The sequence below is a fragment of the Homarus americanus genome, unplaced genomic scaffold (genome assembly GCF_018991925.1).
Source record: "Homarus americanus isolate GMGI-L3 unplaced genomic scaffold, GMGI_Hamer_2.0 scaffold50924, whole genome shotgun sequence".
In the NCBI taxonomy this organism is placed as follows: Eukaryota; Metazoa; Arthropoda; class Malacostraca; order Decapoda; family Nephropidae; genus Homarus; species Homarus americanus.
This window is the reverse complement of record NW_024718094.1, coordinates 4,750,652-4,822,740: the sequence shown is the minus strand read 5'-3', so window position 1 is coordinate 4,822,740 and position 72,089 is coordinate 4,750,652. Positions and strand designations below refer to the sequence as shown.

The 72,089-nt window shown below is 43.9% G+C and overlaps 2 protein-coding genes and 3 non-coding genes across 5 annotated transcripts; 1 reads left to right on the top strand and 4 right to left on the bottom strand.

Annotated features, from left to right (window-relative positions):
* Nucleotides 1–16,619: 16,619 nt before the first annotated feature.
* On the top strand, nucleotides 16,620–21,297 carry LOC121859188 (histidine-rich glycoprotein-like). Its single transcript, XM_042355936.1, has 4 exons — nucleotides 16,620–16,660; nucleotides 20,565–20,595; nucleotides 20,822–21,055; nucleotides 21,112–21,297. Exons 1-4 carry the CDS (start codon nucleotides 16,620–16,622, stop codon nucleotides 21,295–21,297), a joined length of 492 nt encoding a protein of 163 aa, XP_042211870.1.
* Nucleotides 21,298–27,824: 6,527 nt separating this feature from the next.
* Nucleotides 27,825–27,896, bottom strand: Trnad-guc. The gene has a single exon. It is a non-coding gene; the product is annotated as a tRNA-Asp (tRNA).
* Nucleotides 27,897–28,310: 414 nt separating this feature from the next.
* On the bottom strand, nucleotides 28,311–28,382 carry Trnad-guc. Its single transcript has one exon. It is a non-coding gene; the product is annotated as a tRNA-Asp (tRNA).
* Nucleotides 28,383–30,371: 1,989 nt separating this feature from the next.
* Nucleotides 30,372–30,443, bottom strand: Trnad-guc. The gene has a single exon. It is a non-coding gene; the product is annotated as a tRNA-Asp (tRNA).
* Nucleotides 30,444–61,147: 30,704 nt separating this feature from the next.
* Nucleotides 61,148–63,447, bottom strand: LOC121859187 (myosin light chain kinase, smooth muscle-like). The gene is made up of 2 exons (XM_042355935.1): nucleotides 63,388–63,447; nucleotides 61,148–61,525 (listed from the first exon to the last, which is right to left on the bottom strand). The coding sequence occupies exons 1-2, from the start codon at nucleotides 63,445–63,447 to the stop codon at nucleotides 61,148–61,150; spliced, it is 438 nt and encodes a 145-aa protein (XP_042211869.1).
* Nucleotides 63,448–72,089: the final 8,642 nt, after the last annotated feature.

Below are 72,089 nucleotides of genomic sequence, written 5' to 3'. Positions count from 1 at the left end.
CCAACGGAGGGAGCGGAAGGAGGGGTTGTAGTGGTAACATTGGTGGCAGGGGTGAGGTCTTCATAACCAAACTGACGCTATAGTGACAACATTGGTGACAGAGGTGAGGTCTTCATAACCAAACTGACGCTATAGTGACAACATTGGTGACAGAGGTGAGGTCTTCATAACAAACCGACGCTATAGTGACAACATTGGTGGCAGAGGTGAGGTCTTCATAACCAAACCGACGCTATAGTGACAACATTGGTGGCAGGGGTGAGGTCTTCATAACCAACCCGAAGCTGTAGTGACAACATTGGTGACAGAGGTGAGGTCTTCATAACCAAACCGACGCTATAGTGACAACATTGGCAGAGGTGGTCTTCATAACCAACCCGACGCTATAGTGACAACATTGGTGACAGAGGTGAGGTCTTCATAAACAAACCGACGCTATAGTGACAACATTGGTGGCAGGGGTGAGGTCTTCATAACCAACCCGACGCTGTAGTGACAACATTGGTGGCAGGGGTGAGGTCTTCATAACCAACCCGACGCTATAGTGACAACATTGGTGGCAGCAGTGAGGTCTTCATAACCAAACCGAAGCTGTAGTGACAACATTGGTGACAGCAATATATGACCACATTACACCACCTGGCTAGGGATGGCACTACAGTTAAATAAATGCCAATAATTAACTTATCTATCTACTCCTGCTATATATAAATCTTAAGACAACAAAGATCCAAATCTTCAGTAACCTAACATGACCTAACATGACCTAACCTAACCTAACATGACCTACAGTATACTAATCTAACCTCGCCTAACCTAATCTAACTGAATTATGCCGTTGCCACCACCACCACTACCACCACCACTACCATCACCACCACCACTACCACCACCACCACTACCACCACACACCACCACCACCACACCACCACCACCTACCCACCACCACTACCACCACCACTACCATCACCACCACCACTACCACCACCACCACTACCACTACCACCACCACCACCACACCACCACCACCACTATAGATACACTCCACACATCACACACTATATAACTAACTACCACAAACACCCTATAGTTACCACTGAAACCACTACCACAACCACCCACAACAACCATCCTCGCCAAACCACAATTACCACCCAACCGACCAATTAGAGACGGTATGGAATGTTCCCTAATTACAGGTCATATTCTGGTCAACAATTGGGTTCATGTCCAATCACCAAACGATCATGATTACTTGCAGCTCCTAATTACCCAGTCTTGTTGCTATTACCTGAGATTACCTGTGTGGCCAATACCAACAACTAACCCCTTAATACCCCAATTACTATGAGCAATACAAACAATAACAATCCAACAACCACAATCAATTCCAAATACAAATAACAATAAGAAACGCCATAATTTTGCAACAACCACAATTCAAGCTGCTACCACAATCTACATCGCACAACCACAATCATTATCCAGTCAATATAATGTACACCAACTCAACCGATCTATATAATATATAATAAAAACCAATATTATTTATAACAACCACAATTCAGTCAACTCAAACTACACCATCAACCACAATCTAACAATAAACTCGGTCCATTCATCACTATCTACATCATCTTCAACCCAGTCACCACTATTACCAACCAAAGTACAGTCACCACAATCTCCACCAACCAACAATAACCACACCGACAATCACCACTATTTAAATCATCCACAATCTACAACCAAAGTTCACCGACTTAATTTACAATAACAAAAAATATCTGGCAACCACCACAATCTACACCAACCACCACAATCTACAACAACCTACCACACAACCACTATCCAACAAATCCACACACAATAAACTACCACTATTTAACCTACCACACAACCATACACACAACCACTATCCAACAAACCACAAACTACCACTATCATACCTACCACTGAGTTAAACTACCACCAACTACCACTGGATCAAACCAATCAGACACCTGGTGGATGGCGTCGACTTAGCGAGTTATAAGTTACCTGGATAAGGAACCAATTAGTATGCGTGTCAGGTACTGGTAGTGGTAAGGTCGGCGTGCACTGAAGAGCCGCTTGGTAGTAGTAGTAGTAGTAGTAGTAGTAGTAGTAGTAGTAGTAGTAGTAGTAGTAGTAGTAGTAGTAGTAGTAGTAGTAGTAGTAGTAGTTGCTGTTGTTGTTGTTGTTGTGATGGTGGTTGTGGTAGTGGTGGTGTGGAGTAATAGTAACAAAATGGCGGGGAATGTGTGGTTATTGGGGGTTGCTGGAGGCCACGTAAGAAAGAAAAGTAGTAGTAGTAATAGTAGTAGTAGTAGTAGTAATAGTAATCATTGTCGTAACTATGGTGATAAGTTTGAAGTAAAGTTGTGAGACATGAAGTAACACATAAGAGTGACACATGCTAAGAGTGTAATCATAAAGTCATCTATATTAACTATGGTAGGTGGTGGTTCACTGTCAAATGTAATAACTCTTAACTCTTTGTCAACATTACGTACACAACCACAGCTCACATTCGTCACTTTGATAAATGGTTAAATATACAGTAGTTATAATATATAGCCCCATAGTGTGAAAAATAGTCCCCTTAATGTATTAGAAAAAGTCCCATAATCCCATCCTTCAGCCATCGTCCGTCCGTGTGCGTGATGGGTCAACACTAACTCCCCCTCGTCCGTGATGATTCGTTCTAATGGCGATATTTATCTGTAAATTCCAACATTAAAACCTCGAGCGACTTATCTGGGATTGTACACGACTTATAACCCACGGTGGAGAGATGAGCCTTGGCGGTGGGTCTCTTTCTCTCTCTCTCCTTACCTCACACTCTTCTCACATTCTCCCTCCCTTCCACACATCCTTCCTACCTACCTCCTTCCTTTACACCATCCCTACCCCCTTCTCCAACACCCTTCCTACCTCCTTCCACCACACCTCTCCTCCCTCCCTCCCCCATACCCCTTTCATATCTACGTCAGGTGATATCTCCGCCGGTCATCTAATTAACATGAGTCTTCATTTAATAACCCGGAGAGCGAGTATTTGTCTACCACTCATCCCTTCTCTCCCTCCCTCACACCCAGCACTGTCGTAGTGGTGTGGCTGTACAGCTACTGTTACTAATACAGCTGCTGCTAAGTTGCCAGGTCTAGCCACAGTGTCTACAAGGTGGTGGTGACAGAATATTGTTACTACATTAAAGAACCTGACATATGACTCCGTGCCACACCATAATGTGTCACATCATAACAATGTGTCACGCAGCACATCTCTCACAAGTCGTTTAAAACTTAGGGAAACAAAACCAACCAACAGCAGTGTAGCACCCAGGGGCGGCCAACACCTGGTCATCACCTATGTTAATGTAGAGTTCGTGACGTGCCGGGGGTGCATTATGAAGCCCGTGACGTGGGAGGTAAAAAAATCCCTCTGTGGATCAGCCAGCGAGTCCGGAAAGACGACCATAGAGCTGACTAACGCGGCTATTAACAAAACACAGGTAGTACGCAATGTTTACAGGAATAAAGTACGAATATATATAATCAATACAGGTAGATAATGAAGCACCTTACCTGAAAACACGAATATTACAGCGACCAAGACATCAATAATTAAATGGACAAACAAAAGAACATCGAGTACTCACACACACACTGAAGGAGCGACCATCTCACCGGGACACCTGGAGGAGAACCTTACCTGAAAAACACAAACACAGGAGGAGTCAGGTGAAGGTAGAGGTGAGTGATGTTTGAGAAAGCTAAGTCAAGTGTTCACCCAAAACAACTTGAGGATGTAGTACAGTGTGTCGTGGTGGACGGCCAGTACCTGTGGGGCCTACAGGGGCTCACATGATGCTTACACCTGGTAATATATAATCACTATCGCACTTACGTAAATACATGAAATACTCCCGTCCCTTGGAGAGAGAGAGAGAGAGAGAGAGAGAGAGAGTTGAAATCTCTCTCTCTCTCTCTCTCTCACAGACACAGGGGCAGGCTGGCCAACACAAACAGCCTAGGGGCGGCGCTGACCTCACTGTTAACACTACTACCACTCTTGTTTACTCAGGGGAATTCGTGTGATAAAATAACGCCATTCTATCCGGTTTGGGAGGCTAAATCTTCCAAATTTCCCAGATCTGAAAAAATTAGAACATTACCTATTTCTTTTAACATTTTTCTCAATGTTTTTTCAGTCACGTATTGTATTGTTCAGTATTTTTCTTGATACTCCTTTGTATGACCCAGTTTTTAAGTTAGTTTTTCTCAGTTTCATTTGGTTCATTATTTTATTTTATCGTTCATCTACACAGGTAAACAAATCAGGTAAATATCCATAGTACGTTACTTAACTATATAATCAATATCAACAGTATCTTTCATAATTAGTAATATTTGTCATTTATGTAGAATTTATCTCAGTGAAACACCGTCCGAAACTTTTTAAATATTTTCAAGGTGTGTAGAATTTTGATGCATAAACGCACTGCTGTCTAGGTTTTATTTCCCATCTCACAAATACCCGTAAATATTTCTCACAATCGGGTGTCAATATAACTAAATTATTCAGCTGACTTGGTTCCCCTTTTCCAGATCCTAGCCTTTGAAGTATAAATTTTTCCCACATTAAGTTCCATCTGATCTGTTTTAGTCGTTGCTAAGAGTTTGTTTATGACTTCTTATACTTTATATGAGTCTTTGTCCAATATACGTCTTATGTTTATGTAGTCATCAAATTTACTTACATTGTTGTTTATGTCTTTTATGTACAATTTGATGACTCCTTGGATATTGTTATTGGTATTATTGTACACAGTTATGGGCGCTCGGACGTGGAGGTGGCGCTGCGGGGGACCTGACCAACTTCAATGGCAATCTCGTTTATGTTAACGGTAACGAGAGATGCTACACCGCTACTGATGTCAGAGAGAGAGAGAGAGCCAAGCTAACTAACCAACACAGAACACACATGACCTCATTAATTAAGCCACCAGCAGGTACAGTAGTGACGAGGGTCGTAGTAACTGCACAGACCACAACACAACACACTGAACACCCTCCCAGCGAGCCACCTGATATAACACCTGTGACAACAAGGTAATGGAACACCAACATGATGAGAACACCTGTTAACATGAGGTAAGAGGAAGATAACATAGTGAGTTGAGGTTATAGTCATTTATTGATTCATTATATATTTAGTGGTGAAGTAAATCAAATGAAAGTCAACCCACACTCGGATAAAGTATTACACGGAATATATTAATGACTACATGTTAATTCAGCAGGTAAATAAACTACACGTGGTGGTGGAGGGTGACACAGCAACAGCAGCCAGAGAGGGAGGAGGAGGAGGCAGTATAAGTGCAAGAAGGAGGAGATAATGAACGTAACAACAGTGCAGTCTGACACATCGCCACTGGTCGTATAAGGTAGACCTCGAACACGTCAACCTCCACCTCCAACACCGCAAAAAAAAAATAAAATAATAATAATAATAATAATAATAGTATAATAAATGCTTCTGACAACACTGCGTTAGAAGAGTATCAACGCACCGATCCATACACTCCTGCATGAATATATCTTATCTAGTTATGATAAGAGTCGAGATGCAAATATGACGCCATTTTATCAGTGGTTTCTCACATCTTGTTACGAGAAAAAATACAATAAAAATCAATTATGAATCTTACAGAACACATGGCGAGGATCATACACGGTAGAGGTTCGTAGATCAAATTCTCATTATCTTGCTTGTTGAGAAAAAATATCTTACGTATAAATTTTTCAGAATACAAGGTCAGGATTAACGACCGTAAGAGCTAACCATATCAATCCTCATATCCTATCGTTTACGTGAAAAAAAAATCTTACGTTCGAATCTCAGAACATCTAAGATTTACGAGACTAAGAACAGGAAGGTGTAATCACGTCAAGAGGTAATAGGAGAGTCAACACATAGCTCTTATCAGTTCCCATCCTCTCAACTCCCGGCACGTAATATAATCTGATACAGAGCACCTACCATCTCCCCCCCCACCATCCAATCACACCTGTGCAATTCTACCTGCCGACGACTACAATCACGACCAGGTTACTATAATTTCTAGCTGGGTGTTCTTGTAGGGTTTTTTTTTACCTCCACCTGTGATGTAGTGTTAGCTCCGGCAGTGTTAAATTACTCCCTCTTGCGGATGATGTAAGTGTTTCTATGGTTTGCCAACTCCTCCGTCAGGTATATAAGGTAATGATGATGATGATGATGATGATGATGATGATGATGATGATGTGAGCCTCTGATAACCTTCTCGGGCACTCGTGTATGCAAAGATCCTGTCACTGCCTTAATAGGAGGTTTCCTACGCCTGTCCTCCCAGAGTGGGGAGGTAGAGGGGGGATCCTACGCCTGTCATGCTAGAGTGGGGAGGTGGAGAGCAAGAACAACCTCCCAGGCGAGGAAAATCCCACCACATAACCTTTAGTAATAAAGATTTGATTTTTTTTATCTACATTAAAAGTTGGAGTCAAGTTATTGTACTAATAATAGGGAAAATAAATTATATAGCATCATCTCTGCTGGTCCTTAGAATAATATAACAACCATTTGACTGATAAGAGTACACGATAATGAAACACTAGGCAGTCAATATGACTCTAACCTAATCTAACCTAGCCAATATTGCACGGTTAGAGCTATATCCAGAACACAGCTATTTGTAAATGACTCTCAAAGGTTATATAATATTGTAAATAAATACTTGTGTCCGACTTGTCAGCTCATACCGCCCAGGGTGGTGGTGAGTCGACGTGTTGCTGTCCTGTCCTGATAGAACATTTAGTTATTATACAGTTTCCTTGGGTCACTAAACAAACAGTTATGGAGATTTTATTCATGAAACAGTTAATACTCTGATGTACTTTTTGTTTACGAACACGGTGTTGAAATTACGAAGTGACGATATTCATTTTTTTAAGTCGTGAAGATCTTTTAAAATATTCAAAACGAACTAACCTAACCTAACCATCTTAAAGTATTTCTTACTCCACTGGAACTCTTAACAGGATAACAGATTAGAAAATATAAAAAATTCTCAACCATTGTATATATTTTCCGCGCTTAAAAGCTAACGCAGAGTTGACGTCCACCATTATAAGATGACTACGATAATAAGCGACCCACTCACTATGACGCATGCGCACTGGCCTGTTAACCTCAACGCTAACAAAAAATTAATGGCTGATACACAGTCAAATTATACAGATAAAATACGATGAAGCAGATTGTATAATACGTAAATTGTATAGATTAAAATAGTACTGATACATACAGGTATACATACACATACTTAAAAGATATAATCAAAATGAATTACGAATAAAAACGTTCTCTAGAATACACATTGACAGCAAGAAAGACCGCCAGTGCAGGCAAGAAGACAGGCGAACATTCGTCTGGCTTAACTTCCTTAACAGAATCACTGCAAAAGGGTACGTCAGGCGATGATGATTGCCTATGATGGCGCTGTGTTTACTTTACGTGACTCGTCTGGCCGGGCACCACAACCGCGACACACACACACACACATACACACAGGCGCCAACACGACCCTCTGATGTGATTACACTGTTCCGCTACATTGATCCTTGGGGGTGAGATCCTGATGTCCGATTTTATAGTCAACGGAGCCATAGCACCAACACACACATACCATACACCAACTACCACACCCACTACCATACACCTGCCACACTACCAAACACCCTACCACACCCACTACCATACACCTGCCACACTACCATACACCATAACAATATTTAACAGGTAAGTGGTAGCATTTAGTAAGAGAAGAATAACGTGTGTTGCTGCATTCTGATTGGCTATTCATATCCGGAAAAAATCAATTCACTGACCAATCACATGAGCGAGAGTTTGGTGCTGTACCGTGATTGATTTAGACATATTGAGAGACAAAACAACACGTCAACCAATCAGAGGACAGTTTGTTTCCTCTGAGCAAATATATAGATTACAGACGAACAAAAATACTGAAATGTAAAGGATATATGAACAATGACGATGAACAAAGAACAAGAATAAACAAGAACTGGTTACTGACACGTGAAAAAAACAGACATCATGCGCGAAAAACATCACCAGTTAAGTCGGGAAGGAAGGAATTTGGCGAACGAAATATATATCACTAACTAAATATACAATAAAATAAGTGAATATTAGAATAAATATCACCAGAAGAAATTCACGATTTTACACGAAACAAAGTCACAAATAACAAGGAAAAACGTAATTAAAAGTTATACCCGCAAATTCAATAATCCACTAAAACCGACCAACACAAACAGGCGTGTTATAATTATATGTCATGGATAAAAAAAAATAAAACAACCTGACTTGAACAGGTGTAAGGGAGGTGTACCTGGATCCAACCAACTCTTAATTAACCTTTCTACTGACCTGTTAAAATCTCCACTATTCTCCCTCGTGCTGGTGGCAGGTGCACTACCTAACCTAACCCTCTCAACTAGCCTTTAAAACCGTGTCCAATAATTCACGTGTTTTAGAGAACTTGGGGAGATCTGACCACCCGCCCCACCGATGATCACAGTGCACCCAGTAGGAGAGGAGGTGAGGGGAGGGTGAACGATATATATATATACCTGTATTTTTCCTAAAGTTGTTCCTGAATCAATCAATCAATAGTTAGGGAGACTCAGTGGCTGGTATTGTAGTAGTGTTGGTAGGGGGTTAAGTGGGGGGTTGGTAGGGGTTAAAGTGGGGTTGGTAGGGGGTTAAGGGGGTTGTAGGGGGTTAAGTGGGGTTGGTAGGGGTTGGGGGTTGGTAGGGGTTAAGTGGGTTGGTAGGAAGGCAAGATGTTGGTGGGGGGTGGGTGGCGTAAGTGGGGTTGGTAGGGGTTAAGTGGGGTTGGTAGGAAGGCCGGATGTTGGTAAAGTGGCGTAAGTGGGGCTGGGGTTAAGTGGGGGTTGGTAGGGGTTAAGTGGGCTGGTAGGGGTTAAGGGACAGGGGTTGGTGGAGGTGGTAAGAAGTGGCTAGAAGTTAAGTGGAGTTGTAGGGGTTATGGGGTTGGTAGGGGTTAAGGGGTTGTAGGGTTAAGGGGTTGAGGCTAAGGGGGTTGGGAGGGGTTATGGGGTTGGGAGGGGTTAAGTGGGGTTGGTAGGGGGTTAAGTGGAGTTGGTAGGGGGTTATAGAGGGCTAAGTGGCGTTGGGAGGTTATGGCGTTGGTAGGGTTATGGCGTTAGTAGTGGCGTTGGTAGGGGGTTAAGTGGCGTTGGTAGGAAGGCAAGTGATGTTGGTGGGGGGTAAGTGGCGTAAGTGGGGTTGGTAGGGGTTAAGTGGGCTTTGTCCTTCATCAAGAGGTACTGTACATCATTGTGGTGGGAACAATACCTGCATTGTTCCCTCTTTTCGACATGGTGTGGGGAGAGTGAGGGAGAAGGAGGAGAGGACAATGGATCTGGGAAGGAGAGGTCAATGGGTCAGGGGAGAAGAGGGCAAAGGGTCAGGGAAGAAGAGGGCAAAGGATCTGGGAAGAAGAGGGCAAAGGATCTGGGGAGAAGAGGGCAAAGGATCTGGGGAGAAGAGGGCAAAGGATCTGGGGAGGAGAGGGCAAAGGATCTGGGGAGGAGAGGGCAAAGGATCTGGGGAGGAGAGGACAATATATAAGCTGAAGGTAAAAAAAAAACTGCTCAAAACACCAAATCATCACAATATAGACAAGATCACCAATGGCTCAAGATCACCTGAGTGAGCTCGTCATAATCAACACCTGGGACAACACCTGTGATGACGATGATATTACTTCAACCACAGGTAAGGAGACAAGTGTTTATTAGCTCCCTTACACTCTGGAAAATTTAGAGAAGCCATAATGACAGACCGTGTGAGGGAACCGTATACGTGTGTTGAGGCTCTCAGTGAGGATGTAAACACAGGTACACTATCAGCTGGGCGGTGTTTAGGTCTCGTCAGCTGATCGCGTGACTGGCGGACGTGTGGGAGATTACAAGTCCGAGACGCAATGGACTGTAACCACAATCCAAGTCATGTGGCTCCGTTTTTTATTTATATTATTGGTGTATTTACTTGTGTTTGTGAGTAGTACATGGCGTGTGGGTGCTGGCAGTGTTTGTAGAGCCGAAGTTCGGTCATGACTAATAATCGCTACAGCATTTGTCTGTCTTTAGTGTGATATATTTAAGGAAGTATACGTGAGAATGTGAGCTAATGTGACCTGTACTTAAAGTAAGATTATCTAGCACACCAGGAAGTATTTTATGAGCCAACCCAGGGCATAACATAACAAAGCCAAACAGTATTTTCCCACCCGCCTTACTGCCCGCCCTCTAAGTCTTCCCCTTAAGCTGAGAGCACAGGCGTGTATCTCTGTCTGCGTCAAGTGATCGTCTGCACGTCCACAGCCCCGGGTGATCCTTCACTAGAATCATCATCACCACGCACCAACACCACTCTTCTGGTATGGAAGGTCAGCCACGTCACACCTCCAAAAGTCAAAGAGTCCACAGACTTAATAATGATCGAGTTATTACTCCAGTCTTCACACAGGTGGTGGAAGTGTTTGTTGACGTCACCAAGGACCCCAATAGCCAGGTAATATAATAATGTACCTCTGTCTCACACTACCTCCTGGGTCACCTGCACTCACTATAACAAAACCAAGTCAGTCGCTGTAGTCATTATCCCTGATTTCTCCAAGGCTGCTGGCACTGTTGACACACAGCTGCAGTACGACATCTCCTGGGCTCCTGCAGGGGCTGAGTGGTGTCCTGAGTCAACATCAACAGATGGTCCGCCGCCTGGGCGTGAAATTTGTCACACAAGTTATCACCTGCGGTGTACCGCAAGGAACTAACGTGGGACCCATTATATTAACAAATCACACTGACTGTTGTGTGTGTCGGTAATCATACCATTTTAAGTTTGTAAATGATATTGAAGTAATAACCAGCTCTTCCTCCTTCAGACATCTTACAGCCCAGAAAAACCTGATTCATGATGATAAATTTAGATAAAGCAAAGTTAATTACAATCAATCTACCTGTAATACTCTGTTTATCCCTGAGTTACGACTCACGGTGTACCACAACCACATGCTGAGTGGCAGGCAGATGCCAGTCTTCACTCGAGCGAGTTGCAACAACATTAATTTTATCTTCTTCGCCACTGATCGGCTCGTTAGCCCCTTGGGCGGTCGGTCACGTCTCTGTTACCCACTGTCGGCAAGTACTGGGCATGTACTGGCTCCAGTATGTATCTGCATCTGCGCTAGTGCTGATCAAGTTTGGTAGATCGGGTAGTCTTTTTCTTCAGACACCACCTTGACCTTTGACCTTCTGATTGACTCCTGAAAAGTAAAACACAGCGGCTCTAGCGGGTTGTTGTGGTAAGTATGTACAGCACAGAGCGTCAAGTATGGACAAGGTAGCTCTTTCCATCCTGCAGTTAGTATGCGGCCGACAGACGTACTCAAGGGGTTAATTCACCGTACCCCAGGTGTTAAGTCGTCGTACTCAAGGGGTTGTCATTGTACTCCAGAGGTCAAATAATCGCACTCTTTGGGTGGTAAAGTCATTGTAGTCAAGGGATTAAGTCATCGTATTCAATGTCAGGTCATCGCACAGTATCCAAAGGGTTAATATCACTACCGCATTTTTAACAAATTTCGTTTTGCTTTCAAATGACTAATTACATTTACGAAAATTACAATCACGTACATAAGATCAGCGTTGTCAATCACATACATAAAATCAGCGTTGTCAATCACGTACATAAGATCAGAGTTGTCAATTACGTACATAATATCAGCGTTGTCAATCACGTACACAATATCAGTGTTGTCAATCACGTACACATTATCAGCGCTGTCAATCACGAACATAAGATCAGCGTTGTCAATCACGTACATAAAATCCGCGTTGTCAATCACGTACATAAGATTAGCGTTGTCAATCACGTACATAAAATCCGTGTTGTCAATCACGTACATAAGATCAGCGTTGTCAATCACGTACATAAGATCAGCGTTGCCAATCACGTACATAACACCAGCGTTGTCAATCACGTATACAATCAGTGTTGCCAATCCTCACTGCAGAGTATCCCCAATATTTAATCTCACAATATCATTAAATTTATGTCTGATTGTTGCCTGAAGGAAGAGCCATGCCTGAGCCAGTCACACGGTCCAGGTGACACTCAGGAGAGCCAGGTGGGTCAGGTGGGTCAGGTATGTCAACTGAGCCAGATAGACAAGTTAGGTATGTTAATTGAACCAGGTAGGAGAGTTAGGTAGCCAGATGAGGTGAAGTGGAGCATTCAGGTAGAGAGGTGAGGTGAAGTGGGGGAGTCAGGTAGAGAGGTGAGGTGAAGTAGGGGAGTCAGGTAGCCCAGGTGAGGTGAAGTGGGGGAGTTAGGTAGCCCAGGTGAGGTGAAGTGGGGGAGTTAGGTAGCCCAGGTGAGGTGAAGTGGGGAGGGTAGCCCAGGTGAGGTAGTTAGGTGCCCAGGAGGTGGGAGGTAGGGAGAGGCAGTGTGGAGAGGTAGAGGTGAAGGTGGAGGAGGAGGGTGAAGGTGGAGGAGGGCAAGGCTGGAGGAGGGGGGGGTACAGGCAGAAGAGACTGTTACTCCGGCATCATACAACCACTGCCCCGGGTCCTCCTCCTCCTGCTGGTGTGGGGACTCGCTTTTACATGGTCTGGGTCTCTGTCGACTGGAGGGATGGGAGGGAGGGAAGAAGGGAGGGGGGAGGGAGGCAGGGAAGGAAGAAGGGTAGTAAAGATGGGAAGGAGGGGGAGAAGAAGGGTGACAAGATGGGAACAGAGGTGAGGAAGGGAATATAGAAGGGTTAAAAAATGAGGGAGAGAGAAAAGAGGGAAGGATGAGGAGAGAGAGACTAAGAAAGAAGGGAGAAAGGAGGAGATTACACAATAGGGGACGGTAGATATTTTATAAGACATTAGTACTGTAAAACAAACAAACAAACACACACACACACACACACACACACACACACACACATGTACGTATACCTACCACAACACCAAACCTAACCCCATAATATAAACAAAAACCTAACGAGACACAAGCTAGTTAACATTCATCCAGTCTCTTGTTATAAATCACAGTAAATTAACACCTGGGAAACGATAATAACCACCAACTGTTTATTAATAGATCAATAAAAGTATTCCCACCTGTCTTTAACAACATAAGGTTATTATATTTTACAACTGTTGGTAATGTGATAGATTTGTTTGTGTGTTTGTTTGATTGTTTGTTTAGGTGTTTGTTTGTTTGTCTGTTTGTTTGCTTGTTTGTTCTTTGTTTGTTGCTTGTTTGTTTGGGTGTTAGGTAGCTATGATGGTTGGTGGGTGTGTTTCTATGGTGTTCAGTAAACTTCTGGTGCAGGAAACAGTTACTGATAGGACACAGTTACTGATAGGACACAGTTACTGACAGGACACAGTTACTGACAGGACACAGTTACTGACAAGACACAGTTACTGACAGTCTGTGCATCAGGTGGCCAAAGTGATAAGTGCCAAGTGTGTATTATTCCTAAGGCCAACCTGCTAACTTATCCAAACCTAATCTAACTTAACCTAACCTGACCTAACAACCTAACCTAACCTGACAGGACGTGACCTAACCTTTTCCCCTCCCTCACTTACTACCTACTCCTCCTTCCCCATCCCCTTCTACCCAGGCACCCCCTCCCTCTCCCACTGCCTCTTCCCTCCCTCACTAACTCTTCCCTCCCCTACTGCCTCTTCCCTCCCTCACTAACTCTTCCCTCCCCCACTGCCTCTTCCCTCCCTCACTAACTCTTCCCTCCCCTACTGCCTCTTCCCTCCCTCACTAACTCTTCTCTCCCCTACTACCTCTTCCCTCCCCCCCCACTGCTAACTCTTCCCCTCCCTCACTAACTCTTCCCCTCCTCACTGCCTCTTCCTCCCTCACTATCCCTCCCCTACTGCCTCTTCCCTCCCTCACTAACTCTTCTCTCCCCTACTACCTCTTCCCTCCCCCACTACTCCCCCTCCCAAACCAACACTTTCGTCCCCCACCAACAACCTCCTCCCCACTACTACCCCGTCCCCCCTCCACCCCAGCTGGTAGTGTCCCGGGGCTCTGGTAGTCTCTATAAACAAACCCACAAGGCAGGTCCGCCAGCTGCTGCGTCTTCCTTTTAAGGAGGAAGAGGAGGAGTCTTTTGGGGAACAGAAGGAGGAGAAGGAAGAGTCTCTAGGTGGAGGAGGAGAAGGAAGAGTCTCTAAGTGGAGGAGGAGGAGGAGTCTCTTTGTGGAGGAAGGAGGAGGATATGGAGTTTCTAGGTGGAAGAGGAGAAGGAAACGACAAAGAAAAAGGAGAAGACAACTAGAAAGTCTCCTCAGAGCCTTACCAACAAAGGTGACATCCTTAATAACTCATATCATTGTATCATAATTGGATAGTAGTGTGTGTGTGTGTGTGTGTGTGTGTGTGTGTGTGGGGACGTTTCTACATGTTTTTGTTTCGTCTTGTCACTTTCTACATTTTCTTATACCATTTCCTCCTCTTCTTCTTCATCGGGTTTCTGTTAACCTACATTCACCTAACGCAAGAAATGGAAGCGCTGGAAATATAAGACAGGCAGAAAAACATATATACAGACAAAGACAGACATCCAAAGACAGACAGACAGACAGAATGACAGATATATAGTTAAATGCATCAGTAAAATGCGTCTATATACTTTCATTTAAGAGATTATTAATCTTTTATGTCGTAAGTCAGATACATAACTTAAGTGAAGTCAGGTTGATTCGTTCTTCTATCACTATTTAAGGGAAAAATTGAACGTACGGGTAATTAGAAAATCTCTTCTTGTGTTGTAGCTTAAGTGAACCAGCTAAGACACGTTCTTATGTCTCTAGCTAAGTGGAAGGAACGTACGAGAGTCTAAGGTTCAGTAACAAGGAACGTACGAGTCTCTAAGGTTCAGTAACAAGGAACGTACGAGTCTCTAAGGTTCAGTAACAAGGAACGTACGAGTCTCTAAGGTTCAGTAACAAGGAACGTACGAGTCTCTAAGGTTCAGTAACAAGGAACGTACGAGTCTCTAAGGTTCCGTAACAAGGAACGTACGAGTCTCTAAGGTTCAGTAACAAGGAACGTCGAGTAGGGCGAGGAACGTACGAGTCTCTAAGGATCCGTAACGAGGAACGTACGAGTCTCTAAGGATCCGTAACGAGGAACGTACGACTGTGAATATCCACCATAAGGAACATTAAGGTCGGAACACCAGGGAAACAATGGCCGGGTCTTGTACTGCTTCCTGGAGGTCCAACTTCCTCCTCGGCCTTCTCCTTCAGCGCCTCCTCCACCTACGTCGTCATCATACTCTTTGTGTTTCGTCTTTTTCAGGGTGAAGAAAAGAAATCCTGATAAAGTGAGAGAGAGAGAGAGAGAGAGAGGAGAGAGAGAGAGAGAGAGAGAGAGAGTCAACAGTAGTCTGTGTGCATGTGCAGTAGCCCCACCCCCCCTTCCAGCCCTCACCTGCCCCACATATATGGGTGCAGAGGGAGGGAAGGACACACACACACACACACACACACACACACACACACACACACACACACACACACACACACACACACACACACACACCAGGGAACACAAAAGACCTGCACGCTGTGTGTTTATAGTAACTACTTAAACCAATAGACGGGGGCCATGCCAGTCACCATCCCGCACCCCATCACAGAAAACGGGGTATGGGTCCGTGTTAAAATATAGATAGATAGAGCCACACCTGAGATAAAACATACCTCATGCACGAGAAACATCCATCAGTGAAGTCAGTAAGGCTGGATATAAGGGTGACTATACGCAGACAACATGATGATGATGATGAGGAGGAGGAGGAGGAGGAGGAGGAGGAGGAGGGAAGGGAGTCTCGTATTGTAAAGAAATTGTGTAGAGAAAAGAATTAAGATTAAAAATATTCAGTTTTCTTCCTCTTTCATCCTTGAAGATCTTTAACAGCTGTCAACCAGGGTACGTTCTCTCTCTCTGTTCTTTTTTTCCCTTTTTCTCCATTCTCTCTTTACTCTCAATCTCTTTTATACTCTTTTTTATCTTCATTTTTCTTTTTCCTTTCTCTTTCTTCACTCTCTCTCTCTCTGTTACTATTTTATCTTGGTTCTTCCCTTTTTATTATCTCTCTCTCTCATGCCTCATTTATATTTTCCTTCATTCTCGTTTCTTTGTTATCGCTCCTTCCTCTTATGCCCTTCTTTTCTAACTCTATTTTTCTCTCTTCTTATCAATAATTTCTCTTACTTTTCTCTTTTGTTGTTAATTTCTTCTCTCTTTCTCACTCTGTTTCCTTCATCATCACACATAGTAAAATCGTCAACCTCCGTCACCAAACAAGGAAACATGAGATTTTTTCCTTTAGTTTCCCCGACGTCATGCAATTCGTTTTCTTTTCGTGGGAGGACCAACAAAAAACGGGAGCTGTGTTGTTGACTCACGGAACTAACATGGCGAAGACGGAGTTTACCAAAAAGGTGGAAAAAGGGATGTTGGTATTGGTGGAAGGGAAGGGGGGATTGAGGGGGAAAGGGGGGTAGATGGGGAAGGTGGGTTAGAGGGGGAAAGAGGGTAGGAAGTGGAGGGGAAGGGGATTGGGGTGAGGGAGGAAAGGGGTAGAGGAGGAAAGGTAGAGATGGAAAAGGTGTAGGAAGGGGAATGGATAGTTTGGAAGTAAGGGAAGTAGGAGAGGAAAGAGTAGGTGAGGAAGGGAAAGAAGATAGAGGAAGGTGTAAGGGAGAGAGATGAAAGGGAATGGTAAGTGGTGGTGATAGGTAGGGGTGGTGGTGATGGTAATGGTGATATCAGAGGTGAAAGGGATGGAAGTGATGGAGGGGGAAGGAAGGAAGGAAGGAGGGGGGAGGTGGATGGTGGACAAAAATTTATATCCTTCACGCCTTTGGGTGCCGCAGGAGGAGGGGGAAGAGAGGAGAGAGGAGAAATTGGAGGAAAAGGATGGGAGGAGGTGATGGAGGGAGGGATGGAAGAGGGAAAATCTACAGTATATCTCGCAGGCCTTCGGGTATACTTTAAGAGGTATACTCATAGAAGATATAATATACCTGAAGAAAAAATAAGGTATACAGGAAGAAAGATAAGGTTTACCTGAAGAAGTCTGACTAAAACCTGTAGAAAGATGAGAATACCTGTAGAGAGATAATTAACTGAAGATAGGTGAGTCATAAGAAGCTCAGGTGTAAAGGAGGATATTTATGCATATACCTGAAGGAGATTTGGTATATTTGAGGGTAAATGAAATATATGGGAAGTTGGTATATACATGGCAGAAAGTTGAGGTATAACTATATATATTTAAGGTTATACTCGTCGTAGGCTTGGGTATACCTCCAGGAGTAGTTGAGGTACAGGTGAAGGAGGAGAAGAGAGGTGTAAGATGGCCGGCAGCTGTCCACCTAAGACCACAGTCACACACATGAATAATGCAACTTTACTGACAATGGCTTCGACCACGCTACTGTGTGTGTGTGTGTGTGGTCCATCTTTCCCTACAACCAGACATCGTGTGTACGTACTATGGTGGACAAAAGTTCCTTCCCTCAGCTAGCCACAATGTGACTAAATCACCTGAGGTTCGAATAACGAAGCAACTGAGGGAAGTGCTGTAATCGTCCAACAGATGGCGCACTGTGTAGTGAATACGACGGGGAATGGGGGCCAAAAGGGGATGGGGGCCAAAGAAGGAAAGAGAGGTAGGGCTGTGGGAAGGGACTTTTATCCACCATAGTACATCTAACAACATGTGAACAACTTAATGACATGTTCACCTTTTATGACGTGTACACAGATCATGTCGTGTACACGTGTATTACCGTGTAGACAACTAATGACCTGCCATATGTGTTTCCCTGATGATGGAAGGTGTGGTGTAGGCGCCTCCCCCACGCCCTCACCTCCACCTGCCCATATTCGTCACTAATTAGTCTCGTCATTACCTGAGCCTCACCTGTCGACACCTCACGCACACGCTAAGAGTGACTGAGTAGCTGAGAGAGGTGGTAAGGTGATCTCATGTCAGTGATCCTTGACCTGTCACGGCCTTACGACACATGACATGACATTTAATTTCCCTCACATGTCAGGTTCCCCAGGGACGTGTATGTCAGTCTTTACCGCTGCATGCCAAGACCACGTACTGTACAACTCATTCTCTATATGACATGATAAGACCCTGCCCATATCACCCTCCACCACCACATGACAAGGCCCTGCATATATCACCCTCCACCACCACATGACAAGGCCCTGCATATATCACCCTCCACCACCACATGACAAGGCCCTACACATATCACCCTCCACCACCACATGACAAGGCCCTGCCCATATCACCCTCCACCACCACATGACAAACCCCTACATCACCCTCCACCACCCATGACAAGGCCCTACACATATCACCCTCCACCACCACATAGCCAAGGCCCTGCCCATATCACCCCTCCCACCACCACACACACAACCAAAGGCCCTGCATATCTCCCCACCCCTCCATCACACCACATGACAAGACCCTGCCCATATCACCCTCCCATCACCACATGACAAGGCCTACCTCCCCTCCCACCACCCACACTTGACAAAGGCCCTGCCCATATCATCCCTCCACCACCACATGACAAGGCCCTGCCCATATCACCCCTCCATCACCACATGACAAAGACCTGCCCTATCACCTCCATCACCACATGACAAGGCCCTACACATATCACCCTCCACCACCACAAAGCCCCACCTCCACCCCTCCACACACCACATGACAAGGCCCTGCATGTCACCCTCCACCACCACATGACAAGACCCTGCCCATATCACCCTCCACCACCACATGACAAGGCCCTGCCCATATCACCCTCCACCACCACATGACAGGAGCCACACCTGCTCACTACCCACCACATGACAAGACCCTGCCCATATCACCCTCCACCACCACATGACAAGGCCCTGCCCATATCACCCTCCACCACCACATGACAAGGCCCTACACATATCACCCTCCACCACCACATGACAAGACCCTGCCCATATCACCCTCCACCACCACACGTCAGACTCCCAGACATTACCAAGAATTTTACAAACTGACGATCAAGAATGTCAGATTGATATATTTCGGTTAATGTCATAAATTATTCATAATATTACTCATGAAATTGTAAATTATTATTATTAATCAATAACTTATACATTATCCGTAATATTATTCTCGATCTTGTACATCATTCATATTACTCATAATCGTAAATTATTCGTGGATATTATTCACCATACGATGAATATATCTGGACCAATACAGAATATCTATTGTCTTTTTCACAAAAGTTCTCCAGGAGAGAAAGAGAGAGAGAAAGAGAGAGAGAGAGAGAGAGTCGTGAGGTGGTGGAGGCTGGGGTCGAGGGTCGCCCAAACACACAATACTACCCTGTTGACAAGTTACCTGCGTTCTCACTACACGTGTGGACATATGGCCCACTGACTGAGCGTATTTACTGCAACCTTTAAACTCCTCTGCTTCTAAAAACTATAAAGGCATTTTCATTCACTATTTATTAAAGGAAAGTAAGCACTTTAAACAGAGGTTAGACTGTTGCAAGTTGAATTTGTGTGTTTTGTTTGAGAGTGATGGAGCGTTGTGTTATCCCTGGTGAGTGGCCCACACAACACCACCCTTGACCCTCCACACACCTCTTCAGACGAGTGTTTGCGAACCTAAGTGCTAGCGCGAGGAACTTACCTGGTGAGCACCTCGCGGGGTGAAGGGGAACCATCCTCCCTTAACACACAGTCCACGATAGCTAACATTCTCCCGAGATTACCCACCTTACTGCCTCCTGCCTGTGTCTCTGTCAACACCCAGCTGCATTATTATTCGGTGTTGGTCCTCGTTAGAATTTGAAGCCTTCCTCTTATCAAGTTCCCTCTTGAGAGAGTTGTTTCTCCAGACTGTGTTATTTCACCTGAGGCGCGGCTGAAATGCTTGAGGGAACACTTTACTGGTCGACCACCACCACCAAAATGAACAACAATTTTCGCGTTGATGATGTGTGCGTGGCGTTAGTTACGGTAGTGTGAGTGAGGGTGATGACGCTTGTTTTTGTTCATCACCTGTTGAAGGTTGCCATTTCACCCCTCCCCCCCCCCCCTTTTTTTCAGGAAAGGCCAGGCGGTATAGGAAACTACTTCTCCACTCAATCACTGGAGCCTAAAATATTCAAGAGTCAATCCAAGGCGTTAACCATATGGGCCTGGCGTCACTTATCACACAAGTTGATATATGTCACCTAACCTTTTTTCTTCTAGTCAGTATTAATAATTCTCGTAAACGTAACCACAAATCATAAACCAGAATAAGATATTTCATCTCCTAATTACAGGTACAAGTATGGACTCAGGTACACAATACAGGTAACTACAATAATTACCATGTATAATAGTGACAACAAAAGAGAGTTAGTGTCTTAATCTAGATATAAACAAACAAATGTAAACAAAGGCAACAGAGAATAAATTGATCATTGGGTAATTCGCGTCTGAAGATATATTCCTCACGCACGAAAACCATATATCAGTCAAGTCAGTAACATGAACCCAGCTACGTACTGTACATGAACAAGACTACAACTACGTCCAGGAACACGACCACAACTACGACCAGGAACATGACCACAACTACGACCAGGAACACGACCACAACTACGACCAGGAACACGACCACAACTACGTCCAGGAACACGACCACAACTACGTCCAGGAACACGACCACAACTACGTCCAGGAACACGACCACAACTACGTCCAGGAACATGACCACAACTACGTCCAGGAACACGACCACAACTACGTCCAGGAACACGACCACAACTACGTCAGGAACATGACCACAACTACGTCCAGGAACACGACCACAACAACTACGTCCAGGAACACGACCACAACTTCGTCCAGGAACATGACCACAACTTCGTCAGGAACATGACCACAACTACGACCGAGGAACACGACCACAACTACGACCAGGAACATGACCACAACTACGTCCAGGAACACGACCACAACTTCGTCCAGAAACACGACCACAACTACGTCCAGGAACACGACCACAACTAGGTCCAGGAACACGACCACAACTGCGTACAGAACTAATATTACAAGAACATAGTACACAGCAATATACCACACACGCACTACACCATTGTCTTGAAGGTCATACTGAGAGAGAGTTATTTAGCCGAAGATGTAAGCCGAGAAAGTGAAGAAAAGGGAAGGAAGAGAAGGAGAGGAGGATGGAAGGAAATAGGGAGAGAAGGAAAGGAGAGAAGGATGGAAGGAAATAAGGAGAAAGAAAAGGAAAGCAGAGATAGAAGGATGGAAGGAAACAGGGAGAAAATGAAAGGAGAAAGATAAAGGCGGGAGTGAAGGGAGACACAGAAACTTAAAAGAAAAAGTCTTTAAGCGCCATCTTGACCAACCATTCACTTTAACTTAAAAAAAAAAGTTTATGACAAGACGGCCATTTCCCCTTCTGCCTCTATCCCTGTATCCCTTGTCCCTAACCCTGTATCCTTAGGGCCACTAGGGTACACCACAGACAGGCGTAAGGGTTGTCAGGGGTTTATCTGCAAGTCTCTTGAGGGCATTTCCTGCGGCAAGTGTCACAGTAAGAGGGCCGTGGGAAACACCTCAGTCTACCCTACACTCGCGGTCATTTTCTCTGAGCATGAAATTTTGAGTTATAGAAAATTGGCTTTTGAGGTTTTTCTTGACCACTGTGTTTTGATTTTTATTACACACACACATTCTACACGGAATTATCATACTAAATTCAGCTCATATAACACCTTGTTGACGATGATTAACAAATAGAACGATCCAATTACTGTATGCAAATGAATTAGTAAAAATATATATATAGAATTTTAGTGTACTTCTCCACGTATCTAACCTGTAGCCCAATAAAAGAAGCTCCACTTGAACAGTTAATTTTGTCAAGGAAGTGAATATACTTTCCATATCAGTGACCCGTAACATCAACCGCAGTCATCCTCTCTCTTCTCAGATTTCAAACTTATGAGTCAGTCTCCGGTACAGTTCAGGTTTGGATCTCTCTCTCTCTCTCTCTCTCTCTCTCTCTCTCTCTCCTTTCTGTGTCTGTCTGTCTGTCTGTCTAGCTACACTGTCTTCCAAAAGAGCAATTCATATCAAAAACTATAAATCGTAGAGTAAAATCAGAACACATTAAGTCTGAAAGCAACTGAAGGTATAGAGGAGATGGAGACTTTATTTCCTGATAATGAAAAAAACGTAACCAAAAAAAAATCGCGTTTTCTGGCGAATTATAAATCAACGGGGGAAGAGGGGGAGAGAGGGTATGGTAGACAGAGGGAGTGACAGGGAGAACAGTGAGAATGTGACAGGGAGGATAGTGGGGGTGTGACAGGGAGGATAGTGGGGGTGTGACAGGGAGGACAGTGAGAATGTGACAGGGAGGATGGTGGGGGTGTGACGGGAGATCGTAGGGGTGTGGCAGGGAAGACAGTGGGGGTGTGATTAGGGAGAAAAGATGTGAGGTGGAGGGTAGAAGGACGGGGAGTAGGAGGAGGGTAGAAGAGTGGGTACGAGGAGGAGGAGGAGGGGGTAGATGGTGTGACAGCTCTCAACCCCCCGTAATTGTTCTCAGCAGGGGTCGTCAGGACCTAATTTACTGGAAGTCAAGAAATTTCTCTCTTAGAGTACTTCATCCTCACTACATCGCTCATCTCAACAAAGCCCCAGGAGTCGTGTGCCCCATTCCCCGCCGTCCACACACACTCACACTCTCTCTCTCTCTCTCTCTCTCTCTCTCTCTCTCGTTTCCTCCTCTTTTCTAAAAATTTTCAAGGCTTCGGAATTAAAAACAAACGATACACGATTTTTTATTCTTAATTTACGATTTTAAAACATTTGTATGTGGCTTAGAATTAGAACACACGAGTGGTTTATAAACTCAAGTGGATTAGAATATTCAAGTGGATTAGAAAACTCAAGTGGATTAGAACACTCAAGTGGTTTAGAACACTCACGTGGATTAGAAAACTCAAGTGGATTAGAACACTCAAGTGGTTTAGAACACTCAAGTGGTTTAGAACACTCAAGTGGTTTAGAAAACTCAAGTGGATTAGAAAACTCAAGTGGATTAGAAAACTCAAGTGGATTAGAACAAGAACACTTAAGGGGTTCATATATAATACATCTTAAAATATATCTCGACTATCGCATTTCTCTTTGTACCTGAACTTTCCCTGACAGTGTACAGGTGAGGTGAGCCAAGGGTTATCAGGGCGGCCAGGTAAGGTCGGTCAACCCCTTGTCCTGTATCACACAAAGGAACACACACACACACACACAAACACACACTTATGTAGGTCATTGGTTGGTGTGTGCGAGAGAGAGAGAGAGAGAGAGTGTGTGTGTGTGTGTGTGTGTGTGTGTGTGTGTGTGTGTGTGTGTAAACAAGCCTCCGGTACTGAGAGATGTAGAGTACAGAAATTACGACAACACATCACGAACCAAAACAAACTTAACTTTACTAAAGCCAAACCTAACCTAACCTAACCCAAAACAAAGCCAAGCTCGTTAATAAAGTTCATAAGCTACGTGACAAGTCCTCAGATGTCACGGTATATGAGACAAAAATCCGCGTCTTGACAGCAGTTGAGAGACGATAACACACCGCGTTCACCTGTGTTGTAAGAGCGTTTTACTGAATGAGGAGATCAAGGCTGACTTTCCCAACCTGAAGTGCTGTGAGCTACTGTGAGGTGCTGTGAAGTGCTGTGAGGTAGTGTGAAGTGCTGTGAGATGCTGTGAGATGTTATTAGGTCCTGTGAGGTACTGAGTGGTGCTATGAGGTGCTGTGAGGTACTGTGAGGTAGTGTGAAGTGCTATGAGGTGCTGTGAGGTACTGTGAGGTAGTGTGAGGTGCTGTGAAGTGCTGTGAAGTAGTGTGAAGTGCTGTGAGTTCTGTGAGATGTTATTAGGTCCTGTGAGGTACTGAGTGGTGCTATGAGGTGCTGTGAGGTACTGTGAGGTAGTGTGAGGTGCTGTGAGGTCTTGGGGATCTTTACTTATAAAATATTGAGTGATTTTCTCAGGCTTCTCACACAATGACAAAATAAAACTTTCAAATCTTGCGAACCATTCTGATGAGAGAAACGCCCTCTCAAAGACCTACCTTACCTATTTACTCTCCTTCCCCACCTTACCCCTCCTTATCCCTCCTTCTCCCCACCTTACCCCCTCCCTACACCCCACCTTACCCCTCCTTCTCCCACCTTACCCCTCCTTCTCCCCACCTTACCCCTCCCCTACCCCTACCTTACCCCTACTTCCCCCCACCTTACCCCTCCTTCCCCCCACCTTACCCCTCCTTCCCCCCACCTTATCCCCTCCCTACCCCCACTCTCACCAGCTACTTATCCCTAACCTTCTGATACTCTAAAAAAAAATAGAACTTCTTCAATATCTCATCAAATAATCAATAAATTCAAGCAAACTGTATAAATTAAAACAAGTATTCACGATATACTGTTGTAATACCTTATTATAACTACATACAATATCTTCAAATAATTGTCTTTGTTTGTTAAAGGAAAACTAAATTATTTCCATCATATTCAGTAGAAGTTTCAACAGGTTTATATTTCCGGAGAGAGATTCTGACCACGTTATGAGTTCACCCAAGGAACCTAAAACAGATCCCGGAGTCAAGCAGAGAACTAACAACAAGACAAAGAAACACACTATTACCATCGACCCTCTTCAACCAGCAGGAATAACACCGAGATAGACACAGACAAGACAGACAGACAGACAGACAGACAAGACAGAGAGACACACAGACAGAGACAAAGAGGCAGACAGACAGACAAGATAGAGATACACGTACAAGACAGACTGACAGAGGCAAACAGACAGACACACAAGACAGACAGAAAACCCTATCCCCCCCAACATTCCCGTGAGGAGGTAAAAACGTCACCCATCTACGCTAGACACTTAAACTTTATGGCGTCATTGTCTGCCGGGGCCTGAACACCCCCTCCCCAACAGGCCCACGTCACCCGATCAACTCTCACCTGTCACCTGTTTTGGACCATCCTGGGTTAAGGTTAGATCACGTTAGGTTAGCTTAGCTTAGGTTAGGTTGGGTTCAGAGATCACAACCTAACTACCCCAACCTAACCTAACCTAACCTAACTTAACCTGACCTAACCTAACCTGTCTTTGATCATGCTGGGATAGGGATAATCTTCACTATTATCTACCTATGGTCTGTCTGTCTGTCTGTGTATCTAAACTTCCTGAATCTATGTGAACTTATACCTGGTCTTTACTGTAGGAATATCTATACATTTATATATATTCTATCAGCCTGAACCTATCTCTTCTCATGAGAGTTTTACGTCTGCATGAGAAGAAAGAAATTGGGAGGGTTAGGAAGAGTGTACAGTAGGTGTCCCGAGTTGTTTGTTCAGTGTGTGTGTGGGAAAGAGTGGGTGTATGTGTGTGTGTGTGTGTGTGTGTGTGTGTGTGTGTGTGTGTGTGTGTAACTCGTGACCAGCGCACAGTACATGCACCAAATTATATCTTAATAATAGGCCACCGTGTACTCGATCATTAGGTTAAATTACTTATAACGCGACCATCACCAGTAATAACGCTGTGTTGCCGCGATGGGGGAGGGGGGGAGGTAGGAGGAGGAGGAGGAGGAGGAGGAGGAGGAGGAGGAGGAGGAGGAGGAGGAGGAGGAGGAGGAGGAGGAAGGGATAGGATCAGGAGGTGGGCCAGGTTCAGGAGGTACAGCGGGCCAGGTTCAGGAGGTACAGTGGGCCAGGTTCAGGAGGTACACTAATAAGGAACCAACACTTGATATTCATTAGGTAACTCGCCATGGTCGTAAAGCTGTAAATTTATGATGCATGGTAATTGAATATTATACTTACTGGCCAACACAGTCATTGTCTTTATCAAATTCGTATATAGACATAATAGAGGTTGGGTAAAGTTAGGTTGGGTTGTGGGTTGGGTTGGGTTGGGCTAGGTTGGGTTGGGTTAGGTTAGGTTGGGTTGGGTTGTGGTCTCTGAACCTTAACACGAACAAAAGTAATATAAAATTTACTATATTAAGATAAAATAAAAACAAAATTGCCAGCGACAGTCTCATTACATAATTTTATGACCTACATTTATAGATATCTGATATACGGAAGTGTCCAGTACTTCACCAGGGAGATTTCTGACGTCACTGTACGTAATGTTATAACGAAGAGTGGATTGCTTATAACATCATCATCGTCACCATCAACATCATCATCATCATCACCATCATCAACAACATCATCATCATCACCATCATCGTCACCATCGTCACCATCATCAACATCATCAGTCACTGTACGTATTTGCATAGTATTTTCATGTACCTTCCATCACTATATACACTAAATTAAATACTTATTTTAGGATTTACTGAGAGAAAGATTTAACAAAGTAAGACACCACACACACACACACACACACACACACACACACACACACACACACACACACACACACACACACACACACTCTTAAGAAGAGAAAAATACACTAAATTTCCTTTCAGTTTGTTTAAGAAGACAGACTAAAAAGAGCCCAACCACAAAGACGTAGCGGGGGTGCCTGCTATTCACGGCTCCCCCAAAAACCCAAATAGAACAGACAATTTCTGTTTTGTGTTAAGGGACAACAACTCAGGTGCAGCCCTCCCTACCCCTCTCCCTGCAGCCCCTAGTCAGCCAGTCCCTCTCCCTACAGCCCTCAGTCCGCGACCCGTTCTTATTTGTCAACTTCCAAACTTTAATTGAGTTGGGCCGGCGGACGCACACGCCATCCGTCTTGACCAGAACTATAGAAAATGGGTTGCGGTCACGAGGCGGTGGTGGTGGTCCTTTGGTTTACTTCTGAGTGTTGGTGACGGTGGTTCTGGTGGAGTTTAAGGCTGAATGATGCCCTCCAGATGGGTGGGTGTAGGGGGGAGGGGGGTAAAAAGGTGGAATAGGGTGTGTGGGTGGTAGGGTGGGTGGGTGGTAGGGTGGTGGGTGAGTGGTGTGTGTGTAGGTGGTGGGTGTGTGTGTGGGTGGTAGATGGTGTGGGTGGGTGGTGGGTGGTGTGTGTGTGGGTGGTGGGTGGTGTGTGGGTGGTGTGTGGGTGTTGGGTGGTGTGTGTGGGTGGTGGTGGTGTGGGTGGTGGGTGGTGTGTGTGGGTGGTGGTGGTGTGTGTGGGTGGTGGGTGGTGTGGGTGGGTGGTGGGTGTGTGTGTGGGTGGTGGGTGGTGTGTGGGTGGTGGGTGGTGTGTGTGGGTGGTGGGTGGTGTGGGTGGGTGGTGGGTGGTGTGGGTGGTGGGTGGTGTGTGTGGGTGGTGTGGGTGGGTGGTAGGTGGTGTGTGGGAATGGTAGGTAATGTAGGTGGATGGCAGGTGGTGTTTGGGGTGTCATGTAGGCCTGGTAGTATGTTTGTAGGCGTGTCAGTACAGGTATACAGCTAATGGTAAGCAATTGGTTGCCAACAACGCCATGAGATGATTATTTCCAGTAGAATCCTTTGTAAAACTAATTTCTCCCCGGCGGGGAATCGAACCCCGGTCTCCCGCGTGACAGGCGGGGATACTCTCCACTATACTACCGAGGATGTATTCAACATGGACCGTGTTAGTATATATATGTGCGTGTATGTTTAGGTGGTATTTGGTGGGTGTGGGTAGTAGTAGTTGGTGGAGGGTAGGTAGTGGTTGGTTGGTGGTGTGTTGGGTGGTAGAGTGTGTGTGTGTGTGTTGGGTGGTAGAGTGTGTGTGTGTGTGTGTGTGTGTGTTGGGTGGTTGGCAGGTGGTGTGGGTGTGTGGTCGGTGGTGTTTATGTGTGACAGGTGTTGTGAATGTGACAGGTGGTGTGAATGTGACAGGTGGTGTGAACTTGTCACAGGTTGTGTTTGTTGTCTTGGTAGATGGGTGGTAGATTGTGTGCAGGCGTTGCAGGTACCGAGTACAGGTATACAACCAATGGTATACAAGATCATTTCAAGTAAAATCCTTTGTAAAATAATTTCCTCCCCGGCGGGGAATCGAACCCCGGTCTCCCGCGTGACAGGCGGGGATACTCTCCACTATACTACCGAGGATATCTTTAAAATGGACGGTGTTAGTATATATATATATATATATATATATATATATATATATATATATATATATATATATATATATATATATATATATATATATATATATATATGTGTGTGTGTGTGTGATATGTGTGTGTGCATTGGGTTATTTAAAAGTTCTGCAGCCCGAAATGAAAATATACGTGGACACAAATGACTTATTACATACATTGGTGGTTTAACAAAAGCCTTCATTAGAGAAAGGTGAAGGAACATACAGTGAACATACAGATTAATGTTTACAGCGGAGGTCACGTAGATCATGTGAGCTGAGGTGTTGAACAGCAGACACGTTGTGTAGTAACTCCCTCACAGATGGCGTTATGAGGGGCATCACGTGGAGTAGTAGTTCCCTCACAGGTGTTGTTATGAGGGGCTTGACGTGGTGTAGTAATTCCCTCACAGATGGTGTTATAAGGGGCCTGATGATGTAGTAATTCCCTCACAGGTGGTGTATGAGGGGCCTGATGATGTAGTAATTCCCTCACAGATGGTGTTATGAGGGGCCTGATGTGGTGTAGTAAATCCCTCACAGATGGTGTATGCGGGGCCTGATGTGGTGTAATAATTCCCTCACAGATGGTGTTATGAGGGGCATCACATGGCGTAGTAATTCCCTCACGGATGGTGCTATGAGGGGCATCACTGGTGTAGTAATTCCCTCACAGATGGTGTTATGAGGAACCTCACATGATGCTGTAGCAACTCATTCACTCCGTGGTGTCGTAGCATCATGGGGACACCACGTGGTCTGTTGTCACAGAACTTCACTTACTCAAGTACCTGGGTACCTGGGACCTCACTGTGTGAAGGTTAGCATGGGTATTGGGTAAGACTCAACTGTTACTGCCGAGTTGTTTTTCATTGACTGTGTGTGTGTGTGTGTGTGTGTGTGTGTGGGTACCTGGGACCTCACTGTGTGAAGGTTAGCATGGGTATTGGGTAAGACTCAACTGTTACTGCCGAGTTGTTTTTCATTGACTGTGTGTGTGTGTGTGTGTGTGTGTGTGTGTGTGTGTGAAGAGGGGGTGGTCTGGGTGGTGGGTGGGTGTATGGGGTGGTAGGTGATGTATGGGGTGGTGGAGTGGTGTATGGTGTAGTAGGGGGTGGTAGGTGATGTATGGGGTGGTAGGTGGTGTATGGTGTGTGGTAGGGGTGGTAGGTGATGTATGGGGTGGTAGGTGCTGTATGGTGTGGTAGGGGGTGGTAGGTGATGTATGGGGTGGTCTGGGTGGGTAGGTGGTGTATGGGGTGGTAGGTGATGTATGGGGTTGTAGGTGTATGGTGTGGTAGGGGGTGGTAGGTGATGTATGGGGTGGTAGGTGCTGTATGGTGTGGTAGGGGGTGGTAGGTGATGTATGGGGTGATCGGTAATAATGAATTTTAATTAATGTTGCCACTTACAACGGCTAGTTTATTGTGCACCCCATACTCATCCTGTGAGTGGTAGCGCAAAAGGGTTACAGAGTAGCGTTCACAAACCCCGTGGTCAGAATATTGTGGCATTGAATGTTACAAAGTATTTCAAATAAATTCTTTGTTTAGTTCTGTACATAAAGGGTAACTTATTTGCAACTGCGTGAGTACAGGAGTGTGTGAGGCAGTATGTCTGGCCGCACACTTCGTTATTCATATTGTGTGTTTGGTTTATACATGGGAACTGATATAGCTACTACCTGTAAGTGCAAAAAAGTGGATACAATCTTAATATGTCAGCCATCTTGCCATTAGAGACAAAGTGTTGTGTCATTTTACACACAGTGTGCTTGGACCTAAGTGGTGTGTGGGAGGCGGTAGGTGGTGTGGGTGTGTGGTAGGTGGTGGGAGTGGGTGATAGGAGACGTGTGGGCGTGGCAGGCAGTGGCAGTACAGGTATACAGCAAATGGTTACTTGTTAACAACGTCATGAGATGATTATTTCCAGAAAATCCTTTGTAAAATTATTTTCTCCCCGGCGGGGAATCGAACCCCGGTCTCCCGCGTGACAGGCGGGGATACTCTCCACTATACTACCGAGGATATATTATATTCCTGAACAGTGTTCGTATTTACGTTTGGGTAGTAGGTGGTGGGTGTGATGATGATGGTGTGACACGTGTGTATGTGACAGGTAGATGGAAATAGTGGTGGTGGTGTAGGTATAGATGGTTGTGTGTAGGTGACAACTGGTAAGTGTATGTGGGTGTAGCGATCACAGAGGCCGTTAGGAGAGAGAGAGAGAGATTAATCAGTATAAACACAAACCTCACAGGTGATAATCAAGTCGATAACGTACTCAGGTAACCAGAATAATAATCAGATAATACACCTCACACTATAGGTATAATGTACCTCTTACACTTCAAACATACACCTCACGCCCCATGCAGACATACATCATACACCTGTATCACGGTACACTTATACACCATCCATCACATAGGATTCGATTACACCCAACACAAACACTCGTATAGACCTTCAGTACCGACCATCTTGCGAGAGGCCACTTACAGGTAACTATCTAACATACCTGGGGGAGGACACAGGTACTTCCTCGTCAGTATACAAGGATGAAATACCGTACAGGTGAGACTCATAAACACAGAGGAAAGAGAGTCATTGACAAAGACAGAGATGCAGATACAGACAGAACACGAACACACACACACACACACACACACACACACACACACAAAGGTAATATAGAGCAAGTCAGGAACAAAGTCTTACCTGTACCTACAACCAGAGTCATGTGTGTACTGACGACAGGTGTTTAGGGCAGGTATGAACACAAGTCTTACTCGTTACAGCATTCAGAGGTGGCAGGGACGAACACAACATAAGATGGAACACATGATGGCGAGGATGATGGATGGTGGGAAGAGGAGGAGGAGACAGTGTTAGAGATACATAGAGACAATGAGGGAGGAGAAGAGGAGGAGGAGACCACTAACACCCTCCACGGACCACTAACACCCCGGACCACTGTGCCCCATGGACATAACACCCCCATGGACCACTAACCTGCTGCTTGGACCTGGCACCCTCCCTGGACCAAATTTACCCCATGGACCACACTGCACCCCCCATGGACCACTGACACCCTCCCTGGACCACTAACACCCTCCCTGGACCACTAACACCCCCATGGACCACTAGCACCTCCATGGACCACTAACACCCTCCCTGGACCACTAACACCCCCATGGACCACTAACACCCCCACCCGGACACTAACACCCCCCCATGGACCACTAACACCCCCATGGACCACTAGCACCCTCCATGGACCACTAACACTCCCTGGGCCACCTAACTACCTCCATGGACCACTAGCACCCTCCATGGACCACTAACACCCTCCCTGGACCATTAACACCCTCCCATGGACCACTAACCTTCCATGGACCACTAACTACCCTCCCCTGGACCACTAACACCCTCCACAGGACCACTAGCCACCCTCCATGGACCACTGCCTCACGGACCACTAACACCCCTCCACAGGACCACCACTAAGCAATGGACCACTAAAGTCATCACCACATTTGGGAATTATTGGAAGTATACTTATTAGCGAGAGGTGGAGGGATACATTAGGGGTGAGGAGGTGTAGGAGTGAGTGTCAGGGATGAGGAGGTGTGTGGGGAATGAGGAGTAATGAGGGGAGTGAGGTGTGGGGGGTGAGGGTGTGGGGGTGAGGGGTGTGGGGGAGTGGGGGTGTGGGGGTGAGGGTGGGGGTGAGGGTGTGGGGTGAGGGTGTGGGGGGTGAGGTGTTGTGAGGAGTGAATGTGAGGGTGTGAGAGACAAGAGAGAGAGAGGGAGGGAGAGGTGAGAGGAATAAGGAGGAAGGAAGAGAGGGAAGGAGGGGGAATTAAAAACAGGAGAGATGAAGAGAGTAAGTAGAAGTGAGGGGGAAAAGAGGATGGGATGGGAGGAAAAATAGAAAGAAAGGAGGAAGAGGGGGAGGAGGAGCAAGAGGCAGAAAGTGGATGGAGGGGTAAGGGAGGAAGAGGAGAGCAGAGGAAGGAAAAGGAAAAGGATAAAGGGAGAAGAAAAAGAGGACGATGGTGGAGGAAGATAGAGGAAAGAGGGGGATGAGAGAAGAGAAGAGGAGAAAAGGAGGAGAGGAGAAGGGAGAGGGAAGGAAAGAGAAGATGAGACAATGAGGAGGAGGAAGAGGAGAGAGGGAGGGAGGGAGGAAGGAAGGAAGGGAGGGAGGGAGGGAGGGAGGGAGGGAGGGAGGAAGAGGTGGTAAATTAGGGGGAAAAGATGTAGGAGGAGGGGGAGAAGACAGAGGAAGAGAGGGAGAAGATGGAGGAGGAGAGGTAATTAGTGTAGAGGTGTGAACTATCATCTACCTGGCCAACTTCCCGTGGTACCTGAACACCGGTACTAATTATTACCATCGTCAACACACAGGTAACAATACCAATATTACCAAGGTACCATCATTAACCTAACCTAACCTAACCATACCATTACTAATATCCTAATACTACCACTAATCTAACCAAACCTAACCTAACCTAACCTAACCTAACCAAACCTAACCTAACATGATTGATACCACTACTACCGCTAACCTAATTTATCTTAACTTACCCTCATACTATGCGTCGTTTGTGGTATGTGTAGTACCAACATGGCAACATTACCAACACAGCATTACCAACACCACAGCATAACCAACACAACAGCAAGGTGACACAGGGTTGCGACACAGCAGAGGCTCCGGGACAAAGGTAAGGTCGCTGTGCTGTGTCGAAACTGGTAACCTGCGTTGGGGAGGGAGGGTAGGGGAAGGGGAAGGGTGATGGGGTATAGAGGGGTGAGGGGAGATGAAGAGGGTTAGGGAGGGTAGAGGGAGGGTAGAGGGAGGGTAGAGGGAGAGAGGGAGGGTAGAGGAGTAGAGGGAGAGAGGGTGGAGGGAGGTTAGGGGACGAGGCAAGAGGGCAATAAATTTTACGTCGAGGGAGGCTGGAGAGATTGTTTCTGTACCTGTACCTGTACCCGTACTTGTACCTGTACCTATACCTGGACACGTATCTGTACACGCGCTTGCATCTGTACCTGTACCTGTACCCGTACTTGTACCTGTACCTGGACACGTATCTGTACACGCGCTTGCATCTGTACCTGTACTTGCATCCGTACTTTACCTTGTATCTGTATTCATATCTGTACCTGTACTAATTTCTTTACCTGTAGTCGTACCTGTACTTCTACACCTGTACCAATATACCTGTGCTTGTAACTGTACCTGAACAAGTATCTGTACATTATGTCTGAAAGAGTAAAAGTAGGTAATGGCAGGTGTGGCCTTGTAAGACACTGGCTCACTCACCTGTACAATTACCCAGCAGCACACCTGAACCCGTGCTCAGGTAAGTCACGGTGATCACGAAACACCAATTCTGTGGTGGGGGAAAACTAGGCTGTTTCCCTGACCTTTCCGTGAACTAACTCTCTCTCCTCTCTCTCTCTCTCTCTCTCTCTCTCTCTCTCTCTCTCTCTCACTATTACCTCCTTCTCATTATTATCTCCTCTCTCTCAGTTCTCTTTCACAATTATCTCCCCTCTCCCACTGTTCTCTCCCCTATCTCTCACTTCTCTCTCCCCTATCTCTCACTTCTCTCTCTCCAAATGTAAATACTATCGTTCCCAGAGGCCCCCCCCCGATACACACACAAAGTAGAATACATCAGGATATCCAATGATCCATCTTGTATTAATTTCCATTGTAATAGTCGAGTGGTGTATAGCAACAAGCTCAAGGTGCTACTCCATCTTTGGCTGTCACACTCACCCTCTCCCTCTCACTTCCCTACCCCCCCTCACTCCCTCTCACTCACCTCTCCCATCCCCCCCCCTCCCCTCTCACCTCCCTCCGTCCCTCCCTCCCCCTCTCTTCTCCCTCCTTCCCTACCCCATCTTCAGTCTCACCCTGCAAGAGATTATAAACCTCTCATTTATATTTAGTATTTTTCTGTATTTTTTAGAAACATTTTGTATGGCACTTGTGTATATTTCTGATATATATATTTTTTTAGAAACTTTTGTATTTTTTTTACGATAATTTTACCTGTATGTATTGATTTTTTTTATATGGGTAAACATCTAAGGAAACAAATGAAGAAAAGGAAATCAGAAACGAAGATAAAGTATTAGTTGTTTTTTTAAGCCTTTCTTACTGCCAGTGTGACTTTTAGGTCGATAACATCAACTATTGTGACCCAAGTCCTGTCTCGTGTGTGTGTGTGTGAATCTCTTTCTTTATCCCTCTCTCTCTCTCTCTCTCTCTCTCTCTCAATTCTTCTCATTCTTTCTCTATCTCTAATTCCCTCTCTCTCCCAATTCTTCTCTCTCTCTCTCTCTATTCCTCTCATTTTTATATATCTCTAATTCTCTCTCTCTCTCTCTCTCCTTCTATCTCCCTCTTTCTCTATTACCATTCTTTCTGTATCTCTAATCCCCCCTCTCTCTTTCTCTCTCTCAATCAGAAGCTGGACACCCGACAGATCCATGAACCAGGTGTCTGACACTCACCTCATCCAGCAGCAGGTAAAGTAACCATTCCCTCCCCTTAGCACAGAGACGAAAATCCCATCTACATACTTTTAAGCTGAAGTTACGAGACAGCGGGTTAAAATTGACCCTTCTGTACTAGGGTTATAAAGACCAAATTTCTGTTGAATCTTCGAAATGGAGGTTAAAGAGGAAAAAGGTTAATTGAACCTTATTTTCCTCTGCAATAAAGACCAGATTTGTTGAACCTTCGCGTAGATTGTTGACACAGGTGAAAATGTCAGGTGAGTCTTTTGTTGGAGTCTTAAAGGTAAGGTCACACAACCTTGGGACATATTCAGAGGGTTCCCCCCTCTGTCTGCTTGTCTTAAGTGTCTGTCTGTTTGTCAGTCTGTCTGTCTGTCATGCTTGCCTGTGCCTGTCTACCCGTCAATTCAAGACCCGGATAAAGTCACCAAACACCAAAATATTCATAGTTATTCTGGCCATCGATGAAAAATACAAACAGACACATATTAACCTGTCTATGTCTGTCTCTCTGTCTCAAACCTGACACTCAAGCCGTCAACCATGGAGTATTAAACTATTTTACCCCTAAATCAACAAAATCTTCCTCTTTTATTATTTATATTTACTATCAATAACTAGAATGTCATCACAGCTTATAATCACCAATACACTTCCTGGTTCTCAATGCTCCATGTAAGGTCACCACTATGGAGGGCATCAGGGGGTTAGTGGCCTAATCATTCACCTAGCTGGGTCAGGTTACCGCCCCTACCTGTCCCCTACACCTTTCAACCCCACCCCGCACCTCCCTCCTCCCTCACTCCAGCTACCACCTGATACCCCTTCCTTTGTTTATGTTGATGAGTATGACGCTTATATAGTGTACAATTATATATACTTACTTACTTACTTAATTACTTACTTACTTACTTACTTACTTACGCAATACTCAAAGACCGAACAATTATCAGTGCATCTTACGACAGTTTACCACAATAAGTCTCTCTCTCTCTGTGACTATCTGCAGCATCACAACAGCTCCGAGACGCTGCTGTGGATTTCTCTCTGTGATCATCCCCGGCAGCAACACAGTAGCCCCGGGACGCTGCTGTGACCCACATACCAGGTGGGATACCAGAGGCAATACCTGGGAACACCATATTACTCCCACCAACCAGGTCATGTGAGCCAGTTTAGTGCTGTGTGTGTGTGGGTCTCTACCTGGTTATCATTATACAAGGTTGGTTCGTGTGGGTTACCAGCTCAATATCTACTGAAGTGAATACAGGGTAAGTCCAAAGTGTAGGTCAAGACTCGCTTTAAAATATTCCCAACGGTAATCCCTAAAGATGTTATAGTTCTAGGGCCAAAAAAGGTCAAAAGGTCATAGCTACGAAGAGGATAATTCCAGCTAGAGTGGACACCTCCTCGAGTACAGTGAAGCAAGCAAGTATTATCTCCTGAACACTAACCAAGATAATTCAGACAGGTTCTAGGCAGACATTAAAAGTCCTTCGGGGGAGGTTAGGACAAGGATAGTAAATAGGATACTCTTAGCAACAACTGGCTATAATTTATTACCATGTAGGATATTCTGGAAAGGAACTATTATGAGCCGGACACCTTGTTGGCAGGTACTAAGGTCCTTCTGAGAGATGCTGCTGTGACATACATATTAAGTAGGATGGTGTTGGCAACAAGCAGGGTATCTGTAGGAGCACGTAGGATCTTACTGACTGTGGCTAGGACTCTCTTGACAGCTGTTGCCGCCTTAATAGGAGACATGATGTTGGAAAAAAAAAAACGTACCTCGTGGGCGTCTCAGTGAGGGTCCAGACACACTCACTCCGGACGTTAATTCTCTCTCTACTTAAGTGAGGGGTGAGAGAACGTGTCTAAATATGGTACAACTCTCAGTGTTAAGTCTGACGTCATTCTCACTCCCATTTTTGGGTTGGAGGTTAAATGGACCTGTGCAGTAACCCTCCACACGTACACTACCAACCTTTGAGAATCCGTCTGTGAGTCGTCATTAAAATCACGTAGAATTCTTATGTATCCAAGTCGTTGCCAAAAACAGAGTAGGAGACTTCTGGCTTCTATTGACCCTGGTGTAGAACGTTACGTCATCACCTCAGTCAAAACAAACATCCCCCTTCCCCTAACATCCCCATCTCCCAACATCTCTCCCCCTTCCTGCAGCATCCCTCCCCTATCCCCCACATCTCCCCTTCCCTCACACAGCAACAGGATCACGTAGGAGGCTGTAGGAACTCCTCTGTATCGCCATGATCATAAATAGTGGTGTAATTGTGGGCAGGATTGCTCGCTAGCTTCAGGCCACAGGAGTGAATCAACTCTTGTGTGCACCGCCAAATATAGTATTACCCAGCGCTGTCTACCATAACACTCGTCGATTCAAAGATACGGTAATGGAGTTTGATATAGTCTATCCTTCTTTCGTCTTATTTACTTTAATTTACTCTTCTTTCTTCTAAGTTCTCTTGTTTTTACTCTTATTGATATTCGTTTAATCTTATTTTACTTGTTTTTTTCTCTTTACTATGAATCTTTAAGTTCCTCATCAAATATCTCAATTCCAGTTCACTTACTCTAGTTCGTTCACTCCCTCACTCACTCCCATCCACACAAACTCATTCACTCCCTCACTCCCCCCATACACACACTCCCTCACCCTCACCCACACACGCCCACGCCCTCTCTCACAATCATCTTCTATTAAAACCCAATTACAATAAAATCCATCATCCAACAATCAGTTTTTGCTAACCCAGCCCCCGTAGCTCTCTCTCTCTCTCTCTCTCTCTCTGTTCCCTTATTCCTCGCTAATTTTCTCATTTTCTCTCCTACTGTTGTTCCCTTAATCAACCAGGTTAGGTTTATGTTAGGTTATGTTAGGTTAGTGGGTGACTCAAACACCTTGGCAGGATGCTGGTCCACCCAAAGCCCCGCCCGATGTTGCACTCATTCTATACTGGTGGCTGTGTACGAATTAAGGCACGAGGAGACCCGGTGCACCAGTACGACCGGGAAAATTCTATTGCGAGGTGAACATTTTACCACCGAGAAGAACATTGAGAGTAGTTCGAAGCTCTAAAAATCACACACACACACACACAGACAGACAGACAGACAGACAGACAGACAGACAGACAGACAGACAGACAGACAGACAGACAGACAGACAGACAGACAGACAAACAGACAGACAGACAGACGACCAGAACAGACACCCACCCACCCACCCACCCACCCACCACCACCCAGACAGACGACGAAAGACAGACAGACGCACACAACAACACACACACACACACACACACACACACACACACACACACACACACACACACACACACACACACACACACACACAGACCTAATAAACGATCCCAAGGTCTGTACAAACTGCTTTATAAATCCAATATTTTTCCACCTTTTGTTTTTATAGTTGTTACAAATTACAATGTCTTCTTCCCGACCATGAACGACAAAATTCTTAATTCCCGGGTATTTTCTCCGTGTTCCAGGCAGCGTGGGAACAATTTCATCATTACCGTAATTTGATATGACAAATCACTTTCATTCTTCTGTGTTTTTATGAGCACACAGACTCGCCGTAGTTATGTATGTGTGTGTGTGTGTGGTAGAGTTAGAGAGGCGGATGGTATCTCACACTACGGCTGTCATGAACACATTTCCTTGCATGTACACACCTGCAGAAAACATGACAAGGCATTAATTACCATGATGCATTCACCTGTGCGATACACCTGCAGGGTACACTCACCTTGACGGTAGACAGAGAGACTAATCCTGATGGTAGACAGAATCACATGTAAGGCGGACAGGTAGACAGATAGACTCAATTTGTGGTTCGAGGGTACGGGCAGCCTCCACCACACACCTGTTGATAAAGGATAACATATGAGCATGAGGTGATTACTGGAGGCCGCTGGTCACTCCTGCCCCCCACTAGACGAACACCACCTCACCTGGAGAATAAAGAATACCAACCTCAGGTAGTTTAAGGATTAGTTGCTCCACCTTAGTTGATTATGTTAAAAATACACACACAAGTTAACACAGCGTATACACACACAAGTTAACACAGCGTATACACACACAAGTTTACACAGCATATACACACACAAGTTTACACAGCGTATACACACACAAGTTAACACAGCATATACACACACAAGTTTACACAGCACATACACACACAGGTTAACACAGCAGGTACACACACAGGTTAACACAGCAGGTACACACACACACAAGTTAACACAGCACATACACACACAGGTTAACACAGCATATACACACACAGATTAACACGACATATACACACACAAGTTAACACAGCAAATACACACACAGGATTAGCACGGCATAACTACACACACAAGGATTAAGCACGGCATATACACACAGTTGGCACACGGCATATACACACACAGTTAACACAGCAAATACACAAGTTAACACAGCAAATACACACACAAGTTAACACGGCATATACACACACAAGTTAACACGTAAATACACACACAAGAAGTTAACACAGCAAATACACACACACAAGTTAAACACAGCACATACACACACAGGTTAACACAGCGAATTTTGGTTAACACAGCACATACACACAAGGTTAACACAGCACATACACACACAGGTTAACACAGTAGATACTCACACAGGTTAACAAAGGCAGGTACACACACACACAGGTTAACACAGCAGGTACGTACACACACACACACACACACACACACACACACACACACACACACACACACACAGATTAACACAGCAGATACACACACACACAGGTTAACTCAGCAGATACACACACACACACACAGGTTAACACAGTATCGTCTCTGTTTACATTTTCCTCACCTTAATAGTAAGTTATATCAACAAACAAAGAAACAAACAAACACAAAACGTCTTTATTTAATTCAAACATTAATATGGTTGTAATAAATTAGTTTTATGCTAATTTATGTTAATTATATTACCTTCATTCTAATTATAACCTTGGCTGGTGGACAGGTGAATGAATATTATAATAGTGTATACAACATCATAAATTAACATCATTATTTATACTTTAATACATTTTACATACATTATAATTTACATCATACTCTTATTTGATATAATTTATGAAGCCTTTTGTGCACTGGGAAAAAGAAATTATAATGCTTCACTAACACTTGGAGACTTATGAAGATCTTGTTTATCCTGGGGTAAATATCAGGGGATCATTTATTTTTTATAGGGATTAGTGTTATGTGATGGTAGTGGTGGTGGTGGTGATGGTAGTGGTGGTGGTGATGGTGGTGGTGATGGTGGTGGTAGTGGTGATGGTGTTGATAGTAGAAGATAGTGGTGGTGGTGGTAGATGAGTGGAAGAGAGAGTGGGGTGGAGTGAAGGAAGGAAGGACGGGGGGGGGTGAAGGAATGAAAGAGGGTGAAGGAATGAATGATATGAATGAATGAAGGAAAGGGGTGAAGGACTGAAGGAAGGGGTGAAAGAATGAAGGTAAGAATGAAGGAACTAAGTGAAAATAAGAAAACCTACATCTTGATATTCAAAAGATTTATTATTGTCTACCGTAGAAACTTTAAGACTTAGTGAACATTACTTAGAGACCTGACAGTGGAAGCACCTGAGTGGTAGTCCTGGACAGGTGAGAACCTCAGGTGAAGCTGCTGTAGTTAGTTATTATCTCTTTATAATTTACACATCACACCTGGGCCTACTTAACACTGTCTTGGGGCGAGGTGTGTGTGTGTGTGTGTGTGTGTGTGTGTGTGTGTGTGTGTGTGTGTTTGTTTCGGTGTCTCCATACTCCCTCACACTTACCACCACTACTACCACATTTAATACCTGTGCGTCTACCACCAACACCACACCTGTACCTACCACAATCTACCACCAACACCACACCTGTATCTACCACCATCTACCACCAACACCACACCCGTATCTACCACCATCTACCACCAACACCACACTTACCACACCTGTATCTACCACCAAAACCACACTTACCACACCTGTATCTACCACCATCTACCATCAACACCACACCTGTATCCAGCCACCTTTTACCACCAACACCACACCTGTATCTACCACAATCTACTACCACCACCACACCTGTATCCAGCCACCTTTTACCACCAACACTACACCGGTATCCACCACAATCTACCACCAACACCACACTTATCCTCAAAATCCCAGTAAAAAAATGAATTAAAAAACAAAACAACTTTACTATCTCCAGGTTTGTTTAATAATATCACTACCCCGTTATAGAGGAATCCACCAACACCACCCCCACCACCACCACCTCACCACCCCCCACCACCACCAACCTCCACCACCCCCACCTCCTCCTCCTCCACCACCACCACCACCACCACCACCACCCCCCCCACCACCCTCCACCACCACCAACCTCCACCACCACCACCACCCCCTCCTCCCTCCCTCCTCCCCCCCTCCTCCTCCTCCTCCACCACCACCACCACCACCACCACCACCACACCCAAAAGTTAACTTAAACCCACTAAGGTGAGGTGTATTAGCGGGTGTTGAAGGCTTGATAGGGACAACTAGTATCAGTGTATTAAGGATGGTGTTCTTGGTGTAGTGAGATTGGTTGTGTTGGTCGCATAGAAATCTCTCCCCCTGTCTCTCACTCTTTGTCTCTCTCTCTTATTGTCTGTCTGTGTCTCTCTCTTATTGTCTGTCTGTGTCTCTCTCATATTGTCTATCTCTTTTTCTGTCTATCTGATGTTCTGAATTTGAGATATTAATTTTCACAATCTAAAACCACATTTTTTTTTCTTCATAAACTTCAACATTCAAAATATCTTTAACATAATTTTCAACTTATTAAATTCATAATGTCATAAAAATATTCACTTAAACCATAACTAAACATCCCTAAATATTTGTTCTCGTATATTCACCAATCATAAACATAACGTGATTGGTGAACGGAAGTAACGTCCCGGTGTACAATAAGTTTTTTTTTATTTAAGGGGTTTATGCGAGGATCACCAAGACGGTCATCAGTCTAGTTACACAGGCTGGTGAGAACAATGTTATTTACGTCGTGCTTCACCAAGACGGTCATCAGTCTAGTTACACAGGCTGGTGAGAATAATGTTATTTACGTCGTGCTTCACCAAGACGGTCACCAAGAGCTCCCTATACTGGCTGGTGATAACCCCTGAGTAATGAACGACTTGAAGCCTTTATTACAGTCGTTCTGGCGGAGTAGTGAAGGGGGGGGGGGTATTATAAACCCAGACGAGTATTATAAACCCAGACGAGTATTATAAACCCAGACGAGTATTATAACCCAGACGAGTATTATAACCCAGACGAGTATTATAACCCAGACGAGTATTATAACCCAGACGAGTATTATCACCTAGACGAGTATTATAACCCAGACGAGTATTATAACCCAGACGAGTATTATAACCCATATGAGTATTATCACCTAGACGAGTATTATAACCCAGACGAGTATTATAACCCAGACGAGTATTATAACCCAGACGAGTATTATCACCTAGACGAGTATTATAACCCAGACGAGTATTATAAACCCAGACGAGTATTATCACCTAAACGAGTATTATCACCTAGTAAATAACTACAGAAGGCAACAGACACACCCTCTCCGTGACCCCAAAAATGAGACATACATATAAATGATGATTTTGAGAATTAAACCTAACCTAACCTACTTCAAAAAAATAATAATACGTTAACGAAATCCAAAAGCGTGAATAATAAAAATAAAATAAAATGCGCTAAAATGGAATCTCCGACGCGCGCAACACCTGGTGTACGATAAGGACATATATAATCGCCAGGATAATGAGTCTGACCAATGATAAATCGATGTCGACGCCTTACCACATAGAGATTGGCTGGCCAGGTACCTGGAAGTTGCCTTCTACACCTACCTGACAAACACCTTTACAGAGAGACGTGTTGTATATAAATTACAGAAAATCTCTTCCTTGTTGTTGTCCTCTGATGTATTTTGGCGGAAAGGAAGAGGAAATGTTTGATGTCAGTAACGTTATGTGATTTTACTATTGACGGAAATTTTAGGAAATCTTTATTGTAGTTACGTGAACTTTTGGCCGGAATTTACAGACGATCGTTGTTGTCAGGCGACGTATTTTTGGCGGGAACTATAGGATAATCTTTTTACACTTATGTCACATGACGGGATTTTGTATCAAATCTGTTACATTATACAAAATCTAACATCAACTGTAGTAGACCAATATTTCACTAGATTTAATGGGTAATTGTTCAAGTTATTTTGAGAGAGAGAGAGAGAGACATTAGGCCTCCCCACCTTCCGGCTTAGGCCTCCACCTCGTAGGTAACAATACAACACCTCGTCCAGCAGCTGTTGATGATGCTAGATCTCCCAGGACCAACATCACCTATCACATCTCTGGCTCTCATCTCACACACACACGGACCAAGATACCTTCCATCTCTCTCTCTCTCTCTCTCTCTGATTCATCAAAACTACTAAATTAGACAATTACGTGTCCAGAGTGATTAATTCCAGGTCATATTAAAGGTCACACAGCCACCACAGGTAAGTATCAACACGTCACTTATTACACAATACCTGTTGATCACCAGCAGGTGTTGTGTACAGTAGTGAAGGTCTCAAGAATCACCACCTCAATTACCATCTTTCCCACACCTAATAATACACAATAATTACGTGCTAATTAATCCTTAGTATATATTAAATAAAATACCGGGAATATAAATTATTTTCTAATGATATTAACAAAAATAACAATATATTTCTCCTTGAGGACCATCACCACCTCACACAGTTCAAACCACAGGACGCCTTCAGTCAGCCTCATATAAGTGAACATGACAGCCGCCGGCGACAACACCACAGGCTGACAGTGTCCTGACAGCTGTGGCTCACTATCTCACCATCACCCCCCAGCCCTAACATCAATGTGAGGGAAGACATCACATATTCCCTGAGACTACCTGACATTAATAAGAGTCACACCTTTACGTCATCCAGGTAATTGACAAAACCTCCACAAACCACTTGATTCATTACTATGGTAGTGCAGTATAATGTCATCCGCTATTAAACACAACACCTCACCCACTATCTTCACTACACACAATCATGGCTCTACTCAAACCTATTTAGTCATGAAGTATGTTGAATGGTTTTTTTTCCCAGGTCAGATTACTTCCCTAACAGGTTTTGATATCTTCTACATATTAATTCCGTGTTGTTCCTCGTCTCATTGTCTTGTGTCTCTTGTCTCCAGTAATCACCTCATAAACCAGTTGACCAATTAATATCATAAACTTTGTCATGGTGTTTAAAAATGTTTTAGTCGCGTACGTCAATAATTTTCTTCTTTTTCAGTTCAGTAATTTTTTTGCGTGTCATGTCGTGTCGTGTGTGAGTGAAGACATCACCTCATAAACGAAATGACCCCCACCCCCCCAAAAAAACAACTTAGCTATGGTGGTCAAGTTTATTTACGGTGTGTGTGTGTGTGTGTGTGTGTGTGTGTGTGTGTGTGTGTGTGTGTGTGTGTGTCCCCTACACACACCTGGTCACGACCCACTAACTCGTGCGGTTTTATGCTAATTTCACAGGTAAGTCTGCTAGTGACACGCCACATCCGCACCGCCACCACACATTACACGCCTGATCTTTAGTAACAGTTGGTGGTGGTGATGAGTGGGTGGTGGTGATGAGTGGGTACTGAGTGGGGGTGGTGAATGGGTGTTAGTGGTGATGGTGATGAGTGGGTAGTGAATAAGTGGGTGGTGCTGGTGGTGATGAGTGGGTGGTAGTGGTGGTGATGAGTGAGTGGAGGTGGTGAGTGGGTGGTGAGTAGGTCGTGGTGGTGAGTGGGTGATGGTGGTGGTGATGAGTCGGTGGTGATGAGTGAGTGGGTGGGGGTGGTGGTGATGAGTGGGCGGTGAGTGGGTTGTAATAGTCAGTGAGTGGCGAAGTTAAGTGGGCAGGTAAGTGTACATAAAGAGAACGTCTTGAGGACATCAAAGCCTTTAACAGTCCCCAGCGCCTGCCACTTCACTTTACTCAGCTTTAATGCATTTGTGGAAGCTACGTCTGGCGAACCTTCACCCACCTTCCCATCATGGTACCATACCCTTACCCCTCATGGTAATTTATTCATGGAAGCAAAAGAACCACAATCTAGTGAGCTGTACCTGGCCATCCGTTCATCAGTACATGGCCATCCCATCATCAATACCTGGCCGTCCCTTCATCAATACCTGGCCGTCCCTCATCATACCTGGCCATCCCATCATCAATACCTGGCCATCATCATCACATACCTGGCCATCCCATCATCAATACCTGGCCATCCGGATCCAATACCTGGTCATTCCATCATCAGTACCTGGCCATACCATTATCAGTACACGCCAACCCATCAATACCTGGCCGTCCCTTCATCCCTTCATCAATACCTGGCCGTCCCTTCATCAATACCTGGCCATCCCATCATCAATACCTGGCCATCCCATCAATACCTGGCCATCCCATCATCAGTACCTGGTCATCCCATCATCAATACCTGGCCATCCCATCATCAATACCTGGCCATCCCATCATCAGTACCTGGTCATCCCATCATCAATACCTGGCCGTCCCTTCATCAGTACCTGGCGAACGGACACGGACGGGCAGTAAGTGGGCAGCCCGTCATAATGGTCCCATAGGCCTACCACCTTCCATTACACCTATACCTGTCATCATTAGGCCTATTAGTTGACATCAATTTGTAACGCTGTTGTGAAAGGGTCGCCACCACACCTTTACTGAGGGAGAGAGGGGAGGAGAGGGAGGGAAGGGAAGGGGAGGGAGAAAGAGAGAGAGAGAGAGAGAGGGAGGAAACAAGGAAAAGGAGACAAGATGGATAGGAAGGAAAGAAGACAAAAATTGAGGAAGAGTGATGAAGGAGTAAGGAGGGAGAGAGGAGAGAGGGTGGTAAAGAATAAGAAAAGGAAGGAGGGATGGAGACAGGAAGGAAGGAGTGAGGAAGAAAGAGAGACAGAGTGATGGAGGGACAGGTAGAGTACAGGTAAGATCAAGTAGACACGTTGGCCGGGTCACTGATGAGGACCAGATAATGACACAGCCAATAAAAGCAGACGACGACGAAAGTGATAATGGATGACGGGAAGAATAAATAGGTAATGATTATTGATGGTGGAGAAAAAATTTAATGTCATGGTAATTATCATAAAATACAAAGAGAAATGACAGAGGCAATTATCGTCAATCTGGTCCATAATAATTAAGGACTCGTATGATAATTATATATATAAATTGACTTACAGGATACATATAGGAAGAAAATAATAATGATATACCCACAAGTTAAAAGAAAAAATATATATATATATTAAAAATTAGCAAAATATAAATATAAAATTGACTTGATGGATGAATAAAGGAAAAATAAAATCGAGAAACAGACATTGGGCTACAATATGGAGGAGAGAGTAGAAGGGAGTGGGAGAGGGAGGGTGAGGAGAGGGAGGGTGAGGAGAGGGAGGGTGAGGAGAGGGAAGGTGAAGGTGAGGAGAGGGAGGGGTGAGGAGGGAGAGGTGAGGGAGGGGAGGGTGAGGGAGGGGAGGGTGAGGAGAGGGAGGGAGGGAAGGGAGGGGAGGAGAGAGGGGAGGAGAGGGAGGTGAGGAGAGGGAGGGTGGGGGAGGGAGGGTGGGGGAGGAGGGAGGGTGAGGGGAGGAGGGAGGAGAGGGTGGGGAGAGGGAGGAGGGAGGTGAGGAGAGGAGGGGGGGGAGAGGGAGGAGGGAGGGAGAGGGGAAGGGTGAGGAGAGGGTGTGAGGAGAGGGAGAGGGAGGGTGAGGGGAGAGGGGAGGGTGAGGAGAGGGTGAGGGAGGAGGGTGAGGAGAGAGGGTGAGGGAGGGAGGGAGGGGGGGGAGAGGGAGGGGGAGGAGGGAGGGGTGAGGAGAGGGGGAGGGAGGTGGAGGGTGGGAGGGTGGGGAGGGTGGGAGGGAGGAGGGTGAGGGGGAGGGAGGAGTGAGGAGAAGATTGGAGGGAGGAGGAGGGAGGGAGGGTGAGGAGAGGGTGGGAGGAGGGAGAGGAGGGGAGGGTGAGAGAGGGAGGTGACATCAGTAATGGTAGATTTTTATAACAGTTACGGATGATTACTTATGAAACCTGGCTCCCCGCTCACCTCCCTCTCCATCCTCCCCCTCACACCCCGCCTTCTCCCTCAAACCCTCCTCCAGTTCCTCACCTCATTCCCCTCCCTCTTCTTCTTACATCCCTCCTCCCTCATTCCCCTTCCACCCCCACCCTAAACCGTTCTATATATATCAGGGTTGGGTTACTTACTACACTGCCGCCAGATAAAACTTTCTTCTTCAGTAGCGATGTGAGTAATAAAACACACAACATGACCATCACCACCACCACACCAACACACCAACACCAACACCACTACCATCACCACTACTAACACCACCTACCACCACTACCATCACCACTACTATTACCCCCACTACCACTACTACCATCACCATCACCACAACTACCATCACCACCACGACCAACACCACTACCATCACCACTACTATTACCACCACTACCACTACTACCATCACTATCACCACAACTACCATCACCACCACGACCAACACCACCACCAAAATTATCATCCTACAATACAGTACTCACCTCCGATTGTATCCTAGTAATAATACACCAATACAGTAATACCTTCCTACGAGCATCAAATTACAGTGATCGAGCACAGACATTGTTACAGTGTTACATTGGTTCAAGAAGAAGAACAATAACAACAACAACAACAAGACCCAGACCTAATTCTCCTGACCGATAGCGGGGTATAATTACCAGCCATAACCTGTCTGACGAGGAGTAACCCGAGGAACGACTTGGCCATGTCTTAGCAACTGTTATGGCTACAACAACGAATACCCATTGTACTTATTTATAAGAGATGCAATGGGTTAAATAACAGGGTGTGTGGTTGATTGTGAACCGGGGGGAACGGGGGGGGGGAAGGGAGGGGGAGAGGGGACGGGGAGACGGGGGTAAAGGGGTGGGGGAGGGGGGGTTTGGAGCAGCTTAGTGTAGACAGGTGAGGTAACTACTACCTGTCTATCACGAGTAGACAGGAGAGTAGAGAGAGCACACCTTGTTATAGACAGGTGAGGAGCTTCTTACCTGTCCAAATTAACAACATGCCTTACGACTCCGAGGCTCTATAGACCTATGTTGTTGCACTGAGTCCCTAAAGCGTGTGTGTGAGTGTGTGGTGACAAAGGACCTGCCATGCCATCTTCACTACACAACCTGTCACTGACACAACGAACCTAAACAGTAATTTAAAACGTTCTTACGCACACAATAAACTTCACTGCGGTGTTGTTCAGTAATGTTCAGGTACACTTTCATCTGGATCTAAGTTGAGGTAATAAATTAATGATACAGTCAACTCGTGTATATAACTAACTTGATACCTAATGTGTACAGGTAACCCTACAGCATACACCGTTTATAATAGTCAACCCAACACGTTATCTGTAAAACTTATTGTATTCCCCAGTAACAAAATATATTACATCTTCACAATGTATTTAGAAGAGTCAACTACTAACATAACATAACATAACATAACCTAACCTAACCTAACTTAACTTAACCCTTCAGTACGTCTGGTTCTATACAATATGATCATTTAAAACATTAAGAAACAAATTACTTCTGTTGACTCATATTTTGTCTCTTAAAATCATTTATAAGCATTACCTGTCAGTGTATTTCCCTTGTTAGGCCCAAAGATGTTTATATTATGAACAGAAGGTATGCAGTAATAAGCTCACCACCTCTACATAATAACAAGATTAAGAGCAGTAAATCCCTAAATAACGAGGAGAAAGACGGTAAGCTTTCTCCCACCACGTCACCTCTCCCAGCATAAAATGGCCGCCATGATTTGAATCCTTAAAACCCTTAATTTGATTTATTCACCAAACACATGATGCAGAAAAGTTAACCTATCGACAGAAAGACCAATTTTAGTTTAAGTTAATTTTTGTTCCTTTGGCCGCACGCTTAAGAATTCAACCAAGTACTCATAATGCTGCTGGGTGCCATGAGTGTCTGTCGTGGATGGGATGAGACAGGTAGATTTGGCATAGACAGGTGAGTTTGGTGATTTAGACAGGTGAGGTGACTCCTGCCTATCTATCAATCCTTATACCAGCCATCAAAGGTAAAATATCCTTGGTCTTACTGTAACTATCTCTCGTAGACCATACATACTGTACACACATATTCATTCAGCGTGTATACATAGACAGTACAGGTATACAATGTACATAGAGCAAGAACATAAACATTGGTAAACAGTAAGATAATTCCACTTATTTTTAACTTATTTCTAACACTGTTGACAATACATTAAAAAAATAAGTTTTCCTTATTTAGGTTCGGCCATACAGTACTTGTACACAAATTGTTACTCTATAACATTCAGGTCCCCCCTCCTCCCTCCCTCCTTCCCCCTGTGGTCCCCTTCCTCCCTCCCTCAGGTCCCCCTTCTCCCTCCCTCTCTCCCTCAGGTCCCCCTTTTCCCTCCCTCTCCCCACTGGTCCCCCTCCTCCCTCTCTCTGGTCCCTCCTCCCACCCTCAGGTCCCCCTCCTCCCTCCCTCCTCAAGGAATAAATACCACTTCTAATTCTACCCATTAACCCACTATATCCTTGATGACATTTTGGCTATTATCTTTTTTATTTTAGTTCAAGAGAATTAGTCGGATATTCTCATCTCTAATTACGAGAAGGAAAAAAAATATCTTAGGATCATTTAGGAATTAATGACCAGTTTTAGAGGTACTGTTAGTCGGCATCTATTAACAGTATTTATTAATATTATCCGTGGGAATTACAGCAATCTTCACAGCCACTGGTGTAACTAGTCTGGCGTATAATATTATGTGGTAATTGCTATAAAATAATTCTGGTATAATCAAACCTTAAATAACAGGCGCTAAGAACTTCACCAAAAAATAATTACTGCATCTATATTAATGTCATATATTTGTCGTATAATTGATGTTCAGTGATAATTCTTCAATATACGAGAAATTATAGACACGTGAGAGAGATAAACTAGTAATAATCGTGGTCTTGAGATAATTTATAGCACATTTGATAATTTCACATATAATCAAGACAAGGAGCTGTTTCTTAACTACACAACGAGTAGCTGGAACCACGGAGGTATTATAGTTCATAACAATCACTGTATCGATATAATTCTGGTATAATTCCTGTATAATTCTGTAAGATGATTGACGCTCGAGGCTGTTTCCAAATTCTATCATAAATTCTGGCACTAAAGAGATGTTCCTCCTCACATCCCAGGAAGCTACGGTCTAAATCACACACCTGTTGTTACCTGGTGTTAATTAAAAGGAGAATTAGTCGTCGTTTAGCGGTAATAATATATGATGATGAGAGAGCGGCGACCGGTCGTTTAGTTGTGAAGAGAGGTAGTTAAAGGGGTCAATCTTGTCCCCCAAAGGTCGCTTATTGGTCAATTATATCTATTTACATCGTTAGTCCCTCAGTCATTCTTGATTTTTTTTCCAAGTTGGTAAAATTTGATCGACACCAACACACACCCACATGACACCTATAAACACGATTTCTCTACACTAATACACAGTGCTGTAGAGTGGTGTTGTTGCAGTGGTGTTGCCGAGTGATATTGCATAGTGTCACAGAAGAGTGTTGCAGGTGGAGGTGAGGTGAAGTTAGGTGAGGTGAGGTTAGGTTAGGTTAGGTGAGAGTGCGGGTATGGGTTAGATAAGAGTGTGGGTGCGGTGTGCCGGGTATGGGCAGCCAGACTCACCGTCATTATAGAGGTAATAAAATCTGAAGACACACTCATGGTTTTACTGCAGACTTGACGCGCCGTGTAATAAGGCCCTTTTTATGACCAGTGTAATGGTGTATAGACGACAAGGAGAGGAGGGGGTGTGGGGAGGGGACGGGTATGGAGGGGTGGGGGAATGAGGGGTGTGGGGTATGTAGGGGTGTGGGGTATGTAGAGTGGTGGGGCATGGGAGGGGTGTGGAGTATGTGGGGTGTGGGTGAGGTGGTGGGAATGGAGGGGTGGGGTTTGGAGGGTGTGGGGTAGAGAGGGGGGTGTTGGGTATGGAGGGTGTGGGGGTTTGGAGGGGTGGGGAGAGGGGTGTGGTGGGGAGGGGAGTGTGGGGTTATGAAGGGGTGAAATGGAGGGGTATGGGGTGGAGAGGGGGGTGTGGAGTGGGAGGGGCTGGGAGTGGGAGGGTGTGGGGGTATGGAGGGCTGTGAGGTGTCGAAGGGGTGTGGGGTGGGGAGGAGAGAGAGAGGAAGGAGAGGAGGCGAGAAAGGTCAAGAGGATGGAGGAGTGTATGCAAACACAATGGAGGTGACCTTGAATAAACCTTAGTGATGGTGAACTTTGGAGGTGATGGTGAGCAAGGGGGGGGTTGGTGAGCAGGGGAGAAATGGTGAGCAGAGGAAGAGATGGTGAGCAGGGTGAGGGAGGGTGAGCAGGGGAAGAGGTGATGAGCAGGGGGAGAAATGGTGAGCAGGGGGGAGAGATAGTGACCTCAGATGGGGGGAGGAGGGGGTAGGGAGGCTGAGATGGCAATTGATGTAAATAATAATAGAACTACCAGGCACATTCATCTGTCACAAGACCTAAGAATAAAACCTGACGTCAATTATTGCTGATCAACTGTATCAATATGAGAGAAAACGGGGATGATATGAGAAAGAAAATGGTGATGCTATGTAGAGAAAACGGTGATGCTATGAAGAGAAAACGGCGACCCTATTATTTTTGCGCTCCATTTATGTCGTTTTTAATGTCAGAATACCCGAAAAACCAATAAAAAAAATCTTACCATGAGTGAAGAACTTTTAATTATATACAGCTTTTATTTAACAGTAGTTTTGATTACACGTGTCGAGCAGATGTTGTGATGGATGATCTTTTTTTTTTCTGGAGGTGAAGTTAATTTTCAGCAATGGAGTTTTTGTTTACACTCAGGATCCTTTTACATTGGAAGATGAATCATGAGTCCCCCTGAAAGGATCACACCACATAACCTAACAGAGTAACAGTTATCTAGGACTTGAGAGTACACTGTGCGTCCTCTATGAGTCAAGTTACTTCACACTTGAGTACAATCCACACTGGTCACTACTTACTTACTTACCATAACTAATATCTAAGTTCTTTAAGTCACTACACACCGGTAGAACCCACCACGTATAGTTGACAAAAATAATTCAGCAGGGAGAGAGGAAGGGAGCTGGTGTTTTGGATGGTAGGGGTAAGAGGAGATATGGTAACAAATTGATCTTTTTTTTTTTAGTTTAATTATGACGCAGGCGCAGATCTCACTCCCTCCCTCATTATTTTTATCCACAACTGTACATAAACCCTAAACACACAACATATATCAACTAAACATCTAAATAAGATCATTCTGTGTACACTTACCTAATTTTAACCCCTCGTGTCTTCCAGCGCCACACCCTGATGATGATAAATAGAAAACGTATTTAACCAGATGTTTCTCAGGGGCGCGCTTACCAAAACCTGTCTATTAATGATATGCAGCCAACAACACTGATAATACCTAGGCTGGTGGGGATGTATAATTGCTCTCGATAATTCGATAATAACTAGTGGTTAGGTGAATCTGGGAGTTAAAAAAAACACGATGAGATTAAAATACAAAATGGATAACTCGGGTTAACAAACGTAGAAGAAAGAATGAGTATAGAAGGAAAGAAATGATAGGAAGTATAATTATTCCTGTCTATATTATTGGTTGGAGTTTATTATGAAAATACCGATGTGTATGTTGAAGGGTATACAGTATTTCTGATATACTGAAGGTGTATATTTCTCCTCGTGTATTGTATTGTATACCGTAGAGTGTAAGATTACCTTAGTGCACTATAGGGTAGTCATATATGTATGTACTGTACACTGTGGGTATACATTAAATACACTTACATTAAATATACATGTTACCTGCATTATAATACATTATTTATTTCATTAAGTCAGATTGTCCAAATAACCGTAATATCCTGGAACATTCAGTAGAAAGGAACAGTCTTTGATTCCTCTATATATAGCACTGTACAGTACATGCGGACTAGTACAGGTACCACCAACATTAATATACACGTCTTGGCCATAGAGCACAGGTGAGAGCTAGATAAATGACGGTGTTTACTGGTATAACAAAGGAAACACGACATGGCCCGCAGTGCTACAAGCGTAAACACCATTCACAGTCCGCTAACCCCCCTTCTCTCCCCTGTCACTAGGTAATTCACATATCAGCCGCCTCTATTACACCGACTGTTCTGGTCAGCACACCGTCTCACCAGATTAATGAAGCATCAGTGGACGCCCGGTAATGGAATAGAATCCTGAGAGCGCTGCCCAGGATAAAGACTTCAATACCCTGATTGTGTGCTGATCTGAAGGTGCTGCCCACTGGTTGAGTTCCGGTGCAAAATTAACAAGAAAATATAAATCCTTCATGGAAAATGTCTTCTAATCCTCCACTGATTGGACATGATACCCGGCCTACTGCTTCAATAACTTTCGTTCATGTCAGATTATTTCCCAGATATCTTCATTTAATATAAGGAAGCGATCAGCGGCAGGAAACGCCATTCCTCTCATATTTGTTCTTATCATTTCTAAACAAAAATAAAATAAAAAATCTGTAGAATTATACAGCCATCATTACTTACATGATTTTGTACTTACAAAATAATAATAATAATACTAATAATACTAATACTACTACTACTACTACTACTACTAATAATAATAATAATAATAATAATAGTAATAGTAATAGTAATAATAATAATAATAATAATATTAATAATAATAATAATAAAAATAGTAATAATAATAATAATAAAAGTAATAATAACAACTCCAATCAAGAATAAAATATAATATCTAATTCAAATACCTTACAGGCTTTCTAACACCCAGTTTATAATAAGGTAAATGCAGTAGCTGTAGTCATAATATAATTAGCCATAGTGTAATAAGTCATAGTGTAAGACATAGTAGAGTCCTGGATTGTGATAAGACAAAACTCCACAAAATAATGAAATGGACAAAATCCCACCAACAAGAGTAATAAAATCCCACAAATAATGATGGGAGCAAATCCTGACAAATTCAATTGGGTTAAATAAAATTAAAATGAGTTCGGTCCGGTTAAGTTAAAGAAAATTATAGGTTAAAGAAGATAGATTAACATATGACAAACTAGGCTGTTAACATGAATTAGTCATTCCATTAGATCAGATTAGGTAGGATTAGCTAAAACGATAGATTAGGTGAAGTTAGCTAAGATTAACTACTTCATTTAATTAACACAGGTTATCTATTTGGTTTAATTACGATAAGTTAACCTGAATTAACTTTAAGTTAAGGAGAAGGATATATCCCCCCAGGCCCACAAGACAAGCCTTAGCGTCCCAATAAAGTCTTCAATATTCACACAGACGGAGCCACGCCCAGACAAGTGTGCTAAAAGAGGCTCAGATCCCAGATAGCTTATCACGGCGACCATCTTGCTTTTCGGCGACCATCTTGCTTCTCGGCGTCTTAGCCCGTTTCCCAAGGGGTTTATTATAGCCATGCCCGTGTCCTTCTTGTTTTACATCTTGAGGAAATGGCTCAGTGAGGATATTCCTTTTCTTATCCTAAAACATCGTCTTTGTCCCCGTTAAACAGAACATATTTATTGATACGTTCATCTATATTTACCTATTATAAATATAATTAAATACGACTAGACACAAATATGTTAATATATGAATAATTAATTATTATAAATACAAACACACGGAAATTAAATAGGATAATATATGAATAATTAAAATGTCACAATCTTCACTGCCAAACGATAATTTTGGTTAGTTGCAACGAGTTTATTCTTGGGTAAATAATAAAAATATAACTTGTTTTAATAGCATGATAATTGTATACCTTAGAACCACGTAAAAAGGTGTGACTGGATATTATTTTGATTACCTGTACTAACCTAACCTAATCTAACCTAACCTAACCTAATCTAACCTAACCTAACCTGAACTAACTTAACCTAACCTAACTTAACCTTAATCGCGTTCTGGCACCCACAAACCAATACTATAACTATTTCGTGTTCTGGAATGTTACCACCTTCCATAACACGTTGTGGCTGTTTTGGAGTAACCCATAAACGAATTTCGCTTTCTGGTAATAATATTGTGTCCAGAACGCGCTGTGGTCGTTTTTTTCGTTCAGTGAGCGAATTCAGTCTTTGAGCCCAACATATAAAATAAGACGTAATGAATCTTGATCAAAGACTCTGGCCGCTGGAGCACCTAAAGATATTAAATTAAAACAACAAATAAGTCTTATAATTGTGCTCGGGTATGAAACAAGGACAGACAGACAGACAGACAGACAGACAGACAGACAGACAGACAGACAGACAGACAGACAGACAAACTAACGGACGGATTGACGGACGGATGGATAACCCACTTCAATATTCTTCCCCCACTTCGGTGAGAGGGGAATAATGAGAACACAAAGCAGATGATTCTCTCTCTCTCTCTCTCTCTCTCTCTCTCTCTCTCTCTCTCTCTCTCTCTCTCTCTCTCTCTCTCTTAAGTGACACAAGAGGCAGGTGGCAAGTGAAAGGGCAGATGGTAGGTGAATAGGATGATGTCAGATGAAAGAATAGGTGACAGGTATAATGGTAAAAAAAAAGCCCAGGTGGTAGGTGAAGTGGTAGGTGGCAGGTGAAGGGGCAAGTGGCAGGTGAAAGGGAAGTGGCAGGTGGTAAGTGACAGGTGAAGTAGTGTCAGGTGAAGGGGGTAGATGGCAGGTGAAGGGGCATGTGGCAGATGAAAGAATAGGTGACGTAAAAGGGCAAACAGGTGGCAGATGAAGAGGAAATGGCAGGCAGGTGGCAGGTGAAGAGGTAGGTGGCAGGTGAAGAGGTAGGTAGCAGGTGAACTTGTGAGTGTTAAGGTTCCCACAGGTGAGTGAACAGTGACTCAGCGAAGCACCTGTCAGCGAGGCCATACAGGAGTCGGGAAGTCAGCAGCGATGGGCGAGTCACTGTAAGTCATATAGTTGATGCCGAGTCACTTGATTACCAACGTGAGTCAGTATGAATCAACAGGACATCTTAATCAGTGGCAAAACACGTTAGAGCACTCACGCGCGTTTGTGTGTGTGTGTGTGTGTGTGTGTGTGTGTGTGTGTAATGATTAATTTGGTAGTAAATATATTTTTTTTCAATAATTCTGTCGACTATTTATGACAAAAAAATACGATTCTTGTAATATCTTTAGACAAGAGTATTAATCACTGTCTTTATCGTAATAATTTGATATATAAAAACTAATAACGTCTTGGCTGGAAATTTCCTGCCGGGCGCGTAATTGGCTACTCACGCCCAGGGATATTAGCCAATTTTCTTACCCTATTTCACACGGCTGAATAAATTATTTTCTATTCTCATTCTAATAGAAAAGTAATAAAATAGAGAGGCTGATTGATAGGTCCCCCTGGAAATTTACATAAGATTCATTTAAGTTGCAAATATGGAAAATAGTTTAGTTTACGGTTGAAGACTTTAGGGGTGACTGAGATGGTTGACGTTGAGGGAAAAGGTAAAGATTATATCCACCAACATTCTCAATCATCAATCGGCTCTGCAAAGAGAATCCTATCGCCACACCTGTCATTCCCACATACGTCACTCCACACACCTGTCATTTCCACATATACATTCCCAATAAAACATTATACACGCTGATTAAATATTTTTTTTTTTTTACAGGTACTTCAACTTCCAGGGTTATTTACGCCGTTAATACACATAATTCGGGTGTATATATATTTTGTTTCCATCTTCCATTTCTACTGCGGACTTGATAGTTGTTGGTTCTGTCCTAATGATAATGTTCCCACACCCTTCTTGTCCCATCTATTCTAAACAAAAGAATTAAACCTGACAGCTGAATCATTAACAATTCTTCTATTCACCATTAGCTTATTATTTCTGTCGTGTTCGTCATTTATTAAAAAAATAATAATAATAAAAAAAATAAATAAATAAATCTTCCCGTCTTCGTCCCCGCCATTTCCTGTTGACAGTCACGTCTTCCCGCTCTTTCCCAGGACAACGAACAGGCGTTGGTTGAGTAAATTTACCTCCTTCATGTTATCATATTTACTTATCAGGAATTTTTCCTCTCGAGTCGTTTCGTTATTTGGCGACTGTTCTGGGTATCAATATTTAATCTCTTGTTATGTATCCCAATTGTTCTTTCTCTTGAGTCTCAGTTCTCAGGCGCCATCTTGCTAACAGAATGCAGTAAATTGTTATTCATATAAAACTCACTAAAATGGTAAAAATCCTGATAATATATCCACCGTTTTTATATCTACTCCTCCATCCACCGTTTTTATATCCACGCCTCCAGCTACAACATAAATCACTAATTCAAAAATAACAGATGGTGGTAGGTGGCGTCTGGTCGGCGGTGGATGGAGGCGTATACTCAAACTCGTTCTCAGCAGGACTGACACTTCACACGCGTAATGATATTCCGGCCTGAATAACCTCGACCTATCTCCATCATCTTCGGGAGTCGAGGGTTGCGGAAAGTGGAATAATAGGGAGCTGTGTAAAAAAAAAATACATATTAACTGCCGTACGCGAAATGTTGCCATCGGGTGGAGCGCGTAAATAAACCTACGCATATCCTTCTTGTTATTTTTCACACCAAAGTTTAATATAATTATTGAATTATATACGAAATTAATAATATATACCATGAGAGAAAGCAAGACATAGAGATAGTGAGATAGAGAGAGAGAAGTGGGGAGAGGACTCGTAAAAGCGTATCTAATTCCCTCATTGACCTACGCCACGGCAAAACAACGCTTCAAAATGACTAACAAAATACAAGTCGAGATTCACCAGCAACTAGAAGCAGTCACATTATCCCTCACCAGAAGATAAAAATTAACATAACGCGTCTTGGCGGACTATCCAGACTCGGGAATCTCGTATGCAAATCGAACGGTATCTAGTAATCATGGCCATAAGCATTCATACGCAAGGATTTACGGTAGAAGGTATACCTGTAGGAGGTACTTACGACCACACTAAGATTTGCGGTATAAGGTATAGGAGGGACTTACGACCGACGAGGAAGGTATTCACTCATACTCTCGGAATATAAAGGATGGTATACCTTAACTCTACTAAAATTATGACTGGTAAGGGGTGAAATGTGAGCTCTGAACCTCCTCTACACCAGCCAGCCATTGTTGACTGGAGTACCGCCTCAAGTGACATATTCCAAGAGATGTTTTATTGAACGGTAATGGACGTTTAGGATATACAGATTTATCTGTTATTTTACGTAACATGAGTGTTATTATTTAGTGTTTTTGAGAGAGATAAACAGAGAAAGAGAAGGAGAGAGATAAAGAAAGTCTTAATCTCTTTGTTCAACTGCTGAGTAAACGAACCCTCAGGATCAGGTGTAAACGTCATATATAAAACTAACCTAAGTTGAACAATCTTAAACCACCTTAAATCTACATACCTTGATATGACATTTGGTACGTTAGGTTAGGTTAGTTTGGGTTAAGTCAGGTTAAGTTATAGTATGATTATCATTATTGAAACTCTTATCATTCTTATTGTCATTAATAATACTGTGATTGCCATTTTAGGTATTATTATTATTATTATTATTATTATTATTATTATTATTATTATTATTATTATTATTATTATGATGATGATGATGATGATGATGATTGATGATGATTGATGATGATTGATGATGATGATTATTATTATTATTATTATTTTTATTATTTCTCCCTGCATGAAAATACAACAATATGCCTCATGTACGCAATACGCCTGACACAAGCACCATTAGCTCTCCCGGGGCTGGGCTGACCATTGACCCGTAACTAATGGAGAAGTTCACCTGGGCTGCCCGCCACCCATTAGTGACGTTCAGTGACCTACGACAAAATTTCCACACACTCCTGGGTTATTTTTCCTTCTTAAATGTTATATATGAGAAAGACTTTGTAAATATACTTTGTGTATTTGTGCATATTTATAAAAAAAAAATAGTCACACTAACAGTTTGGGTGGAGTTTAGATGCCATTTCGTTACCATCTTTGTTCCATAGCTTAAGTGAGGGAGGTAGGTGCATTGTGAGGAAAGTGAGGGTAATTATTTTGAGAACTTATACATGTGCCGCAGCTAAAGTGAGTCAGTCAGATGTACTCTCACATATCTAGTTAGAGAAAATATTTAACTTAAGAATCTTTTGAGAATCCATCTATGTTACGTAGTTTAAGTGAATAAATTAGACATATTCTCACATCTTCAGCTAAGATTGAAAATTTTAACTGATTAACCATTTGATTGACTTATCTTAAATGAGTGATAAATTTACCTCAAGTTCCTTTGAAATTCCGGGATCAGATTTATATATTATCGTAGGAACCTTTGAGAATATTAAGGGAGATTAATATCGTATCTCGAGGTATTTTCAATGTTTACCTGGATAATTTACCCCAAAAGCCTTAAATTTATGTTTCACTTTAGGAAATTTAATATCTTTTAGGATCACCGCACACGTGATCCCTACGCCTTGGTGTCCCTGCTGCTGATTGGCGGAACTTTAGCCAATCACGAGAAGCCAGCTGGAGTAAATATGATGGAGGTGAAGTGAAATATGATGTTGACTTTAGGTAGTTTACTAATGGTGACGCCTGGTAGGTTAGGTTAGGTCAGGTTAGGTTAGGTTAGGAGGACCAAGGACCCGAGAATAAAGAGAAAAGAAGAAAAATACAGTACTATATAAACAGGAAAACGGAAAAGGACAAATATTAGAAGAAAAAAACGAAATAACAGAAAAACAACAGAATAAAGGCCTCATAAAATAAAGCACGCACACACACATGCACGCACGCACACACACATGCACGCACGCACACGAACTGACTCCGACTCACAGCATCACGTCCGCGTGTAATCAATTTTCTTTCCCGAAAAAAAAAGAAATCTTTGCCAACTTTCTAAGACACAGAGTCGACTAAGACACAGTTACCAGTTACCTTTACGACACAGTCTACTTAACCCCTTCACTACAGGGTCACCACTTTTGCTATTTTATTTACCAAACACCAGTTGACATTATTCAACACAAAGTGAATCCCGACGACAAGTGGTTAGGTTAGGTTGGGTTTAGGGTGCTAAATCATCAGATAACATAAGCAGGGTGGTTAATCCTCTGTAAGTTCGTTGAGCGTAGATGATCAACTTCTGGTGGGGGGGGGGGGGCAGTCAATCTTGTTTCCTTGAGTAAATTTCTTTCTTGTCGAATCTTTTATTATTTTTGTGTGGTCAGCTCCAGGTGGATCTTCTTGTCTGTGAGCCTTTTTCAAGACTTCTGAGAGACTTTATATAGTACACAATACACACCAGGAGGTCGACCTTTAGTAGTGCTGAGTCATCTTCCTCTCCACCTGTTGCTGTTATTGACAACCACACACACACACACACACACACACACACACACACACACACACACACACATTACCGTCATCTTACACCACTAATGCGGACGCCACTATACTACGGGCCAATGAACCATTAAAACATTCCTTACTTGCTCCGAATTTATGCTAGAGATCCGCTGTACCTTTAAATGTTTGTCTGTGGTTTGTTGATTACTTCAGTATACCTGTATTTTAACGACCTCATGCCCACTGAACTTAACTCTTGCCCACCGACCCACCTCTTGCCTACTGACCCACCTCTTGCCCACTGACCCACCTCTTGCGCACTGACCCACCTCTTGCCCACTGACCCACCTCTTGCCCACTGACCCACCTCTTGCCCACTGACCCACCTCTTGCCCATCGACCCACCGACCTCAGTTTCGATGCTTGTGTTGGCCAGCAGTTCTTGATGGCTTGAGGAGTCGAGGTAAAACAAAGTGGTGACATGGGTCGAGGTGTTCTGATGGGTGATGACATGGGTCGAGGTGTTCTGATGGGTGGTGACATGGGTCGAGGTGTTCTGATGGGTGATGACATGGGTCGAGGTGTTCTGATGGTGATGACATGGGTCGAGGTGTTCTGATGGGTGATGACATGGGTCGAGGTGTTCTGATGGGTGATGACATGGGTCGAGGTGTTCTGATGGGTGATGACATGGGTCGAGGTGTTCTGATGGGTGATGACATGGGTCGAGGTGTTCTGATGGGTGATGACATGGGTCGAGGTGTTCTGATGGGTGGTAAGAAAGTAAACTGGAAAATATAGAGTAACTGTTCTCAAATAGTGCGTCGGCCTAACGTGGTTGATTAACACATTGTTCAGATATAATGACGTGGTTGAATTAGAGATTTAGCCATATCTGTAAGACATTGTTCAGATGATATAATGACGTAGTTGACTTAGACATTTAGCCATACCTCAAAAGACATTGTCCAGAGGCAGTATAGTCGTGTGGGGGGGAGGGGTAAGGATTTAGACATGAAGGTAGTTGATCTTGATGAGACATGTGCGTGGTTGAGGAAGACATACAGCCATACTGACGAGTGGTAGAGCGGTAGAGGAGAGGGGGGGGCGTGGGAACAGCATACAATACAGCACATACCTGAGAGGAAGGACAGAGGAAGGCGTGCAGGTGTGTGTGTGTGAGAAAGAAAGAAAATGTGTGTGTGTGTGTGTGTGTGTGTGTGTGTGTGTGTGTGTGTGTGTGTGTGTGTGTGTGTGTGTGTGTGTGTGTGTGTGTGTGTGTGTGTGTGTGTGTGTGTGTGTGTGTGTGTGTGTGTGTGTGTGTGTGTGTGTGTGTGTGTATGTGTGTGTGTCTCAGTCAGTAGTAGACAGATGTTCTCAGGGCTTCATGAATATTTTCTCTATATAATTACAATGATCCTTTCTTTTAACCTAACCAAACCTGCTTCTCTTTCATATAGGGACGGGACTCTGCAGTCATCATCATCATCATCATTACTCTCATCATTCTCCCCACATCTAACACAAACACGTGTCACTGCTCAATCGCTACATTGCCTCACTACTAAGAGCCAGGGTTCAGTAAATCACCAGGTGTTATCTTACAGAGTCACACCCCCATCACGACTCTTAACAAGGTTTTATTCGCGGCACGACTCGGCACGACACGGGACGACTAACACCCAAATTTACGACTCCCAAGTGGACAATTTCCTCGTTGGGGGAATCACGCGACGCTCCTCCTGCTGTTTAAGATAATGGTGACGAAGTGGCGTCTTGGTGCGTGACAGAGAGTCTTAACCAAGATAGTTTTGTCTAATCTGACCTAACTTAATCAGACCAAGCTATTTTACTCTAATATAACCTAACCTAACTTAAAGAGGTTCACGACCACTTATTTTCACTTAAGAGGATTCATATCTCTCGACATACAACTTAAGAAACCGCCATTACGACACTTACACAACTAGGGAAATAATTGACTCTATTTTCTCTAAAAACTTCTAATTTACTTTATTCTCTTTACATAAAACTTCTAATATACTTTAATCTCTTTACTTAAAACTTCTAATTTACTTTATTCTCTTTACATAAAACTTCTAATATACTTTAATCTCTTTACTTAAAACGTCTAATTTTCTTTATTTTCTTTACTTAAAACTTCTAATTTACAGTTCTCTATTTCCTATCCTTAAAACTTCTAATTTACTTTAATTTCTATCGTTAAACTTTCTATTTTTTATTCAATATTCTGGGGGAAACTTCGCTAAATCCAACTTGGTGTAAGACTGACCGTATACACGTAAGGGGTCGTGAGCGTGTTGGTGTTCACGCATCGGTACGCCACATGCATCGACCCTCATCCTCTGGGGTCATACTCGAGGAAAATCTTCAAGTTTTAGGTATAAATTGTAAGCCACACGTCGACTTTCCAATTTTATAAAAGCCTTAGTTGGTGATTTTATCTTTATCGTCTACAGGAATAATACAGTTTTGTGTGTGTGTGTATGTATGTATGTATGTATGTATGTATGTGTGTGTGTGTGTGTGTGTGTGTGTGTGTGTGTGTGTGTGTGTGTGTGTTACCATGGTGACAGGGGGAGCCATAGGTGGGATGCCAAGAATCAAGAGCATTGTTAAGGTTACTGACCCAGAAAATTACTTCTTGTGACTTCCTAAACTCTCCGATAGATGGCCAAACAAGCCCCATTCTTACTAATTCCAACCAAACCTAACCATTTATATTGGGCCCACAGTCCTAATGGGCTTCAATCCTCAGGAGACCCAATCGTAATAGACCCCAGTTCTCAGGCATCCCTATCCTGATCGGCTTCAATCTTAATGGGACCCAATTTTAATGGGCCCCTAGTCCTAATGGGTCCCTAGTCCTCAGACACGACCGGGACCCAGCAAGAGCCTTTAACCAAGTCTTCATCTGGGACGACTGCAGCTTCCGTGTGGCTGTGGTCACTCGTGATCAGGGAAACTATTTTGACTGGTTCAGCTTCCAGGAACACAAAAGGGTGAAGTGAACTGCAACAACCCCCCCTACTCCCTACCCACTCCTCTTCCTCCTCCTCCCCCCAGCCAGGTCGTCTCAATAGACCAGGATTTCTTTTTTTTTTGCCGGCAGCCATCACCATGAAGTTGGCGGCTCCTGTGTTACGAGGCTGTGTCATCCTCACTCTCCGGCTGTGGGATTTTCCTGTTATTAATTTACAAAGACGAAGGTATCATCTTTTTTTCTATTTTTAATATATGATAAAAAATATATTTACCCTTTTTATTTTATCAAGAAAATATTATCTTGAACGTATTTTTTATTATATTCATTAATTATAAACTCACCAACTGTTTTGAATAATTTAAGCAATAATCTAATTTAACAGTAGTTATTGTTAATGTTCCCTGTTGCATCTTTCTTAACCCAGTAAGGAGTAAAATCTTCGTAGTCGACATAATTCTAAAAATTATAATCTAAAGATAAAATTGAAACATAAAACATTTGCATTTTGGTTTATTTCAAGAATTAGTTTATCCTTTCTTCATCTTGACTGATTGAAATAAAGCAGAGTTAAATCTTCCCAAAACACATCGCTTGAATGTGTTTTATTTTAGGACGCGACAATATAAAAGTCTGGTCAAGAGTCTAGAATTCATGCACTGATTGTTTGTTATAATTGTAAGGGGAGATGTGAGAAAGCAACTAAGGGACTCACTTTAGCTATGATAAATAAATAGCAACTTAGATATAAAATTGAGAACTTAGGGTCATGTAACAAGTCCTTTCCTCTCTGATTATAGTGAAAAGTATCGTAAGAATCCTCTAAAATCTTCTCTCTCATCTCACATATCCGCCATTTTGATCAACACCTGCCGGTTCAAGGTTAGGTCCTACCCTTCTCTCCTCTCCTCACGGCGTCCTTCCCACCATTATCCTGGTCATTTCCTGTCCCTCGACGCCTCCTCCATAGAGCACAGAGGCGTTTCACGGACCTTAATTGCCTCTTGTACGAGGGAGAGTTCAATGTGTAATTGTGTAGACAGCAAGACGGATCTCTCATTTTGGCGGGAAGGGGTGAGGTCCTTCCCGCGCTTTGTGGTAGTAATTCTATACGTTGCCTTCTATACCCTTCCCCACCACCCACCCCGACCCCCACCACCCACCCCAACCCCCTCCCTCGGCCTCAACAACAATAACAAACATTATTTCCTTTCAACTTGAGTTCTATAATGAAAGGGAATTAGAGTCTATTTGAGGTTGTCTTTCATTCTTCAATTGAATTCTCATCAGCCGTCGTCTCATTCGAGTTTGTTTTAATACAACTTTTCTATCAAAAGCAACGTCAACAAAGAATGATAAAAACACAGTGACTGTTCGCCCTAGGAAGGATCAAACAGCACTTACGAGACCCCCACGTACATCAGCAGTTCCCAGGCAACGATGGGTAGCGAGTCAATATTTAAGACAAATAATATTCCTAACATGTATTTTGTCCGCGCTGCCTCGGTCTGTTTGTACTCGGTGAGTTGCAAGTTTGCCCGCCATTGTCCAAGGATTTTTTGGTGAGCTGGTCACATGGTGGAGAGTGGTGGAGGGGAGCTGCCTTCTACACCACATGTTTATTCCTTTACCAAAAAGTCTTACAGCAGCCTGAGAGTGATTCTGGTGACGAGCCACACATAACTCTGTACAACTGATGCCTGGCCTTAATGTGCCCTACATAGATAATGACCCTTTTTTTAACATGTGAAGGAACTTTTATAAGATTAGAAAATGTAATCGGAATATTCTTGAGCAAATTCGTAATAATCATAATAATAATAATAATAATAATAATAATAATAATAATAATAATAATAATAATAATAATAATAATAATAATAATAATAATAATAATAATAATAATGGCTAGTTATAAAGACTTGGAAAATGTTGATTCGCAACTAAAATCAGTCTTACTTTACGTGGGAAGGGGGGAGGGCGAGGTGAACCTTGTAGGTATATCCACTAGGGGACCTCTCAGTATAGGTTAATAAAGGTAGCAGCCCTCTCTATATTGGTTTCAGGCGTCCCAGGAACTAGCAGTACCTCAACACGACGAAGGCTACTCCTAGTCCTAGATGCGTCCTAAGACAAGATAGGAACCAGTGAGTAAGTTTCCATGCCTTCCAGACGTCGTTTCTACCTGACACTACACCCCCACCACCACCACCACCACCACTACTACTACTCAACCTTCACATGTAGACGTGAGAGAGTCCAGAAATAAAATTATGCCCTGAAGGAACAAGAAGAGTATACGCTTCGGCCCTCACACCGGGAGCACTACACGCTGCCGCAGCATCAAGACCAGACCCACGGACACACAGACCTCATGCCCGGAGGCCGCCAGCCCACATAGTCCACGCCCAGATATCCAGCAACACCAGCAGGGCAGCTGGACATGCCCAGAAGACAAAGTGGGCAGCCAGGCACGCCCAGAACACGTGTCCAGCCCCAAGATCAGAAGGCGAACCAGCCACAATCTGACCAGACCAGTAAGCCAGCCACACCAGGCAGACCAGCCAAGCTCTGACCAGACCAATAAGCCAGCCACACCAAGCGGACCGAAGGCGTCAGCAGATGAACCAGCTTGATCGGGACAAGGGACAGTCCCACCAGGTGTTGATCACTGTTGAAGGGTCAGCACCAAATCAATTGGACATGAGGAACTGCAGGGGGTAATTACCGCCTTCGTGACTGTGTCGGAGCCTCCACAGTGTGTTCACCATCAAGTTTGAATTTTGAATTTGACCACAGACTGCACCCAGGAGCACAAGGACCCGTCAGACCAAACAAGGGCTCTAACTTTACCATGTAGCATGAAGTGTACCGAGGGGAAGGACGAGGATACGTACGTGTGTGTGTGTGTGAACCACCGCCCTCAGGTACAGTACGTCTCTTCAGGGACAGCAACAGCAGCACCAACTCTGCTGACGTAGTAGGACTCACACCCACACTCACCATATCACTCCAGCACATCATCCTGCACATCACAACACAACAAGAACAGCCAGTAGCTCGGCAACAGTAAAAAAAAAAAAAACTTTTAACTAAATCATTTGGCCAATAATGACACCAAATATCATCATCCTCAGACATCGCCCGGATAAGCAAGAACACAAATAAACGGCACCTGGAGGAGTGAGGGAAGGGCGCGGTGTACGGAAAGGGGAAAGAAAGAGACGCGATGAACAAGATGTTATCCAACTTATACCGAGAAAAAAATCCTTCACACTACATTAATCCGGATACATCAATTCACACACTGTACTGTACCTCCGTCACACACTGTACTGTACTCTCCACACACTGTACTGTACCTCCGTCACACACTGTACTGTACCTCCGTCACACACTGTATTGTACCTCCGTCACACACTGTACTGTACCTCCGTCACACTGTACTGTACCTCCGTCACACACTGTACCTCCGTCACACACTGTATTGTACCTCCGTCACACTGTACTGTACCTCCGTCACACACACTGTATTATGCCTCCGTCACACTGTACTGTACCTCCGTCACACACTGTACTGTACCTCCGTCACACACTGTACTGTACCTCCGTCACACACTGTACTGTACCTCCGTCACACACTGTACTGTACCTCCATCACACACTGTACTGTACCTCCGTCACACACTGTACTGTACCTCCGTCACACACTGTACTGTACCTCCGTCACACACTGTACTGTACCTCCGTCACACACTGTACTGTACCTCCGTCACACATGTACTGTACCTCCGTCCACACACTGCTACTATACCTCAAATACACACTGTACTGTACTCCGTCACACACTGTACTGTACCTCCGTCACACTGTATTGTACCTCCGTCACACACGCATGCTGTACCTCCGTCACACACTGTATTGTACCTCCGTCACACACTGTACTGTACCTCAATCACACTGTACTGTACCTCCGTCACCACACTGTACTGTACCTCAAGTCACACACTGTACTGTACCTCCGTCTGCTGTATTGTACCTCCGTCACACACTGTACTGTACCTCCGTCACACACTGTATTACCTCCGTCACACACACTCTTCCACCTCCGTCACACCACTGTACCTCCGTCACACACTTCACTGCCTCCTTACCCCCCGCTGGATGCTTCAGTGTAGTGCTCGCTAAGTGAAAATGTTCCTCCATGTTTACACAATAAACGTAAACATGAGTCACAAGATGATACGACAATCTATGTTTACAACACACCCGCACAGCATTCTATTTGGAGGAACTTTATTTTGGTATAATTTAGCGATTAACTCAAGCTAACTTAACCACAATAACCTCACATCCCACCACGATCACCACCACCACTAGCAGTAGACAGGGCTAGGCAAGGCAGGGCAGGGCAGGGCAGGGCAGGGCAGGGCAGGGCAGGGCAGGGCAGAGCTAACTCAAGTATCTTAGATAAGGTGTTCAGATACCCCTTGAAGACTACCCAGCCGTGACGCTCTGCCCATTGTTACCTGAGGCAAATTGGTCGTAATCACCTCGTTCGCTCGTTCTATGGCTCCACTGTTGTAGTTTAGAGAGCGAGTTACAGGCGTCTGTTTTACTAATTGTGGCTGGTGGTAGTATATATAGGTCGCTGGGGATGGTTTGTGTGTTGGTGATGGGGTTTATTTTTATTTCATTCCTTTGATGGAGGTTGTGTGTTGGTGATGGGGTTTATTTTTATTTCATTCCTTTGATGGAGGTTGTGTGTTGGTGATGGGGTTTATTTTTATTTCATTCCTTTGATGGAGGTTGTGTGTTGGTGATGGGGTTTATTTTTATTTTATTCCTTTGATGGAGGTTGTGTGTTGGTGATGGGGTTTATTTTTATTTCATTCCTTTGATAGAGGTTGTGTGTTGTCTTAAATTTCATTACAATTATTTAAAAGCAGATACAGTACGGGTTCAGTGGTTTCAAGATGACAAGATACAGTACGGGTTCAGTGGTTTCAAGATGACAAGATACAGTACGGGTTCAGTGGTTTCAAGATGACAAGATACAGTACGGGTTCAGTGGTTTCAAGATGACAATATATAATGACTAGCAAATGAAATTCAACACCAGCAAGTGCAGCGTACTTAATATTGGAAGAACTAATGCTGTCAATGTATACAGCCTTAATATCAAACTAGAGAAGTCGATTTGTGAAAGAGACCTATTGGTACTCGTAAGCCCGGACCTACGGCCTAGAAAACAGTGCGTTAATGTTCGGAATAAGGCAAACAGAGTATTAGGTGTTATATCTAGAAGTGTAAGTAATAAAAGTGCAGAGGTCATATTGCAATTATATCTTGCGCTAATCAGGCCGCACCTCGATTATGCTGCTCAGTTCTGGTGCCCTTATTATAGAATGGATATCAATTCACTGGAGTCGGTGCAGCGAGGAATGATGAAAATGATTCCGGGACTTAGAAACCTTCCCCATCAAGATAGATTAAAGAAACTAAACTTGCATTCCCTAGAAAGACGAAGAGTGCGGGGAGATATGATAGAAGTATTTAAGTGGGTGAAAGGAATCAATAAAGGAGATATAGATAAACTTCTTATAATATCCGAGCAGGATAGGACTCGTAGCAACGGATTTAAGTTGGATAAGTTTAGGTTTAGGAGGGAGATAGGAAGGAACTGCTTCACATATAGGGTGGTAGATGAGTGGAACAAGCTTAGCAACTTTGTAGTACGTGCTGGGACGCTGGAAAGTTTTAAGAGGAGGCTAGATAAATTCATGGACGATAGAGAGTGGTAGTAACTCTAGACAGGAGCTGCCATGCACAGGCCAACCGGCCTATTGCAGACTCCTTATTTTCTTATGTTCTTATGATCACCATATTAGAAACAATATTACAATTACAGTTACATATACTAGTACAGGCACAGTTACAAGTACAGTTACAAATAAAAGTACAAGCACAGGTACAGATACTACTTACAGAGTGTGTCAGAATAGATGACAGTACAAACGCTATTTAGTATTAATGTGGAGTGTATACTGCAGGTGTTCAAACGTGCAGCAGTGTGCTTTAAAATGGTGTTTAAACTGTAGGGAGTCGTTAGCCAGCAGGTGTAAACAGTCCAGTAAACAGGTTTATACAGCGGTGTACCTGACACCTGCTGGTCAGTCTCAGAGGAAACTGGACGGAAAGTAAGAGTTGGGGGGGGGGGGTGTACTTGTGTCTGTGTTTCTGTATGTATTCGTGTACGTGTGTGGGTTAATAATAATAATAATAATAATAATTAACAGTTTTATTGAAAGAGCTTGGCAGCCAGAAGGCTGAAAATATACAGTTACATATTTGGGGAATGGGTTACGAATTACAAATAATATACAAGTGACATAAGTGACACAAATAAGACATATAGTAACTTAGATGGGGATCAGCTCAAAATACAGTTCATTTCAACATAGTGACAGTGTAGGGAGCAGTGTTTACTGGGAGTGAATACACTGATTTATTACATGTTATTGATAATTTTTACAATGGTTGGGACTGGGCTGTTCTTATAGCGATCAGTTCGTGCACGTATGGGCTGGATGCGGTTGTGGTGTCGAACAGCAATTCTCGGACAGGGGATCTCAGGTGGTAGTAGGGGCCGGTGTCGGGGATGGTGTAGAAGCTTCTTACCAAATTTGCAGATGAGGTCGTGGTGATGGTCAGTGAGAGTCGAAAGGGTCAGTGTGTTGAGCGCTTCTTGATATGTGGAGTAGGAAGGGGAGAGAATAATCTTGCATGCCCTCTTTTGCACTTTTTCTAGGTGTTTACGTTGTGTGGCATTTAGGGAGGAAGACCAGGTGGGGAGGCATAGGTGAGCTTGGGAAGTATGAATGTTGTGTAAACACTGAGGAGCTCGGGTGCAGGAACTCCGAGGGACTTGAGTCGGCGGAGGAGGTGGAGACGGAAACTGGAGGATTTGACAACTTCACTGACGTGTGGTTTCCAATTTAGTTTGTTGTCTATGGTGACGCCGAGGAGCTTCGTGGAATCTACAACCTGGAGTGTGTTCGGACCTAGGGTAATGGAAGGAGGTGGGACAATGTCGGAGGAGAGGTTGATGTGCATAACCATTGTCTTGGTATGGTTGATGGTGACATGGTTGTTGGTGGCCCAGTTTTGGAGACTGTTCAATAAATCCTGAAGGGCGGTATAGTTGGGAGCGGAATTGTTGACGCTGATCCCAATGGTGGAGTCGTCGACATATTTCCAGCGAGCAGGGGTTTCTCTTAGGGCATCATTGATGAGCATAAGGAAGCAGAGTGGTCCCATCTTGGTGCCTTGGGGGACGCCACAGGTGAGTGACTGAAAGGTGGAGACAGCCCCTCGGAAGCGTACAGCTTGGCGTCGGTCACTGAGGAAGTCTGTAAGCCATGGTATGAGACTTCTCCGAAGCCCGAGGTCAATAGCTTTGTTTATGATTATATTGTGGTCGACTAGGTCGAACGCTTTAGTGAAATCAATGAAGGCGACAGCTACAGACGTTTTTCGTTTCTCGAGATGGCGGTATATGTAATCGAGAAAGCTGACAAGACAGTGAGTGGTGGAGGAAGTTTTCATGTTGCCAAATTGCTGAGGGTCTACGACTCCTGCAATATCAGCATAAGCCCAGTCAAACACAAAACTTTCACAGATTAGGCTGGGTATTGGGGTGATTGCAATAGGTCGTAGCTGATTTAAGGATTGTGGGCTGGTTGACTTGGGCACTGGTGATACATAAGAGGTCTTCCAGTCAGCTGGGCATCTGGCTTGACTGAGAGAAGCATTGATGATGGAGCAGAGGGGTTTAGCAAGCTCCGGGGAGAACTCCTTGAATAGTTTCATTGGTAAGTCAATGGGGGTGGTAGAGCGTTTTAATTTTAGTTTGTCCAGGCGTTTTGCTACGTCAAATTCTTCTACTAAGTCAGTGGGAAGGGGGGCTGGTAGGTAAGCAGGGAGAGTGGTTGTGTCAAGCCGTGGGAGCGTCTGGCATATAGTAGCGAAATGGTTATTTGTTTGCTCAGCTGCGTCAACATTAGTGAGATGGCTAAGGAAGGGGAGGGGGTGTGTCATATTGTTTAGTCCACAGAGTTCTTTAAGCTTACCATACCATTGACTGATGTTGGTCTGCTTCAGGTGTTGTAATTTGGTTGGGTAGTGGGACTTCTTTGCAGTGCGTATTTCGCGGATGACTCTGTTGCGAAGTGTCTGTGTGTGTGTGTGCGTATTTATTTGCATGTTAGCCGGTATGTTTATGTATATGTCTGTGTGTGTGTGCTTGCGTAAGTACACATGAGCGCCGAGTGATTATGCTACTGAGC

Bases quoted from the DNA above. Each gene is read 5' to 3' on its own strand.
- LOC121859188 (XM_042355936.1), top strand. From the start codon at position 16,620: ATGGCGAAGACGGAGTTTACCAAAAAGGTGGAAAAAGGGAT. The intron at 16,661-20,564 runs GTTGGTATTGGT...TCCTAATTACAG, and splicing joins AAAAAGGTGGAAAAAGGGAT to GTACAAGTATGGACTCAGGT. The intron at 20,596-20,821 runs GTAACTACAATA...AACTACGTCCAG, and splicing joins GACTCAGGTACACAATACAG to GAACACGACCACAACTACGA.
- LOC121859187 (XM_042355935.1), bottom strand. From the start codon at position 63,447: ATGGGGCTTGTTTGGCCATCTATCGGAGAGTTTAGGAAGTCACAAGAA. The intron at 61,526-63,387 runs GTCAGTAACCTT...TATATTTTCCAG, and splicing joins CACAAGAAGTAATTTTCTGG to TTTACTTTCTTACCACCCAT.